At 33.6% G+C, this 72,089-nt stretch overlaps 5 protein-coding genes across 5 annotated transcripts in view; 2 read left to right on the forward strand and 3 right to left on the reverse strand.

Moving 5' to 3' along the window:
* Positions 1–5,976: 5,976 nt before the first annotated feature.
* Myo81F (unconventional myosin 81F) lies at positions 5,977–16,296 on the forward strand. Its single transcript, XM_077429394.1, is given in 33 exon segments — positions 5,977–6,015; positions 6,116–6,205; positions 6,344–6,724; positions 6,799–6,880; positions 7,008–7,132; positions 7,215–7,382; positions 7,451–7,702; positions 7,776–7,901; positions 7,996–8,293; positions 8,412–8,517; positions 8,600–8,803; positions 8,913–9,054; positions 9,127–9,365; positions 9,453–9,690; positions 9,773–9,881; positions 9,998–10,358; positions 10,471–10,540; positions 10,621–10,795; positions 11,106–11,266; positions 11,342–11,470; positions 11,544–11,804; positions 11,883–12,112; positions 12,369–12,552; positions 12,669–12,842; positions 12,919–13,066; positions 13,143–13,314; positions 13,390–13,638; positions 13,708–14,071; positions 14,141–14,531; positions 14,610–14,857; positions 14,931–15,185; positions 15,287–15,490; positions 15,596–16,296. Coding segments are annotated over 33 exon segments (6,492 nt in total). The 3' UTR covers positions 15,713–16,296.
* Positions 16,297–17,903: 1,607 nt separating this feature from the next.
* On the reverse strand, positions 17,904–19,687 carry Polr2G (DNA-directed RNA polymerase II subunit Rpb7). The gene is made up of 6 exons (XM_077429288.1): positions 19,603–19,687; positions 19,323–19,432; positions 18,496–18,655; positions 18,367–18,417; positions 18,156–18,293; positions 17,904–18,085 (listed from the first exon to the last, which is right to left on the reverse strand). Exons 1-6 carry the CDS (start codon positions 19,612–19,614, stop codon positions 18,035–18,037), a joined length of 522 nt encoding a protein of 173 aa, XP_077285414.1. The 5' UTR covers positions 19,615–19,687; the 3' UTR covers positions 17,904–18,034.
* A 4,689-nt stretch (positions 19,688–24,376) lies between these two features.
* On the reverse strand, positions 24,377–37,652 carry TTLL5 (Tubulin tyrosine ligase-like 5). Its single transcript, XM_077429216.1, has 12 exons — positions 37,460–37,652; positions 31,594–32,370; positions 30,158–30,371; positions 29,780–30,036; positions 29,513–29,712; positions 29,208–29,437; positions 28,831–29,038; positions 28,114–28,276; positions 27,849–28,025; positions 27,606–27,762; positions 27,383–27,540; positions 24,377–27,304 (listed from the first exon to the last, which is right to left on the reverse strand). The coding sequence occupies exons 2-12, from the start codon at positions 32,343–32,345 to the stop codon at positions 27,022–27,024; spliced, it is 2,799 nt and encodes a 932-aa protein (XP_077285342.1). The 5' UTR covers positions 32,346–32,370; positions 37,460–37,652; the 3' UTR covers positions 24,377–27,021.
* Positions 37,653–37,734: 82 nt separating this feature from the next.
* Positions 37,735–43,635, reverse strand: Cpsf100 (cleavage and polyadenylation specificity factor subunit 2). The gene is made up of 13 exons (XM_077429497.1): positions 43,234–43,635; positions 42,899–43,164; positions 42,568–42,810; positions 42,263–42,450; positions 41,963–42,186; positions 41,740–41,889; positions 41,463–41,664; positions 41,061–41,151; positions 40,748–40,934; positions 40,570–40,660; positions 40,356–40,500; positions 40,084–40,274; positions 37,735–37,876 (listed from the first exon to the last, which is right to left on the reverse strand). Exons 1-13 carry the CDS (start codon positions 43,380–43,382, stop codon positions 37,784–37,786), a joined length of 2,220 nt encoding a protein of 739 aa, XP_077285623.1. The 5' UTR covers positions 43,383–43,635; the 3' UTR covers positions 37,735–37,783.
* Positions 43,636–50,700: 7,065 nt separating this feature from the next.
* Positions 50,701–72,089, forward strand: part of LOC143910882 (protein rolling stone-like) — a 32,686-nt gene continuing 11,297 nt past the window's right edge. The window contains exons 1-2 of the mRNA XM_077429498.1: positions 50,701–50,809; positions 52,626–52,698. Coding sequence (XP_077285624.1) covers positions 52,656–52,698 — 43 coding nt within the window. The 5' untranslated portion in view covers positions 50,701–50,809; positions 52,626–52,655. The remainder of the gene's footprint in view (positions 50,810–52,625; positions 52,699–72,089) is intronic.

The following is a 72,089-nucleotide window of genomic DNA, read 5'->3' on the forward strand; positions in this document are numbered from 1 at the left end:
GGAAGTTTTGATCGTAAGAAGGGGACCGGACTGAAAAGATGCACATCGGAGAGGCAAGACCGTGTAATAACCAGATTATCTTTACAGCAGCGATTCAAAACTGCTGTAGAAGTAAGAACAGATGCATCTTCACAATTTTCCATGGAAATCAGCGACTCAACAGTAAGAAGGCGACTCAGAGAAGCTGGACTGTGCGGTCGGAAAGCTGCAAAAAACCCATTACTAACCAAGAGAATGAAAAACAATCGATTGGAATGGGCGAAAGCACATGAAAATTGGAGTCCATCAGATTGGCAACGAGTGATACTTTCCGACGAATCAAAGTTTAACCTCTATAGTCCTGATGGTTTTCTGTATGTCCGAAGGAAAGTTGGCGAAAGGTATAATGAAAATTGTACCCTTAAAACTGTTAAGGATCTTCCAAGTCAAATGGTCTGGGGATGCTTTTCGTACCATAACATTGGTCAATTGGAGTTTCTACAAGGTGCCATCGATGGAAAAAAATATAAAAAAATTTTAGAAGAAAGCTTTGTCCCATCGATGGAAAACCACCTTTCATATTCCGATGATATAATTTTTCAAGATGACTCTGCCTCTTGTCATCGAGCTAAATTGGTGAGTATTCATTTTATTTGATAGCATTGAATATAAATTATAAAATTTCAATCAAAAAACTGAATTTTTTTTTTTACTTTTTTTTAAGTTTGGGACTATTTACAAGAAATGGGTGTAAAGACACTACCATGACCTGGCAATAGTCCCGATTTAAATCCAATCGAAAATTTATGGATGTGTATCAAGTACAGGATAAGGAAGAACAATGTTTCTACTCTTAAATCGTTGAAAGAAATAATAGAAAAGATATGGTACGAAGACCTCCCAATCGAAAATTTAAAAACTTTAGTAGATTCTATGCCAAACCGAATAAAAGAAGTTATAAAATCGAAAGGAGCCGCTACAAAATATTAATTTCTTTTTTATAAGTTGTAAATAATAATATGTGACTGTAATAAAATTAAAAATGTATATGTATAGTGCTATTTTCATTTCAAATTTCATTTAACCGTGAAGTCAACGCACGGTCGTAAAATCTGCCCTCCATTAAATTTCTCCCCAACTCATCTTTATCACCTTTTATTTTCACGTTTGGTGTTACACGAATGCACTATGATACAACCTATCATTTAAATGACTTTCAGTTTTGGTTTTATATAAGATTACCGAAATTTCACGCAAAAACATGTTTCGCTTAAGCGTTCCGTTTTATGTGACTGCTGCTGTATATATATATATATATATATATATATATATATATATATATATATATATATATATATATATATATATACATGAAGTCCGAGTCCGACTGCCACCGTGTCCGCGCGCGTTTCTCTCGCTCTCACTTTGCATTTCGAAATACTCGGACTCCTCACGCATTTATCACTAAAAACTTAACCATCTACTCACTTATTTTACTAATTGCATCCTAGTATTATTTAAGTGTAAAAATAAACAGATGATCGGCCGTTAACAGCGTTTTTAATATCAGTGATTTCGTAAAATTTTGTGATAATTTTGTGTCATATACAAAAGCGTATACGAACGAGATACATCTCCTTACCTGAATACAAAAAAAAATAAGGGTCCTTGTTCGTCAGTCAAAAGTCGGTCCCACAGAAGCAATAAATCTTCCACATAATTGCTTTCAGCCAAAAATTTTTAACGAACTTTACTTAATACAAACAGAAACGGTGTTTCCCAACTGTCTAATAGTTCTTTTTCATATTTAATTTATATTAAAGTAATTCGTGTAATTTTATATTCTTTACTAAAGTTATTATTAAAATATTAAATTGCAAACCGCACTCACATATATAAATCCCTTGTCTCCAAAGAGGCGTCTCACGATAAAGATCTGTAAAAGTAGTATAACAATTGCTAATCTATTATTATCATAACTAACTACTTTCACTTACAAAGTAATCCTGTTAAATGGCATGTAATAACTCATAAGTGATCCAAGTTATACCTAGGATGACTATCTGACAAAGCTGACCACAGAGAATGTGGCGGTAAGAACTCACTCCTTGAATGGAATTCTCTCTCAAGTACCGCCTTTTTCTCAACACATCTTGGATAAATGCGAGAAAAATAATATCCAAACCTCCAACAAGGTAAGAGTGACGATGGATGATAGCTTAGCTAATAGAAACCTGTATTTAGCCACGTACAATGTAAGAACGTTATCGAGTGAAGGAAGTGTGCTTGCATTAGAGAATGAATTAGAAAGTATCAAATGGGATTTAGTAGGACTTAGTGAAGTAAGACGAAAACAGGAAAACCAAATAATCCTAAAAAGTGGTAACTGTCTCTACTGGAGAGGGCTACCAAATGGTAGAATAGGAGGAGTAGGGTTTCTTATCAATAAGAGAATAGAAAGAAATATTATAGAAATAAGCGACATATCGGAACGTATATGCTATGTAGTATTAAGAATCTCGAGCAGGTACACTTGTCAAATCTTCCAAGTGTACTCCCCCACATCTAGCCACCCAGACGAGGAAATAGAAGACTTCTACGAAAAACTACAGGGCGCATACGATAATAGCCGCCACCACTTTAAAATAATCATGGGCGACTTTAACGCAAAAATAGGACAAAAGGCAAACACAGAAAGAGCAGTAGGCAATTTTGGTACCGGCCAAAGAAACGAAAGAGGCGATCGCCTCATAGAATTCGCAGAACACAACAGGCTCTTTATCACTAATTCATTTTTCAGGAAAAACACAAACAATAAGTGGACTTGGGAGAGTCCTAAAGGAGACAGAAACGAAATCGATTTCATCCTAACAAATGCCCTGTACTCCGTTAAAGACGTTAGTGTTTTAAGTAAAGTAGATATAGGTAGCGATCACAGATTAGTCCGGGCCAAGATGGCCATTAATATAAATTGCGAACGTAGGAAATTAATAAAAGGATGCAGTAGCTCTCCAGACTTCGCTCAACTAAGGTCTAGGAAAAAGGAATTCGAACTCGAACTTGGAAATAGATACGAGAAATTTAGCCCAGAAGCAGACATCGAGGAATTGAACACGGTAATTAGTTCGGTTCTAACCTCAACAGGTACGAAATTAGGTGGATTCAGGAAACAGATTAAGTTAAGCAAAATTTCAGCGGAAACAAAAAACCTAATTAAGCATAAAAGGAATTTAGATAGGGAAATAGGAATTTAGATAATAAGCAAGAATACAATCTAGTAAATAAAGAAATTAAAAAGAGAATAGTCAGGGATGTCAGGGATTTTAACAGCAAGCTAATAGAAAATACCATTAAGAATAACCGTAGCCTGAAAAAGTGCAAACAGGATATTTTCTTAGGCAAAAACCAAATGATCGCAATCAGATTAGAGAGCGGAGTAATAATTAGGAATAGAGAAGAAATCATAGACAGAGTTTACACGTTCTATGCAAAACTATACGAGAACGACAACGGTCAATTCCCCGCTCTGGAATCGACACACGGCCAAAGGGTTCCTGCAGTATTGCCTAGCGAAGTAGAGGCCGCGCTAAAAACTGCAAAGAACGGTAAAACCCCAGGGGAAGATAATATTCCCATTGACTTACTAAAATGTGGCGGCTCCCCCCTAAATAATATCTTAGCTAGGCTTTTCAGCAAATGCATCCAGAACCAAGCTATACCAGAAGGATGGAATAATGCAACTATCATCTTAATACACAAAAAAGGTGATAAAAGCGATATCAAGAACTACCGACCCATTAGTTTACTTTCAGCGGTCTACAAGCTCTTCACGAAGGTTATTACAGAAAGGCTGAAGAATATCCTTGACGAGAACCAACCTATAGAACAGGCAGGATTTAGGGCAAATTTCAGCACAATGGACCACCTCCAAGTAGTTGGCGAACTAATCGAACGCGCCAACGAATATCAACGGCCATTGTGCCTAGGTTTCGTCGATTATGAGAAAGCCTTCGATACAGTGAGCCACAATGCAGTACTTAACGCTCTACAAACAGAGGGAGTACCGGAACCCTATGTGGGGCTGTTAGCTGCAATATATAAGAATGCCACAGCTTCGGTTAAAATTTTTTCAGGTACAGATAGATTTAGCATAGGAAAAGGAGTAAGACAAGGAGATACAATCTCGCCCAAGTTATTCAATGCGGTGCTTGAGGGAGTTTTCAGGAACTTGGAATGGGACAAAGCCGGAGTAAGCATCAACGGTCGCTTCTTGAGTCACCTTCGGCTCGCAGACGATATAGTTTTAATAGCTCGTGATTCAGCTGACCTACTTAACAGACTAACACAGCTGGACAGGGAAAGTAGAAAAGTAGGATTAAAAATTAACGTAGATAAGACCAAACTAATGTTCAATAGTTATTGCATGCCTGATAGCATCCCATTAGATGATAAACCAGTAGAAGTAGTAAATAATTATTTATATTTAGGTCAAATAATTGACATGTCTGGTAGTAAAGATGAAGAGATAAAGAGACGTATGAAATTAGGATGGAGTGCATTTGGACGGATGAATGCTGTTTTTAAATAAAAAATGCCACTCTGCCTGAAGAAAAAGATCTTTGATCAATGCGTTTTGCCAGTGATGACGTATGGATGTGAAACTTGGACACTGAACACCAAGATGCTACATAAAATCCAATGCACTCAAAGAAGTATGGAGCGCTGTATGCTTGGCATAACGAGGAAAGACAGAAAGCGGAACACGTGGGTGAGAAGTATGACAAGAGTAGTGGACATAGTGGATAGAGTGAAGAGATTGAAATGGCAATGGTCGGGTCACGTAGCTAGGAGGATGGACGAAAGGTGGACAAAAGAAGTGCTTGAATGGTACCCGAGAGAATGCAAAAGGGTAAAAGGAAGACCGCAAGGAAGATGGGTGAACGAAATTAGGAAAATGTGCGGGATGAGATGGATGAGTGTTGCGCAAAACAGAGACGGGTGGAAGCGTGTTGGAGAGGCCTTCATCCAGCAGTGGATGGCGAGTGGCTGTAAATGATGATGATGATATATATATATACATATGTATATAATCTATGTATAATAAGCAAATTTATAAAAAATGGTAACAAAGAATGGGGTGGAATCAATTTGATGATTAGTGTTTTGAAAATGAACACTTTTAATGGAATGTAAATATTCACCAGCTAAATAAAACAAAACTACATACATATGTACATAGTATAGCATCATGACGCAAAGTCATTTTTAGAAGCTTTTTATTAAAAATGTCACTTATGAAGTAGCATGTTTTTGAATATTTGTGTCACTCTGATATTCGTTGAATTTCTGCCTGAATCCTTGAACTTCTGGATAGTTTGAGGTATTTAATATACTTATGTAGGCTAGTTCTATTATATAACTAATATTTGTTCAATGTGATTGAGAAATTGTAATAATAATTTTTAAAGTTAAACATTTGAAAACTTATGTTACAAAGCGAGTCACAAACTTTAATATAAGCACATTTCCTCTGAATTTCGATTGGTATGCTCAAGTATTGTTGAATAACTTGAATCTATTATTTTCTTATTTTTTTTTGCAACATGTACTTCCTTATTTACATATAATTCTAAAAACTTGATGTCCTACGCTATTTAGTATGCCAAGCTGTGACTGGCACACATGACTTGCTCCATGTTTTAGAATGCAAAAATAAACACTATTCATCGAATGCTTTGAACATATTGTACATATGCTGGAGACTGTTATTAATTGTATTTTTTTATACGAAACCAATTCAACGTTTCTGTAATATGCATTTTTTTATATACCATATTAAAATAATAAAAACATTACATCGTATGTATATATTATTTTCGCTTTGTTCTTGATTAATTTTGAGTACTTTTATACGTAAATATCTTCATATTGCCGTTTACTTCGTCATAACGATCAATAAATATTCATTGAAATTCAGTGTCTGGTCGTCGACATATGATGTCAATACGTAAGTCTCGAAATAACCCCATTATTAGTGTAAATTTAAACATACTCTTATACACATTATGATTAATCACACATTTGCGATGTAAACACATACTATTTTTAATTAAATTTAGTAAATTACTCGTTTCAGGATTCGGAGAAGCTTTATCGTGGTCAAAAATTAGGCGCTTTGGAACCTCACATCTTTGCTTTAGCAGAAGCAGCTTATTCATCATTACAAGTAAGATATGATATTTTTAATAATTTTAGTATAATCTCTTCTTGGTAATTTAATCCTTAATCAGAATGTTTTCGCATAACAGTTGAGGTTTCTTATTATACCATCTTCTAAATTAACATTGTGATTGTGGAATTTTAGGGGGACATGCGAAATCAATCGGTGGTGATCTCTGGCGAGAGCGGAGCTGGAAAAACCGAAACAACAAAATTCATATTGCAGTACTTATGCTCCGTTACGGCTCACTCGGTCGCTGTGCATTCGTCATCTATAGCCTCGGCATGGGTCGAACAGCAAATCCTTGAGGCTAATACGGTCTTAGAAGCTTTTGGTAACGCCAAGACCGTGCGCAACGACAACTCTTCTCGATTTGGTAAATTCATGCAAGTCTGTTTGGATTCGCGTGGTGCCATCGCCGGTTGTGTCATTCAAGACTATCTACTGGAACAATCGAGAATTACCTTTCAGGCACCCAATGAAAGGAATTACCACGTGTTTTATTATTTAGCCGTTGGCGTCACAGTAAGCATACCAAATATTTCTTTTAGTTTTGTTATAAATCAATATTCAGTAGTAAAATATGTATTACTTTATAGAATGATTCAGAGCTGCAGACGACGTTAAAACTTCGAGAGTCTTCACACTATGTTTATTTGCGTCAACCGGGATGTTTGGGTGGTCCTGGAGCTCCACCAGGTATAAGCTGACGATTCTTATAGCATTTCTGTATTAATGCAATAAAATTTGTTCAAATAAATGCAATTTATATATATATTGTATTTTCGTACAGAAATTGGATGTGGAGGTGAAGCGGAGCGGTTGGAGGCTCTACGACTTGCATTTACAGTTCTTCAAGTACCACCGCATATGAGTGAAGGACTTTTTAAAGTACTCGCAGCTATACTTTGGCTTGGAAATGTAGAATTCGAGGTAATTTATTAATACGAACTATACGAATTCTAGCTCTAGATTTTCGATGAATTTAAAATTTGATATTATTTTATCCTGTTAGGATGTTGATGGTGAACGGTGTGCCCTTGTCGGTGGAGAGGATGGTGAAGCCGTCGTTGCCGCTGCATCTCTCCTGGGATTACCCGTTCAGAGGACAGCGCAAGTGTTGCTTCAACGGCAAATTAACGTTCGTGGAAACATCACCGAAATCCCTCTACGACAGCAAGAGGTACTTTTCCGCCATAAGTGTTAGTCGTTAATTTGAATACAGATTACTTATTGGAAATTAATCGGTAGGCTCGCGAAAACCGACACGCTATGGCGAAAGCACTATATTCACGAGTATTCGCCTGGTTAGTGGCTCACATTAATCGATGCACGAGGCCTCCATTGCCGTCTCAAGCCCCTGCAAGATTCCTTGGTGTTTTGGACATTTTCGGCTTTGAAAACTTCACGAGTAATTCATTTGAACAACTGTGCATCAATTACACCAATGAAAAATTGCACAAATTCTTCAATCATTATGTCTTCGCTTTGGAACAAGATATCGTAAGATAATTTACATATTATATTTACCATTAAATTATATTTATGTGAATACATTTTATTTTTTTAATTACAGTATCGACAAGAAGGCATCGTTTTCTCTCATATACAATTCACTGATAATACAGCGTGTTTAGAATTAATTGAACGACCTCCTCGTAGTTTACTAAAATTACTTTCAGAACAATGTCACATGCCTAAGGTGTGTATTTGAATATTTTGCATATGTAAATATGCATGCAAAACAATAGACGATTTTTATTATGTAACTAAATTCGAATTATCTCAATATATAGGGATCAGATGCAGCATACTTAACTAATGTACATGGAGAATTTTCTGAACACAACAGTTTTGTCAAAGGCGAAGATCGTCGAAAATGGGAGTCAGAATTCGGTGTGAAACATTACGCCGGAACAGTTACATATTGCGTTTCCGGATTCGTCGATAAAAACAGAGACACTCAACAAGACGTGTTCTTGGATCATCTCAGCCGATCTGACAATCTTTTTGTCCAAGAATTGACGACTATGTATCAGGTATCAAAGATTACGACTAACGTGATAGAATAACAGCGAACAGTTTTACTTGAACGTGAAATCAAAATTATAGGAAAACATTCCGATCAATGTGAGCAGCTCACCAAGGCCTAGCAGCGGGGGAAGTGGAGCAGCTTCACCGTCTCCTGCGGTGTCAACTCCAACTTTGTCAGTATCGACGAATCAAAGAGGTACTTCGAAAGGACGTCCCACTGTTTGCGACACATTTCGGACCCAATTACAACAACTCGTTGATGTGCTACAAGCAACAAATCCATGGTTTGAATTTATTGCAGTATTTTCTCAGCTCAAAACTATTTTAGAACTCCATCTAAATTTAAATTTAACTTTTTGCTTTCAGGTATGTAAGATGTATAAAACCCAATAGTGAAAAAGCAGCTGGAAGATATGACTCTGAAATGGTACTAGCTCAATTGCGATATTTGGGAATGTTGGACATAGTAAGAATACGTCGGGAAGGATTCCCTGCACATCTTACAGCACCTTTAGCACTCCAACGATATCGATGCCTGTTAAAACCTAGCACTCGTCAAAGCACGCTTTCGTTGCCGGTCAACGATGCTGTCAAGTAACAATCTTTATCCCAACTCAAAACCAAACTTCATTACTATGTATGTATATTTATTTATTCAATATATAATATTATGATTTAGACTCATAATGGACGAGATGGGAATCGGCGACCGACAGTGGCAAATAGGTCGTAGTAAGATATTCCTCAGGAGTGGAGCTCACGCTACATTGGAAGAACACAGAGCTCGCATAATTGCCACCCAAACTATCTGCATACAAACGGTAGAATTTCATCCAAACTATTTGTATATATTGTATTGAGTGTAGTTTTAATCGTGTTGATTGTTTCGTTAGTGGTGGCGCATGATGGTACAGAGACGTTGGTTTTTGAAACGCAAGTCTGCTGTCATGAGGTTACAAGCAGCACTGCGAGGGTGGCGTGCAAGAGCTGCATTCTTACGTCTCCGTCGTGCAACCCTCACACTTCAGAGACACTTACGTGGTGCATTTGGACGCGAAGTTGCAGCTGCTTTGCGAGAAATGCGACGAGTGGACGAGGAGATGCGTAAACGAGAGGCAGAAGCTCAATTGGCGTAAGCTTTTTTTTTTCAATATAATTTTATAATATGTATACATTGGTAAGTTGTAAAGAAATTTTATGAATTATATTTATTTATTAGGGCGGAGCGTGCTGCAGCAGAGGCAGCAGCTGAAAAGAACGGTCCCAAAGAAAGTGAACCGGAGACGCCATCAGAAGAATTGGCAAAACCAGGAGCTGTTGTGGACCTCGACAACTTATTTGCATTTTTGGCAGACGTGTCAAATGGGACTCGAGTACCGGGAACTGTTGCTGCCAGCCAAACGATCGATGAAATTGGTGATAGGATGGATCAATTAGTTGGAGATTTGGATGAAGAAGTAATACATTCATATTGTGAAATACTTTTATGATAATTTTTACATTATACAATTGTTTTTTTTTTATTGTAAAACGTTTTAGCTGGAAAATGTGTTGCAAGCTGAAATGAGATCATTAGCTCTTCAGAGGGCTGGTATACCCCCCGCTCCTCAAGGACCTCCACCACCTCCACCGGCACCATTTATGACTGGTATATAAAGATATATAATACAAATGGAATACATATAATAGAAAAATAAAATCAATCTTTTTATTATTTATTTAAAAAAATATTTCTTGTTCAATAGTCTTTTATGTATATTTCAGATGGAGTAGTAGTTAATGGTGGTCCAATTATACCAGTTGTTCCTAAACCAGTTGAACCAATATACGAAGCTGTAATTCCAAGAACGGAGCCAATGTTACCACCACCTCCATCACCTCCACCGCCTCCACTTCCTCTATTATCACCATCGCCGCCACCTCCGCCGATAACTCCTCCTCCACCTCCAATTATACCTCCATCGATTATGTCTAACCTGCCACCTCCATGTCCATCACCACCTCCACCTCCACCTCCACTCCAGCAGCTTGAAGCCATACTAAACCCTATTGTACAACAAAACAACCTTCAAAATTTGAACCACCAGCAACATAACAATGTTCAACAAGTCGCCATCCAACAACAGTAAATATTTGACACATATTCCTAAATAATATTTGACACATATTCCTAAATAATATTTGACACATATTCCTAAGTTAATGTAAATGTTTACATATTGCCCGTCTAATTTCAGAACATCAACAGAAACGCCGATGGTGAATGGTCACACTGATCCTCCAAGTGTTAGTTCGCCAGAACCACAAGTATTTGACTTTTATGTATAAATCGTGCATTTTATGTATGTAAAATGAATTTATACTGATTGAAATGTATAATTTTGCAGAGGGCTGGTTCGGGCATTGTTTGCGGTGAACGAACAGCGAGACGCCGAGGTCGTGTTGAGAGGAGGCTTCAGGAAAGGAATGAACCAGTAACTGCACCTACTGCAGACGAATTACATCATAATATTCTCGAATTTGTAGAAACTCATTTCAATCAGCATCCACGGTCTCCTGAAGGTTTCATATTTTTATAACTAGTGTGTTTTGTACAGATTGCTTCTAGTGTTCAATTATGCATTTGTAGAGTGTTTTAGTAACTCACAAAGTGGTATTTTCAATTTTTATGTTCTGAAGTGTATTGTTTTCAAACTAGGCACTATTTGTGAAGGTGCGTAGTTGAAATAAGTGCTAAAATAATTTAATAACTATCTAAGACTTCATTATAATATCCTTTGATCTTTATAATCGTATCTGTCAACACTTGAAGCTAATCAATGGTCTTTCAAAATATTTTGTTTCTATATGTATGCATGCATTTTTTTTTCAGGCACTATAATGGCGACCCTCACCCGTAAAAACAGATCAAAATCGATTGAGATGATCCCTAAGAATGAAATGGTCATGTATTATAAAGGCAACACTATTCCAACATCACACATTCAAATGCAAGATCCAGATAACGTTACCATCGCTTGCAATATATTTAGGGTATTTATAAAGCCTTCATTTAATATTCATTTTGAAGTATTGTACATTAATTATAACTAAATATTACATTTTTAGGAACTGTGCAAATATATGAGAGGTGAAATGAACGCCGAACGTGAAACTCAAGTAATACAAAATATAGTCAGGCATGGAATTGAACGCGAAGAGTTAAGAGATGAGATAATAGTCCAATGTATTAGACAGGTATAGTATTTTTTTGTTGTATGCGCCTTATTTTATTTTATGGATGTATTAAATATAATACTATTCATTTCAGGTTTCGAATTGTCCGTCTCCTGATTGGTCAGAACGTGTTTGGTTGGTTTTGTGTTTGACGGCTGTAGCTTGGCAACCTTCTCGAGCTTTGCATCGGTACTATGTAAGCTTTTTGCGTGAACAACTATCTGGGAACACGAACTTCGTTGTGGAAGTACCGCCACCGCCACGACGAGCTCAATTAGCCCAATGGTGCTTAGACAATTGCAGACCTGCTGCTGCTCAACCTCGTCGACATCCTCCGAGCACTGTCGAAATTGCTGTAAATTAATTTCTTCAAAATATTGCACACATCAATCTTAATGGGAAGTTTTATTAATAAGTGAATTGTTTACCGTAGGCCATGAGACGACTCGGTACTATAGTATGCCGTTTCTTCTTCCTCGATGGGCGGACTAAAGCGATAGACGTACATCCTACCGATACAGCGGCTGCTGCTGGTGCTCGCCTGGCTGATAAATTGGGCTTGCGTCAGCGAGATGGCTGGGCCGTTTATCAGAGTCGGGGCAATGTTGAAGAACACGTCAAAGGACATCATTTCTTATACGACGTAATTGCAAGTTGGGAAATGTAAATATGATTATATAGATTACACAGTATTTATTACCATATAACGCATTTTAGAATGCTCTCTAGATTTAAGTACCTGTTTAAGTTACAATTTTTTGCTTAATAATTGACTTTAAAGACTTTTTCAACTTTGTTGTCCATTATATCTTAAATAATACCAGCTCTTTGCATGGTCACACTATAGGGGAGCATTCAGAAATGTGTTCATTCAAAAATGCGTGCCGGCAAAATATAAAATTTCAATTCTGTATTATAGGAATCAATGCGCAATGGCCACACAGGGTGGTTTCCCAACAGTAGCTCGAGGCTCAGCTGGTGGTGGATCTGCTGAAAATCGTTTCGTCTTCAAACGTCGACTGTTCCGAGGCCCACGTGCACTCTCTCAAGATCCAGTAGAAATCGCCCTATTATATGCTCAAGCGGTACATAGTGTAGTAAAGGTAACTATTGGCTAAAAAAATTTTGCTCGGTTTTATAAAATACAGCAAATGTTTCATAATGAGTATCCAAACCTGTGTACATACATATAACAAAAGTAACGATTTCATTATTTCAGTGTGATGAATTTCCGGTGAGTGAAAAAGTAGCGTTACAGCTGGCTGGCCTACAAGCTCAAGTATCGCTTGGCGAACCTAGCGCATCACCTTCGGCTCCTCAAACAGCCACATATTATGAACCCCATCTCTACCTACCACCAAGGGTTGCTAAACTACGTCCTCATCAACATTGGGTTATTATACTACTTGGATTGCATGAAAGCATACATTGTTCAAAGTGTTTTAAGTGTTTTATATTTCATATTTCAGGTTAGCGTGATAGCAGCAGCACACCGACAATATGGTGCCGGCCGCAGTGAACTTACAGCCAAAGTATTATATTTGACTTGCGTCATGCAATATCCTCTTTATGGTACCACACTCTTCCCCGTCACGTATCGTACACATTGGCAACATGGTATTATGACTCTTTTTATTTGTTTATACAAAATCGTCTGAATATGCTGTTTTATATTTATAGTATTATTTTGTAGGTCCATCGGTTTTGCTCGGAGTGAATTGTGATGGCTTAGTGCTTGTCAGACCTGAAGATAAACAAGTGATTGCCGAGCACAGATATCAAGATATTGAATCATTGATGGTTGATCCATCAGATTGCTTCCTCACTATAACACTCAATCAAGCTGCAATGCATAATAATCAGCGGTTTGTAAATTCATTTACTGACTATGCATTTAAATATAAATATATATTACAATTCTTATTTTACATATGTAACAGATGTTTGGTTGTTGAAACTGAGCAAAAAGTTGAAATTGCTGAACTTATGGTATCTTATCGAGCTGGTCTCGGATCATGGCTTCGCGAAGAAGAAGCGCCTGTCGGGCCAGGTCGAGGAAGCGCACCTGCGGCAGAGCGTGCTCGTTTGCAGGCAGCACTAGCTGCAGCTCGTCGACAAGCAGTCGATTCCAGTCTTCTTCGTCGACCACATGACCCTGCTGCCTCCTTCCTGAGGAACACACTAAGACGGTAATATTTACCTTCAATTTTACACAGATATCATTACCTTTGTAGTAATAACTTTTTTATTCATTGCAGATTAAGCAAACATAGGTTAGACAAGGTAAAAGATGGTGCCGGTAATAACACCAGTGATGGTTCAATGGATGCAACCGTAGTCACTGGAGAAAGTTACAAAGGTTTCCCGAGTGGATGGTGGGCTTTCAGTCGTACTCCTATAACTCACTCGTTGACGCGACTGCCTGAAGCTGAAGAACCAGTCGCCATTCAAATGTTCGGTAGTGTTCTCGCTTGGGCCGGATTGGCAACCGCTGCAACAACGCAAACGGTAGAAGGAGGTGGAGGCGCTGACGAACATGTGGCGATTGCTCAAGCTCTACTAGAAAAATGCCTACGAAGTGAATCTCTTCTAGCCGAACTGTACATGCAACTCATCAAACAAGTATGTTCTTGTGGAAAGTGTGTAATTACTTTTTGAGTGAATATTTATAATGACGAATAAAATTTTTAGACTACGGAACATCCTGAAGCTGGAGCCCGAGCTGCGTTGAGGCTCTGGGCTTTAGTCTGCGTCTGTGGTGCTGTGGCTTTGCCGAATGCTCGACCTCTACGCCGTCTATTGCTGGCGCACTTACGAGCTCGTGCTGCCGATCGACATTCGCATCAAGCCAAGTATGCAAGGTTTGCGGAAAAAGCTGTGCTGAGAACGGCTGCAGGAAGACGCCGTCAGTGGCCGCCATCCCGTGCCGAAGTTCTTTGTTCAGCTGCACGAAGGCCTCTACACACCCGAGTCCATTTAACTGATGGACATTTCCATTCATTACAATTCCATCCAGCAGCCACAGCGAGAGATCTTGTCGCCATGCTTGCTGACAAGATAGGCCTTAGTCCAACCGCGACCGGTAAAGATAACTTACATATATGCAATTTTAATAGTATTTGAAAAAAAATTTAATAAAACTTTATTTTTCTGTAAATAGGTTTTGCTGTGTATGAAGTGTGCGGTGGAGGAGAAAGGAGCATTCGTGGTGGAGAACGTGTAGCTGATGTGTTGGCACGATGGGAAAAAGCTCCGCGCCGAAGTCCACAATTTTTACTACTTCGCAAACACCTCTTCTTACCACCGCCTCTATCGGCACCTCCATGTCCAGCTGAATTGCATTTATTATACCATCAACTTCTTCATCAGCTACGAGCCGATCGACTACCAGTCTCTCCAAATGAAGCCGTCAGTTACTTTTTTGTTTGTGTATTTACTACTGACCTTGTGTATAAGATTTAAATATTTTTTTCGATCTTAGGTTATGTTAGTTGCACTACAAGCTCAAGTCGCACACGGCGATGCTCAAGAAGACGAGGGTAGCGGATCCGAAGCTATGTACAACGAAGTCGGTGCTCGGACTTTGCCTCCAAGATTGGGTGCTGGTCTTTCAGCAGCGGCAGTTCGTCATCATCACCTAGCTTTGCGTGGCACAGCTCCTGCTCAAGCAAAGCAATCGTTACTCAACTTGTTACAATCGTGGCCATTACACGCTGCTACCGTTTTCGACGTCATGGTATGATTCAATTGTCGTTTTTTTTTTAAGATTTTTTTACTTTTGGAAACTAAATTTTATTTTGATTTATTGGGGTATTTATATTGCTATTAAATTTACAGCAATCATTTACTTCAAATTGGCCGAGAACTCTGTGGTTGGCTGTGGGAGCCCGGGGTTTGCAATTGCTCCGACCGCGAGCTCGTCTTCCTCTGTGCTGTTATGAGTATGATAATTTGCTCAGTCATTCCCCGGCACCTGATTGCTTGTTACTCGTGACTGCTGCCGGTTCAAAGCACAGCAAAGTAATTTTGACAACACAGCAGGTATGTATTTTCACATATAAGTAAAATTGATTTCTTTAATTTAACGAATATGTATTCTATTTATACAAATGGTGATTGTTTTATTTGCTTCCGTCCACTTTTCAGGCATTCCAAATATCGACGTTAATCCAAGAGTATGTTGAAGCTTTAAGTCCTCCAGCTCCACCTGCACCGGGACGACCTCTAAGCACAATACAACCACCCCATCCAGTTCCAGCATAAGCATCTTTTAGTTTGGGTTGAATTTAACATCAAAGTATCCTTAAATAGATCTTCCTTTATTGTACAAAAATACAGAACAAATATTTGCATTTAATATTATATTTATAGATCGTTTTATATACATATAAAATTTTATTATGCTGAAATTTCTGTTTACAACAATTGAAATTTGAGCATTGTTAATTACTTATCCCACCAACTTCAGAAACCATTGCATAGCTTTTCCGATATATTATTATAATATATTAACCTCAAATATTTTGTAATTGGTTGTGAACAATATTAAATCATTCGCTTTTAATTGTTGGATTATGAAATTTGCTAGTATATTCTATATGAAATGAAAATTTATTCGATATAATCCTATTTTGCCAATATGTAAATACATATATCAATGATCTGTATGCTTTCCATTATGTATGTGAAGTATATAACATCACAATATTTATAGAATATTTTCATATCATTTTTTTTACTAATTGAAAATATACCCACATTTTATATATGATTTTTATACTGCTTATAATTTATTTACTATTAGTCGATGACCGAGCATTTGCCAATATATAAAGTACATTTTAGCCAAAAAAGAAAATCATAGACATATAATACAAACAACATTATATCCTTGTAAAAATATTAGAGATTAGTCAATACGATGAGCTTTAGTCTGAAAATATTCCATACTTCCACTGAACCTGTTGTATTTCGGTAACAATGGAACAATGGACTATTTTTTTGTACTTATTAAAAAAATATATATATACATATATAGATTATTTTCTTCGACGAATAAGACTTAATTATTAGTATAAAATTTATATAACCCTGTATGTATTCATACATGTAAAATTTAGGCCTAATTTAAAACACTCTCAAAATGAAGATCTCATACTTAAATATGTACATCTAATAACTTAGTTTCATTACTAACAATCTCTTCTGATATAACGACACATTTCCTTCATGTTTATTTATGATCGAAATATATATACATATATATATATATATATATATATATATATATATATATATATATATATATATATATATATATATATATATATATATATATATATTTGATTCTCCTAATCCTTCTAATGAATTTATGTATCAATAATTATTACTTAATTTAAAATAATTGCTTAATATACGTGTATCTAATGGTAGAAGTTGTATCCTCATATATCGTATTGATATATTATATATTATTATATACATAAATAAAAATCAGGTTGGACTTCTCAGTTTATGTATTTATTATTGCTTAAAATTTGCATTGTAATGCGTAAAAAAGTGGTGTAAATTGTTGTAAATATGTATTATTATTGTTTTGTATAGATATCTTTTTAAACTTTCAAACATTTAACTTAACTCAAGAATCGGGCTAATTTAACGTACAAATTTAATCCAATATACATATGTAATACAAAAATTAGCTTTATTTCAAAATTAGCAATATTTTAACTTGCTTTGGTATAATTATTATATCAAATATTCCAATTTAGCCAATTGTGTATGTATGTATGTATGTATGTGTCATTAATGTCACTTATTTAGATTTTTTTCATTCTATCAATACGTGTAATACATATGGATTGTATTCGTTTTATGTTGTGATTAGTTTTATGAGGATTTTTTTTCCGCCGAGGTGTTTTATTATATTGTAAAAAAATAGCTATAAGATGTATGATGATATTTAATCATTTGAAATGATTTTTTTATTGTAATTTTGCGTTTTCGACTGATTTAAATGACTTACGAAGTAAAAGAAAATATATTGTGATATTTACCAAATGAGCAGAATAATAATACTACGTTGCATTGTGTTTACTTTTAGTGCCTCCTAGTCAAAATGGCCATATTTTTAGATTTAACTATTTGGCTATTGACAATGTTAGGTTTATATATTATTATATTATATATATACATACATGTGTATGATGATGATCCATTGTTTACAAATTATATATCAATATTTATTATTAACAATAATGATAGTACATTTAAAATTTCGAAATGAAGAGAATATATGTATTGCTAGCTAGGCAAAATAAATCAATTTTCTCATAATTTTAAACAGTAAAATATTTTCAAATTTGTTTTTATTTTTTCAAATGCAGGATCCTTTTATTTACAGACTCAATTTTTTCTGCCTACTGTGTATTATAATTAAATAAAAATATTTAATACAGACAAAAGTTATTTTATTAAAAAAACTTATTTATATAAATATAATTATATTTAAATTATTAAAATATCTTATACAACTTCAATTAAATTACATATTTTCATCAAGTTCAAAAAGTCAGTTAAAGATTTCTAGCTTCCAATCAATCCAAGGAAATCATCCATTAAAGTACCAATTGCAAACTAAAAACAAAAGGAAAACCATTTGGAAGTATTTCAAAAGTAATTTAAAACAAGTTTTATGCACACTTACAATTCCAGTGGCGTCAACTCTCGTTCCGACAATTTTTAATCTGATTGCGTCTTCTGCTTGAATTACAACATCCTCTTCTTTGGTCATATAACAGGGAGGGTTTTGATTGGGACAAAATTGCATATCGGCCGGTATAGACTAAAAACGTAATTGTTAAATTATATCCGGCGGTAATGTCAATTTATAAAACAATATGAATAAAAAAACATACGTGATGTGAAATGAAACATGACAGAGGTCCAATCTCGGCAAACATTCCAACCTGTAAACCATTTTTGTAATTACATACAATTTGCTAGATATACGTAATATTGATCAAAATTATCAATAAAATAGGCACCTTGTTTACTTGCGTCACAATCGCATCTAGAACTTCACCTTTGAATGGCCGAAACACAATGGCTTTATATTTTACAGGATAAACGACGAATCCTTGACCGGGTTGAATCAAACCAGCACCTATGTTATCTATGCTAGTTACAGCAATGACGAAACCGTATCTGTGAAGTAAAATGAATACATAGTGAAGTATATGCATACATATTTCTATATAGAAAATCCAAGCCATATGATAAATATTTAAACAAAAAAAATTTTCATTCAAAAATCCTTACAAAAGAAAATTATAAGATTTAAAAACAGTTAATTAAGTGTTCGCTTTTTTATATTTTACAAAAAACTCACGAAGGTTCAGATATTCGAACATTCGAATTCTACAGGAAGAATGATTTTTATATATGCCTGCAGTATGGCTCGGTGGTAGCGTTTATGTTAAGCACTGAGAGGTTACCGGGTTCGATCCCATGCTAATCTTTAATGCCGCTGGTCAGACTTGGATATTTGTGACTCCAAGTCGACCGTTTCCGATCAGAATTTAGCAAATTTATCTGATTTCATTGTTGAAATGGTTTCTCCATCAAATCTTCTTACCAACTATCTGAATTTGATATAAGTACAATTTGTAAAAAGTTATGTACAAGTCTAAATCCATAGATGTCTCATAATTATCGATTAATTCATAGTTAATTTCGTGTTTTTCAGCATCTCAAAATTCAGCGATATATGTAATAAAAAATGCTGCAATGTTTGTAATTGGCTAGGAAGGCACATTGCGGTTAGGCTTTCCTGGTATATATATAAATAAAATATAGTGAGTCAATTACATACTTTCCCGTGCATGTTCCTTCCACTTCCGAGTACAGCTTTTGCTTCACAGTTTCCAATAGTTGCGGTCCAAAATATCTAGGGTGGAGTAAAATTTCGTGTTCCAGCGATATCTACCAACGAAATATATTCAAATAAATTTGATAGTTCATAACCTATAAACTGGAAAGTTATGTTTCGACGTGAAATGAAACCCGAATAAAAATGAAAAGAGAGAGAAAGATCAACGAAACCTCCCGTTAATGAATATTTGAGATCAAATAAATATATGATCGTTACTTACGTGGAAAAACATGATCCTTTATGACAACTGACGCGTAAACGCGCCGAATTCGTTCCAAACACAAATGACAGATGTGTAACGGAACTAAACACCCAATAATGCGGCCATTATTTGTTGATAGTGAAATGAAACTCTGATCGAAATAATTGTAAATAGTAATTCAATTCTATGCATTTTTCATCACGTATATACCAGTGGCGGCTCTTCCATATGAGCTGCGGGGCTGCTGCCATCCCAGTATAGGGTGCCACTTTAGTATGCGGTCTACCTTCACATATCTACTTTAGTATGCGATCTACCTTCACGTTTTTACTTTAATATGCGGTCTCACTGTCTCAGTTCTCGCGTGTGACACTGAGACTGAATGATACCGACCCTAACATATGACAACCAACCTAACAACCAAATATGAAATGAATAGGGCCAACCCTAACTTAACCTGACCCTTAAATAAATAGGTGTTGGCTGCTAAGATATGTTTTTTTTTTGTGAAAATATTGATGAAATAAAAAGAATAAAGTAAAAATATATCTTAGCAGCCAACACCTATTTATTTAAGGGTCAGGTAAGGCTAGGTTAAGTTAGAGTTGGTCCTATTCATTTCAGATTAGGTTGTTAGGGTCGGTATTTTCTTCGCTGCTGATGATATTGTAGGAATCTCGTCGTCGTCATCGTCATCGAAACCTTCGAGAATATTCCGCAACAACAAAATACATCGAGCGGAACAGCGCCAAGCATTCCAGAAAATACTACGCCTCGACGAAAGCAAATTCCCCTTGTACGCATCAACAAACTAAATGCTCGTACAACCACTTCCACCAAGCATTCCAGAAAATTCGACGCCTCGACGAAAGCAAATTCCTTTCGTACGCATCAACAAACTAAATGCTCGTACGACCACTTCCACCAAGCATTCCAGAAACACTATAAAAGGAGGTACAACCCAAACAACGCCAGTCGACCCACAGCAGCAAGCGTCGACACACAGCAGCAGACCAGTCAACATACAGCTCCTGACCAGCCACCACTACACTACGCGGACTTGGAAGATCAACCAGCCGGACGAGCCAGCAACACACTGCCGTATCCAGAGACCTTCCGAACATAGCCGAACAACGAGCCAGCAACACACTGCAGCATCCAGAGACCTTCTGAACATAGCTGAATGCCGAGCCAGCGACACTCTACCATATCCAGAGACCGCTGAACGACATACTTTTACAAACAATTAACCATACTTGTGTATACGTGTTACTACCAAATAAATACCACATTAAACATATAGTTGTATTAATACCGAACACAGACGAATCTGTCTACAATACATGGCGGACTGGTGGTGAAGAAGACCTTCACAATAAGACTAGTTCCCATACCTGGTGACCCCCGACTAAGAGCCACGCAGCCTTCAAAGCAGTCAACAAAGCAGCCCACAGCGCAGTCAACTTCCAACCTCACCATACTTGGTGACCCCCGACTAAGAGCCACGCAGCCTTCAAAGCAGTCAACAAAGCAGCCCACAGCGCAGTCAACTTCTAACCTCACCATACTTGGTGACCCCCGACTAAGAGCCACGCAGCCTTCAAAGCAGTCAACAAAGCAGCCCACAGCGCAGTCAACTTCCAACCTCACCATAACTGGTGACCCCCGACTAAGAACCACGCAGCCTACATAGCAGCCCACATCGCAGCCTACATAGCAGCCTACATCGCAGCCTACATAGCAGCCCACATCGCAGCCTACATAGCAGCCCACAGCGCAGCCTACATAGCAGCCTACATCGCAGCCTACATAGCAGCCCACATCGCAGCCTACATAGCAACCGCAGACTTCACGCAACCGCAGCCTTCAACGCAGTCTACAACGCAGCCCTCAACGCAGACTTCAAACGCAGTCCGCTACATGTCCCCACAACTAGTGACCATGTCAAACAACTCCGCAGCTTTCGCCACAACAAGACGCAACCCGGAGACAACAACCAAATGGATCCACTACTGTTGATCCGCCAGCACCACTCATCACACCTTCGATGAGTCATCACCTCGATGAGCCCATGCAGGACGCCGCAGCCTGCACAACAGCACCGTCCAGACCGTCACAAACCTTCACTACCATTGTAACGACCGAAACAGTAACATGGTGTGAAAGTACATATGGACCAGCTACCAACACAACCCGCTGTTGAGTCAACCCACTCCAGCACAACCGGCGAAACAAATCGCCACTTAGCCAACTAGCTCCAACACAACACAGCCGCTGTCGAGACAACTAACTCCAGCACAATCAGCAAAACGCCTGCACAACAACACCGTCCAGACCACCAACCTTGACTATCAACGTAGCCTAGACAGAATAAGCAACATGGTAGAAAAGAACAACTCGGACTGGTACGCAAAACGAGACCCGCTGTCGAGACAACCGACTCCAGCACAACCAACGAAGACCAGCACTCAACGCACTTCGCTAACCAACAGTCTCCACACAAATTCCGCTGTCGAGACAACTAACTCCAGCACAACCAACGAAGACCAGCACTCAACGCACTTCGTCAACCAACGTTCTTCACGCAAGACCCGCTGCCGAGACAACTAACTTCAGCACCACCAGCAAAACAGTCACGCGAATGACTCCACGCAGAACACAGCAGCCTGCACAACAGCACCATCCAAGCCATCACAAACCTTCACTACCAACGCAGCTCGCCCAAAATAAGCAACCTGGTAGAGAACAAGACTTGGACCGGCATGCAACACAAGACCCGCTGTTGAGACAACTTTCTCCAGCACAACCGGACAAACAACGACGCCATCGAGTCAATAGACTCCAACACATCAAGATTCCCACAAAATCACACACATCGCTAACACTCACCGGAGAGCCATGTAGGAATCTCGTCGTCGTCATCGTCATCGAAACCTTCGAGAATATTCCGCAACAACAAAATACATCGAGCGGAACAGCGCCAAGCATTCCAGAAAATACTACGCCTCGACGAAAGCAAATTCCCCTTGTACGCATCAACAAACTAAATGCTCGTACAACCACTTCCACCAAGCATTCCAGAAAATTCGACGCCTCGACGAAAGCAAATTCCTTTCGTACGCATCAACAAACTAAATGCTCGTACGACCACTTCCACCAAGCATTCCAGAAACACTATAAAAGGAGGTACAACCCAAACAACGCCAGTCGACCCACAGCAGCAAGCGTCGACACACAGCAGCAGACCAGTCAACATACAGCTCCTGACCAGCCACCACTACACTACGCGGACTTGGAAGATCAACCAGCCGGACGAGCCAGCAACACACTGCCGTATCCAGAGACCTTCCGAACATAGCCGAACAACGAGCCAGCAACACACTGCAGCATCCAGAGACCTTCTGAACATAGCTGAATGCCGAGCCAGCGACACTCTACCATATCCAGAGACCGCTGAACGACATACTTTTACAAACAATTAACCATACTTGTGTATACGTGTTACTACCAAATAAATACCACATTAAACATATAGTTGTATTAATACCGAACACAGACGAATCTGTCTACAATACATGGCGGACTGGTGGTGAAGAAGACCTTCACAATAAGACTAGTTCCCATAATATTTTGATAGAAATGCTTCGACAACATTGGTTCGGTGATTACTAGTCAAATGTGAACCGGTCACAGGACAACCGGTCGCTCTAGATCGGTCACACGTGATCACCCGTCACACTAAAACTGGTCACGAGGAAGCTGGTCACACCCTAAAATCGGTCAACCAGTTTTCTCGTGACCGATTTTAGGGTGTGACCAGTTTTCTCGTGACCAGTTTTAGTGTAACGGGTGATCACGTGTGACCGATCTAGAGCGACCGGTTGTCCTGTGACTGGTTCACATATGGCTAGTAGTCCGTTTACCGACAACATTATGGGGCGGCAGGAAAAAACAAAAATTATAATTAACAGGTCGTTACTACGATACAAATAAAAAAAAATAGTCGAATGCTATTCAAAGGTAGATCGCATGCTAAGGTAGACCGCATACTATAGTAGCACCCAGTATAGTACATATGCATGCTATTTTTGTTTTCATTCGATCACTGGTTTGGTTAACGAGCTACTACAGCCTGAATAATCTCTGCAGCCCCCCCCACTATGAATTCTCAAGAGCCGCCACTGGTATATACATATATAAATTAGTCAACTGTTAACTTATTATTGTAGTTAACAGTTGACTAATTTATGCACGATTTTGATTATAATTCAATTTGCGAGTTTTTTTTACCCCTGTTCCAATGTAATCTTAACGATTGCAAGACCCTTTGAATCGTTGTTATATTTGTAGCGGCTCTACGAAATGGTTGAGTTTCAGTCATCATCCTGTGAGCTGGGACCAACTCGGTCATGTTGATTCGCCGCAGCTTTACTTCCAACCCAACAAATAGTCGTGTTTTCAATAATTCCGTCGTTTCACTCCATACGCCCCCCCCCCCCCCCCCCCAATACATTCTTGCTTTCAACTTATGCAAACAATTGAATTTTCCTATGTGTACTGAATCTCTTTTGCAATGTATATTATGTTTATACACATACGGTTAAATACTTATTTATACTTCGTATAAATTTATGCATGCACAGAAAAATGAAAAATTGACCAATGAAACATTACCCTTTTCTACAAAACTCAAGGAAAATAATGACAAAGGTAATATTCTAAATATAAATATGATATTCTCCAAACTTGATGCGGGATACACAGAACAGGTATTTTAAATAAAATAAAAAAAATACTTCTAGAATCTTTATTGAAATTTGAAATTCTCAGAGCAGTGATAAAAATAAAAACAAATAAGAATATGAATATGAAGAAATAAATACACACTCGCAATTGTCGTTGATTAAACAAAATTTTCTGCATATTATTTCATTAAAAGGACGTTAAAATTTACATTTTATTTGTACTATTTTATTGAAAGCTCTTTTAAATTTTAAAAATAAGGTGCACAGTAAAGTTTGAACGATAAATAAAATTTTTACTATACAAAATGGACAATTTTGCCAGAACTCCGAGTGATTTATGTCGGATGTAATAATCATACAGTGTATAATTTTTATAAAACTATTCTCTCATTAACATCTACTATCATTAACATCAGAAATGGATGATAAAAAAATAAATGAAACACTACCATATGAACATTTTAAGTACTTGTTAATGCTTCATCATATTTATAGATACAAACTATCACAAAATTAAGTTTGAATCGGTGAAAATTTTGCATACATACCGAAATTATCGATTTTATCGAAAACAAAAATTTATCAGTCAACAAATAAATTACAATTAAACAAACGCTTAAAATAGAATATAGTGACTAGATATCATGAAATGTCAAATAAATAAAATATCTTACAATTTTTTAAAAGCAAAAGGTGGACGGACATTCCCTTTACTAATACAAAAAAAATCTCATGATTTCTAAATAAAATATCTTCATAAATTAAGCACAACTGAGATCACAATCACAATTTTGATATATAATTTAGACCTAAAAATTGAAAATAAAATCCTCTGCAACAATGTTTGTTGTAATGTGATAAAAACAATAATATATAACATTTGAGAACATTTGAAAGTAACTTTTATACTAGAAAGGTTCGTTAAAACAATACAATTACAATGCTCCCAATATATTAAAATCCTAATAAAAATAAACTGTATGGACTAGAATTAAAAACCGATCTCGTAATTTGTAATAATTATGAGTACCATATTTTCGTCTTCGTTTAGATTTACGCTTTATTAAAATGACTATAAAAATATTTCCATTTTAATAAATATAAGATTCTTAATACGCAAACTACTAAAAATTATGACTAAGTATAATTTTCTTTTTTTGATTGAATTACAAGTTCAGGTATCGAGATATAAACATTAAAATTGAAAAATAAATAACAGCAATGAGCCAATCGTCAGAACTATTGGTGTTTAAATTATGTATGTAAGTCCTATAAAAATAACACTTCTTAAATAGTGAAGAGACTTTTTAAATGTAATTAATTGGCAAAGCTTTCGATCAATAAACACAGCTCTGTTTTATCATATTAAAAAAATAGTGTATTAATAGTACTCTTTCAACAAAATTTATTTACAACTACGTATTTTGGCTCAAAGACAGAACTTGTCAATTTAGTATGAACTACATATGTATAGTTTTTGATTTTCATTAAGTCACAATCGATTTTGAAAGCGGTATTATTTATTTATTTATTTTGACACAAAAATTGTAGACTTCATCGTAGACATGCATTCTAAGCAAAACTGTTAATTTCGATGTGATTGCATCTGCATGCGATTCACTGGTATTTTAATAAATTTTCATCATCACAGATCGAGTGATTGGTAACCATTGGAATTTCACATTTAAAAATATGAATTTAAAGTTAATTAACGCTAAAATGCTAATAATATTATCACATTTTCGCTAATAGTAAAATTTAATTCATAAGACAATTACATGGATTCGTATTATGTGGTATATAGAGAATATTCGATAGGTTTCTTTTTTTAATTCAGAGATGATATCTACGACAATCTCCCGAAAGGAATGTATTTTTTTTTAAATATTTACTTTGAAAAAATTGCTTACCGATTAAGACAAATGTAAAGAAAGTTCACTCGAATAGTAAATATCAATAAAAACAGCCCCAAATTTCCCTTAGGACGTATGAGTATTACATGTAATTTCAAGCAATACACAAGACTCCCAAAATCAAAATAAAAAAAAAGTGAATTCACAAGCATCGAGAAATATATGTAAATAAGTATAACTTCAAAGCACTTAAAACTATTTAGTAAAATTGATAATTCAAAATAGTAGAGAATATAAAACAAAAACTTTTTTTTTCATTACTCTACGTGACTAAATCGAAAACTACATTCAATAAGTAGCAGTCAAATTAAAATTTGCCTCACTAATTTTAAATATGTATTTGATTTACACATTCAAAATTAAAGTAAAATTTTGCGATCAACACATTTTTATAATTTATATTGTAATTCACGCATGTCTCTCAAAGCAAATGATACCAACTTCATTTCAAGATTTATGAAATTATCACATGGATCCAAAAAGAACAATTTTTATCGTCTTACTAAACAATAAATATTTTCGAATATTTAATTTCTTGAATATTATATGACAGAAAAATACATTATGTTTGAAAATTAAGATAAAACCTCGAAGTAAATCATCACTTTGGGGACACCTAAATAAAAATAGGCTTGTAAAAAATACTTGTACATATAATATAATAAAAAAAATCAATGTACGCCTGAACAAAATTGATAACCGTTTACAGTAAAAGCACCAATGTTGTAATTCTACCGATAAGTAGCGTAATTGTCAAGTGGAGGTGGCATTATATAATATTATTTAGATTTCTTCTTCTCGTTGCATCCAATAGGCAGCGGTGGCAAAGAGGAGGAGCGCTCTGGACTCGGCGGCTTGAACCGGCGCGAATGCACCGGCGTTACATACGCTAAATACCTCAAAAGCTGATGACGCAGAGGAGCATCTTTTGACTGAACGTTGGACGACGAAGACGACGGAGGAATGTCCACACACATCGGACTCGTGCGATCGCCTATAAACGGAGCCACATTACCCTCCAGCCTTAAAACGGCCAATAGGATTTCCTCGAGATCGGCCTCACTGCAATACCAATACAAAACAATATTCAATATATTCACTGACGACAAACAAGCGTACACCACAAACAAAAATACTAACCTCGCGCAATAAAGAAACTGGGAAAAGTTGGCATTCTGTTCGTTTACACTGTCGTCGTTGCACATGTCAGTTTCCCTGTGATATATGTGCAAAAAATCGTTCAGCTGCTTGGCGATTACAGCTGCTTTGTCCTTATCGCTCATCTTCTGAGCCGGGGTCTAATTACAACATATCACATTAGAATCAAAATTGATACATTCAAAACATTCTCAGCGGTAGTTACCTTTATAGTGTATGGCATTTTCAAAGTGTGAGACACTTTTTTAAGAAAACGTAAGATCAGATCGGCGTGTTGGGCTGACTGTTCCGATGTCGAATTCGAAATCCTTTTCAGAACACACATCAGAAACATTCCGAACGTACGGCGCGATTCACACAATCTATACAAATCGTCGTTATATGTAATTATTTAAATCTATTGCGTATTGAATCAATTTGATATTAAGAAAATCTGATATGTATTTACGTAAGATGTACGCCTCGTTGAATTTGCTGTTTGAGATGATACTTTGCTATTTTGCTATCTAAATGCGATTTTCTGCTGCCGGAGTTGCGTACGTTCGGCCCGGAATGTTCACTTTCGGAATTACTGTCTAATGTAATCTTAGTGCATGCTGGTAATATACGTTCGTATCTTTTAAGCCTGAATACAAAAAAAAATATAAATATATATATACACTTTGATATATTATATTAACGAGAATATAATAGTAAGTGAAGCTTGAATAAACCTTTCAGGTGGATCACTTTGCGAGTTGTTTGAAACGAAAGTCTGATCGAAATTTGGTAATACGTGTGTATGTACCAATAAGTTATAATTATGAGAGCCTAAAGATGTCGACTGAGTAACATTTCTCACTGATAAATTGCACACGGGCACTCCGGTTATGGGATCTAAGAAATAAAATCATCAACACAATAAATTAAATTATTAATAATTAATACTTTTGTATTATGTATATGTACATATATGTTACAGTTTAAGTTTTCACTCCGGTTCGTTTATGAACATACTATTTTGTTTATACAAGAACTATTGGTTTCAATTTAAGTGCCAATAGTCAAAATCGATCTTCAAATGACTCACCAGGTGTCGCATGAAACTTTAACTGTAAAACCTTTGAGATGCTAAAACGCTGAGTATTTAAAAGGGAAACCACATTACAACGTTGCTATAATTCCTGTTCCTGCGAATATTAAAAATATTGCAACCCAGGGTAACCAAACTTAGCACAAAGAGGATGAGACAAAAAATTGAGAGTACTTAAACTTATGCCTAATAGCTTGTGCATGAAGAAACTAGTTCGTTTGTCAATTTCTTATTTTGTGTATATACACTAAAACTGGCCAGATTGGTTCGTGTATGAACAAACTAGTTTGTTCATGCACGAACCAATGAAGGAAATGTACACTAGAACTGTAACAAACTAACTTTAGTAAAACATTACCTAAGTACTGTGCGTACTTCTTCCACGAGTCCTGTGATGGAAATATTCGAACAAACCCACCGCGTCTTTTGTACTGAGCTTTCACCAGTTTGACGACACGTATCTCTTCGTTGCTCAGCGACGATACATCATTGCCATTGGAACCACTGCTCGAACTGAAGCCTCTTTTCTTCGATGTCATATTTTCAGCAGAATGAACACGTCGACACTACGCGATAGAAATTAAGAATTTATTTATTTATTATTAAGAAAAATTTGAGCGAAGCAAATCGAACAAAAGCTGATTTTAAGAGTTAAATAAATTTAGTTCATTTGAAGAATCTATGATATATCACACAAAACGAGACAAATAAAATATATAATCATGAATCGCTTACTCCTTTGATGCGCATTTTCAAATTGACAGATCTGCAAGCTCTTGGTAACGTTTCGTTCTTTGCACATGGATCGATAGCTGGTATTCCGACGAGGTTTAGAGTGTCGGCCAATAGAGCCGACTTTAATCGTACGTCTAATGGACTATCGCAGCCTAAGCTCGGCGAAAGATTAATTTCTAACAACCATGGCTTCAAAGTCTCGTCTATTAATATATCAAAACCGTACAATTCTGAAAGAAAGAGACGATCTGTAAAATCTATTCAATACTACTTAAGAATCTTTTATACGTACATACTACACGTACCGAAACAGTTGCTGAAATATGGTACAAACATCCGACTGGCAGATGCAATGGACTGCGTACAAGACAGAATAGACTTAACAACGACGTCTTCGATGGATGACATCAGTGCAGCTGTGTCGTGACCCTGGTTTCGAAGGTGTCTCAAAAACGCAGATAAAGTCCACTTGTGTCCAACATTCTCAATCGAAGGATCGTCACACCTGCGTGCAATTACTATATGTCAATATACAAAAACATACATTTACATATATAAACTGCCACACCCACTTGATATAATCTGAATGATATTTGTTGATGCTGTAGTTGCACAAGTGCATGCAAGGATTCCACAAAGTTTTGTTACTCTTGTCGTATTTAACTGTCGCAAAGCGAACGAGGCCTTCTTCATACATGTAAATCAACAAAGGATCGAACGAAGTCACGCACACATAAAGCCTCAAATCACACTTATGTCCATCTACTAATAATGGTTTATCAATGTACTTGGCGACGACAACGCTTTCTCCTTTGGGAATTTGGTCTGGCTGAAATTTAAAATATTTTCGTTTTACTAATGTAGCAATGAAACTATATCAGTGAAGTTGCTTCAATTTTTTTTTTTTTAATTAGCCTAAGTTAGATTCCGTATAAAGATATAATTCATACAGTGTTGACGATGTAAATGCCACGTCCTCGACTGGATGCTGCTGGTTTGACAATCCACGGCCCTTTGATTCTATAATGAACGGAGGACAACTCTTTATATTCCACTGGCATGATGAACGTCAATGGTATAAAGTCGAAATTCTTTGTTCCGCAAATGTATTGCATTTTCTCAATATTTTTAAACAATTTATCCTTACGGGTCAATTCGTACGACCTGAAAATTTTTTCAAAAATCTATAGCTAATCGAATACTTTCAAAAACAACTGCTTAGAAATTTTGTGCTACTATGATGACGAGGAAATTTTTGAGCACTCGTTTGGGTTTCGTCGAATTTGTTAAACTTTGATTCATTTAAACCTTCCGCAAATTCAAGTTTATATCATCTCGAACACTCTGTAAAACGTATATATACTTTTCTCGAAATAATAGTATTATTGAATTTGTCTATAGATGTCTTTATGATACTGTATGAACATAATTGTTTAACGAAGTTTGTAATTAGCCAGGAAAGTGCATTGAGGTTTACCTGTTAGGTCTTCCTAGTATATATGTACATATGAATACAGGAAAAAAAAAGACTTAAGTGCCAAAAAATCCGAAATCGGTTTTATGTCAGAAATACGTTTTACATATGCCACATGCCAGCGAAAATGTTTTGAAATATGTTCCATGTCCCCAAAATCGTTTTTCAATATTGTACATACATATATCAAAAGCAAATTTGTATTGCTCATACAATTATTGTACAATGCATTGACAAAAAAACCGATGTATCTCAAAATCTTAAAAATGTATATGTATAATAATAATAAAATAAAATAATTTTGTATAAACTTATAGGATACCAATATTTGAACTGTAGCGAATATATTTTAAACGGTGTTCAGAATTATATTTAAAACCCTGAATTATTTAACCCTTTGAGTGCTGACGTCTTTTCTGTTAAAAGCCCGCCAAGCTGAAAATTTCGCCAACATTTCCAATTAGAATTATTTAGAAATCCAATAGAAAGCAGGTATAAAAATTGTAGCTAATCCAAACAAACCCTATATCACTACCGCCGAGGATTTTGAGTTTTGTAAAGGTGTGTTTAGACTCTCTAATATATCTTGCAACAATATAAAATAAACAAATGAATGTATTTTTCCAAAACTAGTTCCATCTTCTTCATTGTTGTTAAAATGTAATGCTCACAATCTAAATGCCAAGCCACAATCTAAAATACTCGGCAGTTAGAGATTTCCATCGGGAAATTCTGCTATGGTTATAAATTCAGGAATTCCGGTGTAAACCAGTCTTTATAAACATTTGACACAGATTACACGACCCATGTTCAATGCATTTTTTTTCGATGTTACCTGGAAAGGCTTAGCGGGTAGTATTATAGTATCTAGCATCTACATATGTACTTATGTAAATACATACTCATACAAACCTAGGAAAGTGGTTGACACGCTGATGAGACGCCAAAGATCTTAATATATCAGGTTTGGGATGCAAACCACTCCACATCAAATTGAAATCTTTGCTGTTCGATTCAACATCAGTGAGACCATGAGCTTGTAACATCTTACTAAGCAGCTTAGTCTCGGCCATAGCTGTTTTATATTTGATATTCAACATGGCAGCGGGCATTTTCTTTCTATCGGGCACTACGATTCTCTTCTGATCTAAGCTTTTAGACATTTTATTTTTACCGTTTGCGCTAAAAGCGCTCTTTTCAGACTCGAGATGATTAATAGAAGACGGCAACGACGAACTCTTTGAACTCATGCCTAACTTTTTTTTGGGCAGATTTTGAACTAGGCGCGACGCTTTGTGTATACTCGGCATGTTTAACGTTTTAGCACCATTGATGTCGCTTAGCACGCCTTTAAAGTCTCGTTTCCTTTTCACGTTTTCACTCTCTTGTTCGGCGTCAGTCTCCGAGTTGGTGTCGAAATCGTCTGAGTCCCAATCACACACTGATGGACCAAACGGATCCATCATGTCTTCGTAGATGCCATTGCTGGAGCTGTCTGTTTGAGGTGTATCATCGTCGTCGTCCTTCGATGCCAAGACACAGCTGCGAAAAAATAGCACGGTGCCCTTACTGCCGAGACTTCCCCCCCACAACCAGTCAGAAACATCCAGGTCTTCATTCTCGTCCGAAGACTGAATGTTTGCATCGCTGCTTTTCACTTTCATTTTGCTTTGGTCCCTTATGCTCTTGCTGAAAAATGAATTAAGCAAATATTATTTTTGGGTAATAAATAACACTAACAAATGTTTCTGAACGGACTCTCTTAAGCTGATCAAAAAAAAAAAAAAAACAATTGGGAATAATTAACGATAAGAATAACCTCAAAAATCCACTGAAAAACATGATCCATGAACAATTGTCGAAGTTTTTTAGTGTACAAAAACCACAATATTTATTTTTTTGTAATTATAAAATATTTAATGTTCTTAATATAATATACATATATCTGTGTTTCATACAACAAACCTAAATCAATATGCAATATCTCAGAGGTCGATTTTAAGCACATTACACGTACAGATTTAAAGCCATAATAAAAAATCTATTTGTACTATTGAATAAGCTACAATCCATAGAAAGGGAAATAAACTGAATAGCAAGTGTATATTTAGCATTAACTCGTTATGGGCCGTAAACACATATGCTGTGTTTTTAATAAAATTTCATTCAAAGGCGTCAAACACAGTGTGTTTTTAAATCTGCCAAACTTCATATAAAAAATAATAATATCTTAAAGATTTAGTTCCATTCATATTATACCAGAAAAAATTTCAATAAATGAATTTAAAAAATATACAATGTTTCTATAGTTTAAAGCTTGATTTTTTTTCCAAGGAATTTATCGATAGTACATATTCCAAAAAATAAATATTCCAAACAAATAGTATAAAAAAAAAAATAAATATTCCAAAATGATTATTATATTCAGAACAAATCCGCAAATATCAAAATTCACTGGAATTTTCTCGCGTAGCATATCTCTCAAATTGAATCTTTAATTCAGATGAATAAAATGAATAACACTATAAGATAGATATCGTTCAAAATTGAATACAGCAATCATCAGTTTGATAAATCAGTTTGATAAATACTGATTCAATCATTTATACGGTCGAAGACAACTGTAAAGCAGCTGTATACCAATTTTCAATTTAATTTATAAAAAGGTTTAGGAGCTATGTATGTTTAATTTACAAAACCTATCATTTTCACCGTTACTTTGTGAAAAATACACAGACTCTCATAGAGTTTTCGGAAAAGTTGGGCGGTCCACAATGAGTTAACATCTACAATAATACAAGCTGATCTTTATTTTTATTTTGATAATAATAAAATACACATGTAAAAAATAATTACGACTACAAAAAGAACTCCACTATAAAAAAAGTTGCTTTAAATCGATTCTTTCGTTAATAAAAGTTTTAAATCGCATTAATAATTCATATTCATAGGTATGTCATAATTTGTTTGAATGCTCTTTCCAGTCGAAACTAAGGAGGGGGAGACTGAGAAACTTTTAAATGGATAATAAGTTCTAAAGTACCTATCATGGAAATGGCATTCAACAACACACTAATTTTGATAAATGACCCGTTCAGTACTGTATTTAAATTTAACTTTTAAAAAATAATGAAAAAAAGTAGAAATTATTATATGTATATGTATATAAATAATGATGAAATATATAAAATCAGATAACATTACCTTGGTTGAATGGAAAAGCAATGTCTAAAAATGATTTAGAAAAAGCATTTAGAATCGAGGTGAAGTTAAAAATGAAAGAACAGTGTTGACTGTGAACGCAGAGTTAACTGGATTTCTATAAAAGGCTTGCATGTGTGCGACGGCCAATCAATGCTTTTTTAGTATGAAATTGTATGGGTACAGTCAACCGTAACGAAAGCGTGCCGTATCCACTTCATCTCACATTTCATATTATATGTACACATACATATGTGCATATTTCACTTTAAATACATTATGCATATTCTACCATCACATCTGCACATTTCATTTCTTTTTTGTTTTAGTTTTCAACAGTAAATGAAATCACAAATCTAAATTGAAATGCGAAAATTCAATTATCGCTATCCATTTATTGCTCAACTTACCTTGTTGGGATATATTTCTAGTGCAAATACAAGCCGAGTTTCTTATGAGCAAATAAAAAATGCGTGCGCGCGTTTGCATTTCGAAATACCTGTTTTTGTTTTTATGTAAATAGACGAAACAGTGGTGAATTAAAATAGATACATATCAAATACAGAATGAAAAAATATACATACATACATACATATATGCGTTGCATTGAAACTGTTAAATCAATAGAATGATGGGGAAATGCATTTAAATTTATTACATTTTTTATTACATATTTACAGGGGTGGAATCTATATACATACATATCTCGTCATACTGAATAAAACATCATTGATTATACATATGTATATGAGACGGTATTTTTTTAACTTACATAAATTAGTATATAAATATTTTCAATTTTCTCAATCACACCATGTCCTATTTATTCTCTAGATAGATCTCGTAGTTTGATTTTATCATTCGCTTCACACCAAAAACCTACACAATGCAAAAAACCAAATATAATACAACGCAAAATTGATTGAAACATTCACATTCATATGTGAAAACAATTTCACATCCTGGATAACGCAACGATGTTTAGCATTCAAACAGTATACTTACGGTTGAATAAAAAATTATGATTCACCTGTAAATAATAAATTCAAAGAAGGGACACGAATCTTATAACAAATGATTGATAAATTATATATAAACTTCATCCGATGTCTATGTTAAATAAAAAAATCATTTCATATGACCAAATGAAATATGAATTCTTTAATATTTTCAGCGATAACGATGTGCGAACTCTAAAAGTGATTGAATTTATGATTGATGAGTTCAAATATACAGTCTATAAGATGGTCTGTCTAATTATAATTAAAAAAAATAAATTATGATGACACGTGTGAAAAAAGCGAGGAAAGAGAGAGAGAGTGAAAAATTAACCTGAAATTTACAGACCTCCCAACGATTGGGCAAATTTTTTGTGTTGCCGAGTGCACAGGTGCAATTTCCACTATTTTTTTGTTTACTATTGCGTCCCTCTCCTCTTCCAATGCGTCCATATCAATGGCTGACTGATATATGCAAATTCAATACGAATGTAATAAATATAGGCAGATAGAGATCATATTTCATGGACATATCACGATTAAAAGAAAACTTAACGTACATAACTATTTTTTAACTCAGAAAAAGTAAAAACAGTAAATAAAAATGTTAGATACGTACACACATATGTATGGGGAAACAACACAACCATGGTATGTATACTGTATACAGTACACAAATGTAATATATTATTTACGAGCAAATGTGAATTTTTAACGATATAGCCAGGTGATTGTAGGTCACAATATTTGTGAGTAAACGTGAACCCTGATTTATAAATACACTAATCTAAAAATTATTCATATTATATTTTTAAATATCAATACACATTTAATATGTATTATATTCAAATTCTAATAGCAAAAAACATTTGATTTATTAAACATTAAACCTATGGTAATTATAAGAATAGAATATTACTTATTTATAAATTTGTTTCTATTTGATAAAATATCAACATATAATAAAAAAAATCCTCATTAAACCTAATATAATGTAGAAATTATGGGAGAAGTCAAAAAAAGTAAAAATAGAGTAGCTATTTCAGTTATGTTTCCTGATCAGTATATATTTTAAATTTATAAACTCATAATAATGATTCATTGTCAGTCCGGTCCTGGAAAAATGATTTTTGCTCGTAGAATCATTATCTCTAACTTATCAGTAAAATAATAAAATGTGTAGATAAATTCCCAAATAATGATAAGTGATTTTAATAATTTTCACTACTTTATGTATAGATATTGTTACATATAAAGTAAAAGCAATATAATATTGTTATTACATCCATGTAAACTATTAATTTTCAATTCCATTTACATACATACCTATTATTTTTTCATATATGTAGATGAAATAAAGTACTTTAATTTAGATAATGATGGAATTAATTTTTTCTAGAGCAAACAACTCATATGAGTATTTTTCAAATACCTGCAACTATTAGTATTTTTATAACACAAAATCAAACTTATACAATTTGGAAATATGTAGTAGAAAACAGCAGCAATACTATGATTTTCTGTTAAATTTATAAGGTTTGCTTTTAAATGCATAAAAAGAATAATTCCATCGCCCAGTTCTATATAAAAAAAATTAAATAGCTCTGAAAATACGCTGAAATTTTTTAAATTGTGAAAACAATTATGTTAAAATCCTCGATCGTGATTATGTATTCTGACATTTTGACTAATATATTTCGACATTGACCTTTTTAATAATCACACGTAACTCTGTTGGGAATCTGTGCACATAATCGGCAGAAATAGGCAATGATGAATACTCCAGCCGTCTACTGAATAAGATTTATTTTTATATTCACGTATGCTATATTTGGAAACCACAATACTCCAGTCACAAGCGCTAAATTTAATCGAACAATATAAATTGATACTTTGAATATTAGAACACAATTTTAGTCAGATTTGCAACAACACAATAATAGTAAAAGCCATCTTTATTTACATGTGTAAAAAAAAATCACCACAGATTTTAAAATTGAAAAATAAAAACCCCGTGATATCGGTGAATAGCTTTCATATCGTCGACGGTGCTCCTATTTATAATCAATTGATTAATATTACCTTCAGTTGATAGAATGTATAATTCATAATATTATTAACGACTATCACATGGCTAAAATCCAGCGTTTTCCTTATGCAATTATTATTTTAACCAAATTCTCATTCAGAAATTACTTATTTAGTATAATACAACGAAAGAAAAGAACATTGTAAAGATTAAAAAACTCACTAAATTTGGGAGAATTTTTCAATAATATAATCTTCATATACATTAATTTCAAACAAAATAATTTTTTATTCAAATGTTCTTTTGTTCAATTTTCAATTTTATTTTTTTTATCATTTTTTCTATACAATTTGAAAATAGTGAATAATTTGATACAATTAAAAAAAAAAAAAAACAGATTATGGCCAAAAAGTGGGTTACCAAGTACATACATATACATATAAAGAATGAGAAACAAATCGACCGCGACCGTTGCGATTCGAATTGATCGCTTCGATCGACCGGTAAATTGAGTAGATTCGAGTGAAGGAGCGATCGAGCGGAGGCTCACCTGTCGGGGCTGCGGCTAGATTAGGGGAACGGGGGGGTGGCGGTCGGCCTCAGCGCCACGAGCCGGCTGTCGGCTGTCTGCTGTCTGCTGTCTGCTGTCTGCTGTCACAGTCGCCGAATCGCCGTGCCGCAATGACATTCACCCCACCCCACCCCCACCCCCACGTCATACACTTCACACACACATTCGTACTGACACTTCGCCGTCAGGGTTGCCACACCCACACTCCGCGCTATTTTTAAAACGGGGGGAGGAGATACTTCAAAAACGATTTTCAAATTCAAAATATGTTTATTTATAAAAAATATTGCATAAATTTCATTTTTACACAATCGCATATTGTTCATATAACAATTCTCTAATTTTATAATATTCTTCGGTGAGGCACCCTTCTAGAGAGACGTTACCGGTGTCGTGCTGTAACAATAAATAGAACAAATCATTTCAACACCAATCGAAATAAAATGAAAAACAACAATAACAATAAACCGAAAAAGAACTTCAAAACGTCGTTAATTTTTGAGTAATCAAGTATATTTTTAGAGGTTTATATTACTAAATTTGTAAATAGGTTTTTGAGTGATTTTTCTTATTATGCTGTAAATTAACATTAGAATAATATAATATTATAATCAGGCGCGGCTCGTGCATAGGAAATGCGGCGCTACAGCACCCCCAGAAAAATTACAAAAAAATCGCATTTACAACTTATATTTAGATATATTTGACCGGTCTCCATGGCGGGCCGGAATGTGAAATTACCGAAAACGCAAATATCGGAAGGCAAAGATCGAAAATCGAAAGATCTTAAGTCGAAAGATCAAAAAAAAATGGTGCATGGTAAACGGTACATACTCACTTAATTTGCGCTTTTCCTCCCGTATTAATATGCGCGCGCAGAATACGGGAGGAAAAGCCTATTCCTCTTGTTTCTGTTGTATCCTGCTCGCGCAAATTAAGTGTGTATGTACCGTTTACCATGCACCCTTTTTTTTTGATCTTTCGATTTTCGATCTTTGTCGTCCGATATTTGCGTTTTCGGTAATTTCACATTCCGGCCCGTGAGGTAGACCCATATTTGACATACTCATTAATAATGATTATGTCAAATATCTTATCATTCTTATTTAAATTATATTCACAAGTTGAAAATGTATACAAATGCGATTTTTTTGTAATTTTTCTGGGGGTGCTGCAGCGCCGCAGTTCCTATGCACGAGCCGCGCCTGATTATAATTACTAACAAAAATAAAATAAAATTGTGAAATAGAAAACGATCGGAAGATCAGTAGCTATTAAAATATGTAGACATAAGATGTAACATATTGTGGACATAATTTAGTAATAATAAAAAGCATTTAAAAATCAAATCAAAAAATATTACTACAAGTTACTATTTTTACTGCCGCGGGCACAGAGAAATGTAATAATAATAGAAGGGCCCTTACGAAAGAAGGGTCTCTATAAATACGCTACAACACACGGAATATAATCGGATCAATTTACTTATAAAAATGTATCCCATGTTGTTTATTGTGTGTTTTTGAAGGCATTGTGCAATTTTTACCGATGCTTGCCCATCTTGCGAGTAATAAGAAACAGAGAAGTTTTTATCGGACAAGCATCAAATATGACTGATGCTAAAATTATTTGAGATTGTCTGTGGACAATCGTCACTTGACAACAATATGACGCCTAAAGCCACTACTATTAATATAACATTTCTCTGCGCGGGCACCACTTCGATCTAATACGTGCAAATGAAATCGCGTGAGAGGGAGAAAACCGATGTTATTTAACGTTTTGTCACCTATGTATGTAGGGACTAGCTAGCGACTGCTGATGAAGTACATTCATATGTATGTAGCTGACAAACTCTACGAGTCGTAAATAATGTGTGCCGCGAATATCAAGAGGTTGCGTGGCTCTGTAGTAGACTATTCTAAATTTTAGCCACTTCGTTTGAAAATAAGGATTCTCTGATTATTTTGTAATAAAAATCTTTTTGAAGTCTGAGAGTATGAGTGTTTTTGTTGAATGTAAAGAGGTTTAATCATTGAACAATTGTGATGGTTATTTATAATTTTAGATTTAGTTTAGATCACTACTCATTCTCCCCATCTCCAATGTGGAGAGATTCATTCTTTTCAATCTTTTATCATATGAAATTGATTTAAGTTCAGTAGGCATTTTTGGAATTCTTCGTTAGATATTTTCTATACATATGTACAATGTCCTTTTTAAATGAAAGTTCCAAAAAGTATAAGCGAATTCAATTTTGGTCTAATATAGATTATATAAATTTTGGCCAAAAGCTTGGGATTGAGACAATTGAAAACTCGTTTTGTAACATAAAAAAGAGAATAATAATTATTAACGATAGAATATAACTCCATGTAAAAATTTGCTATGTATATATGTTATTAAAATAAAAAAGCGCGATAAAATTGATAAATACAAAACGGTTTTCATTTTCACTTGAAAAAATTTAATTTTTGGATTTACAGGGTGTAGAAGTAGTGTGAGGATATCCTTTCTATATATAATAGTTATACATCAACAGCATGTATTTAGTTTATATATGACTACAATATTAATATGATGTGAAAATAAAAAAAACATACTCTTCTAATAGCGAGTGAACCATTACAGCACCACAAAACTCCGCCGACAAATTCAGAAACGATGTTATTCTTAGATAAAACTTGTTTAAAATCAGACAATTTTAGTTCATTTATGAAGACCGTCTGATGAGGTTGGATCTCATGATGAGACAATGGCTCCAGTGTAAGAATTTTTTCCATATCTGCATTTTCTGAAAATATCAAATATTATACATATAAAATCATAGATATCGACACATTCTTAAATCATCAATTTAGTCCCAAAAAAATACCTTGTTCATTGTCTTTGTCGCTTTGTTCCACTGACTTAAGTTCAGCTTCCGGTACAGCAATTCTTCCACACAACCAAGCAATCTCTGCACCTCCAGAGCCTTTTTGCCAAACGAGACCGGACACTAAAGCATCAGTCAATCGGACCTGCAAAACAATTTCAAATAAATCAATGACGATTCACTGCACAATTGACATAATAGAAAGACTACACACTTGATAAATGTGTGACTCCGTTGTAGCATCGACCATTTCTCCTCGACGGGGCGTGAAAACTTTAGTAATGCCCTCACTTATGCAATGAGCTCTACAACAGATATAAAAATACATTAAATTATTAAATCATATATATTTTCACATATAAATAATGGAAATGATACAAATAGACACATACTTTAACGCGTTAACTGCTTTTTCGCCTCCTCTTAAACATATGACATTCCTAGCACGAATGTGTGATATGATTTTTAATAGAGATTCACCATCTGATCGACCTTCAAAATCGATGTATTGAATTGAAGCATTGACTATTATTTGCCGTTTAGTTTCGATACACTTTGTGGGAATGTCTATATCATTTTCTGTTGAACAAAATTTAAATAATTTTAAATAATACTTCTATTCATACATAAATAGTTTCATTTTATATAAGTTCACAAAAAAATATATGTATTGATACTTTGTATCTATTTATATTAATTAATTACCAGACTTTTCAACTTTTTTTATGGGTACTGGTACAGGTTCTTTGTTTTCCGAATCCACATCCATTACTTCAGCCAATCTGTAATCTTCCAACTGCAATACAAATAAAAATTTAATTTCTGTGAAAACTATAATTGGCAAATCAGATGTGCAAGGTATGTAAGTTGGCTATGGACCAAATAAACTAGAAAATAATTTAATTTTAAATACAGTTCAAATTCATTTTTAAGGGCGAAATTAACATTGGATTCCAAATATAAGTATGCATGAATATACATATCAAAATTTGGTTCAAACACGTACATACATACATATTTATGTATGCATATACAATATATTTGAACCAAAACTTATATTTAGTAAAATGGATTTCATTTTCATATGTACAAAAAATATTGAGGTACCCTTATAATTTCCCCGTATTCATCACTTTTCGTTTTTTCTTCATGGAAAGGAAACATGGCATGTTGTCGTTTATTAGATTTGAAGAATCCTGTAGACCTATGAACATCATTGCGAACTATAATGTCATGTTTACCAGTTATAATAGACATTTCCAAATCGTCATCCGATTCCGAATCGGAACTAATTCCATAACCATCCTCTCTGCAAAAATTAAAATAAATAATCAAAATATTGTTTCAATACAAATAAGACAGTTGCACAAAGAAGCATCATTACTTTTTTATACTATCAAGTCGGGATCTTTGCGTCCTCATATAGTCTTCCAGCTCGCTGCCTTCTAATTTAACCCGCTTTTTTACGATTAGATCAAGTGTACGGTTGCCACCGTTTTCTAAGAGATCTCTCGCTAATGTTCCTGGAGATGTACTGAAATGTTTATAAATAGATTAAAATACATTCGATATATGAAGCAAAATTGATACGTTGAAGGCAAACAAACCGTGTAGTTAACACAATACTATTTTGAGCCTGAGACGCCCATAAAAGGAAAAGTTCTCTGGAGAAGCCCGAATTGAGATCAGGACAACTCGCTAATACTACTTTTGGTCCAGGTATTCGTAGCACTTCAGAAGCTGAATGACATACTTGTAAATGACGCAGTTGGAAAGGATTACTACGAGCTCCTTCAAAACTTCGCATCAATTTATCGCTCATCCATTCAATCTACAGGAAATAAAATAAAATACATGTATAAAGATGGATCAATATATTGTAAAGAAAAAAATAGTGTGGATATTACTTGTGATTTGGCAAATTCAACAACATTATAACTGACGTTGTTTAACAAAATGAGGGAGTATGCAATAAGCCCAGACTCAGCATTTCGCCAGAGTTGATCAAGCATGTGAGCCAATTCTAAAACTCGTCCGGCAGCATCAGCTGCCACTAATACTGAACCACCACTGCGAAGTGTCGAAAGTATTGTTGCTAAATAAAGATAAGTGTTCAGACGATGGATATAGTTATTCTTCGATAAAATTCAGATAAAAATATTGGGTGTTACAAAATGAAGTAACAAAATCAAAGCATTGAAATCGAACTAACTCATAAGTTTTTCATCTCTGCTTCGTCTGCGTGCTTGCTGATAATTTGCATTAAGAGCATCAGTAATAAGAACAGTAGGACGTTGCAATTTTTCTAATTCGCATCCGTTCAAATGACGTTCCTTTTTGTGATTAAAATCAGTGGCATAAACAATCTCCTCTTCTTCCTTGACTATCTTCCAAATGGTGCCTCCAATCATATGACCGGCAGGTAGGGGAGTTATAGTCAAACCATAACCTTTACCTAAATGATAAATTAAAAATGTGTCAAAGAAAAAAATTAGTAATGATTTTATTTAAATTCATACGAAATAAAATTTCATGTTTATTACCTTGTAAGGAAACGCTCTGGTTATATTTGAGTTGGATCATTTTTTCAAAAGCTGCATCAACATCGTCGAGAGTGAACAAGTCGAAATTTTCCATATTGTGATGACCTTGATATAAATCATACATGAACATCTGTCCCATTTTATACACGGGTATAGTTGCATATATGGGACAGTCTAAGCCCATTTTTCCTACTGCGTACGGCAGTCCTCCAAGATGTAACGGATCAGGATAAGATATTAACACGGCATCAATACTGTTAATGTATCTGAAACGTAATTACAATTAATGAGTTGTTCAAAATTTAATTACTTAATTTGAATGACTTAAGTGATACCGTTTCAATTCTTTGGGAAATTCCATGTCAAAATTCTCATCCCATCCGCAATCCAACAGAATGCGAAAATCATCAATTTGGAGCACGTAACATGGAGGAGTTTCGTCCATGGCACCAGATATAACGTGTACTTTAATTATTGAAGTCATTTTTACTTATTGTCAACTGTTCACAAGCAATAATAACCTCAAATTCACAACCGATAATTTCGTTTTATTACGAGCTTTTTTTTCAATTACGATACGCCATATTTTGCACATACATTATACATTAATTAACATATATTAATTTTACTATGAAACTCTTTATATAAAAGTGATTTTAGATTACTTATATTCGGCTGCAATCAGCCGGCGCGAAAACAACGCATCTGTCATCGGTAGATTGTTGAAACTTAATCATAAAGCTAGCGTTTTCGGCCATTACCTGTTTACGCAAAAAGGGTTCAATTATTGACCACTTAAAATTAACACTATTTTGGACGACAGTCGTGTTTTCCTTTTGTCTATAAATAAATTTTGCCTTTTAATTTACACAAAATCAAAATTAAAAAGGAGGTTTGTAAAAAGCATTATTGCTTACTACAGCGTTTCCCAACCTGTGGTACTCGTACCACTTGGTGGTACGCGAAAAAAAATCAGATATTTATATTTTTATGTAATACATAACAATATAAATATTTTTTATATCTAATATATAATTTCGAAAGAGACTTTTAAGTTTGTATCTTTGTTTGGGAACTTCGAAAACAAAATAAAATTTTCATGACGACAATTCAATTGGTTGAATATTATATTTTTTTCGATTCAAATAAATTTTATAAAAAAACAAATTAATATTTACTACTAGATTCGCTATGTTTAAGTTGTTTATATAACAAATATTGAGCGAAGTCGGGTAAAACAACTAGTAATTAATAAACATTATCTTAATTAGTCATCGTCAACGTCAATATGTACAGTCGATGATCGAAAATCTGGCAATCGATACGTTTTCCTCAGATCCGGCATGGATTTTGGAGTGCATTTTTAAATTTACCGCGTTCACGCTTCAATAAATAAATAACTTGAATTTGACACTTGAGAACAGTTCTATAATAATCTTTAATGTTGCAGATAAAATTGAAAGTACATATGATTAGAAAATTAGAATTAGACATGATAGTAGATAAATATATTAAACTTTGAGCATATTATAATTGTGACTCCGCAAATAACTTTTTTTCCACAAAATTTCTTACCAAAACAGATCTACATATTACGTGTATCCTGTCTTCTCATTCCTTACCATGCAAATACTATATATAATAATCACACTTGCGAAAACAAATTTCATGAAAAACAATAATTTTTATATGGTGGTACAATTTAGCGTTATATACTACCAAGTGGTACGCGAGTCAAAAAAGGTTGGGAAACGCTGGCTTACTACATTGCTAGCGAGTGCGACATTTTTCTTTTACCGATACATAATAATAATTCAGTTCGATATCTTTCTTTAGATATCGAACTATAATGAACTAAAGTAATATATTAAGGCCAATTGACAACTGTTTTTTTTTTGCCATGATCATACGCGTTATTTATGAATGTAAATACAATTATATTTTAATTATTACTAATATGTATTACAAATTATTCGAAATCAAATAAATAGATAATTATCTATGTATGTATAATCTGTCCGCTGCAGAATTATGAATTTTTCCATAACCAGTTCCTAAATAGCAACCACAGGTTGCAACATGGGAACTGGATATGGAAAATTCGAAAATATCGGGTGTAGATATCGGTAGTGTGGACGTAGCCAATGATAAATATGGAAATATGACAAACTATTTCTTTCATGCAACTTTGTTAACACGTAAAATATATATTTTTTGTTTTTATTTCTTTACTACTTATTAACAGTAAAAATATTATTATAGTGTAAATTACAGTACGACACAAGCGAAAGACTATAGGTTATTGCGAGAGGTTTGTATGCCGAGAGGTAGGGTTGTCAACAGGTCCTCTTTTAAAGAGAACATGTTCTCGTTTTTACAAACCTCCTTTTAGCTTCACTTATTACTAACCTCTTCTTAGTTCATTAACACAATTCTTTTGTTCTCTCTCTTTTTTGTAATATACCCAGAATGTCCTCTTTTTCAATTTTAAATTTATGGACTAATCAACTATCGAATTTTAATAGTTGTATTTGGATGTAATTAGATAGGGTTCCAATTTGGGAAGAGTTTAAAAATTCGATAGTATTTATCGCCTCCAAAAACGTCGTTCTGGATAATTCAATATGTTTTGATCAATTTTACAATTTAAAGATATTTTTAGAAAAAAATCTCAATAATCAAAATTTAAAAAATATGATTTCCTGTCTCAAATGGTCAGAAATTTCAAAACAAATACTATCGAGTTTCATTCGGAATTATTAAAAATTTGACAATTTTTTTTGCAATAACTGGCCGAAATGCCAACGTAGAAATAATATTTTCCATGATCAGCGAACAATGGACCAAAGAAAGAAACAGGTTGAAAATTTTCACTATCTGAGGTATTTTAAGCGTAGTATATAATAACAAAAATATTTCATGTTTAGAATTTTATAGAAATAAAAGAAAATAAGAAATTTTTTAACCAAATTAGCAGTGTAGATAAATATAACAACAGGTATGATGAAATTGAGAATAAGATTGAAGATGATTAAATTGAACAATTAATTTTTAAGCGCACTTTTCATGTTCTCATTATTATTATTAACTATTATTATGTACATTTCTGTGCCGGTTATTATGAAATTGAAATAAGTCATATTTTATTTGTAATTAAACTTTTGCGTAAATTTGTCTTAAAAAATATTTTGATACTACATAAAAATATATGTATACTGTATACATATATTTTTACATAAGAACTTATATAGAGTTTTATGTAAAAAAAATTTCGCTTGCAGCGCTTTTTTTTGTCTTATATTATATTTTGAAAGGGGGTCGCCAGATGGACGGTTTGAAAATCCTAGTTACGACACTATGTACATTATGATTACATAAGCCTTATAGATATAATCTTTCCTGTACTGGTGGAAATTTACCTTGTGAAATAATGATATTTTTGGTACCTTACATGACTTATTCCACTTTAAATTAAACCGGCACAATTATAAAGAAAATTGTTAATAAACAATTTTTTGTTAAATATTCTCTATTTTTGACCATAACAGTTGACAACCCTACCGAGAGGTGCATAAAATATGAGAACGAAACAATGTCTACGTTTTTCGATCTGAAAATGGACAGACTATATTTAGTGAAATTGAGACATGTCCCTGAAAATGGTCTTCGTAATAGGAGTCGGAATCGAGTTTTTTTTAATGATATGGTGATTATTTCACACAAAGCGATCTCGTATTCTCGATTTTCGTGGTAACGATTGTTGTGTTTGCGATCGCAATGTGCGAAATAATCCGTTTACCATGCTAGATATGAATTGTACAAGTAGACTGAATTGCGATCAGGTGACTGTAAAATTCCCGCTCGCGTGCAATATCTCATTAGCCCTAGAATTGTTAGTCGTTTGTTTGACCCTACCTACCCTAAGTGGCTGGTAGGGTACTCGTTGTGTAATTTTTGTAACATCCATTAAACCCTTTTTGTATTGTTAAAGAAAACCGGTAAGTTTAAAAATAAAATGTGATATTAGCGGATCGTAAATGTTTCTATTAATTTTTATATATTATTTTCTCTCTATCTCAGTTAATTAAAGTTAAATAAAATAATTACATATGCCCAAAACACCCATTTTTTAGTAAAAGATAGTGTGTGCACTATCCAAAAGCAGTGGAGGATTGGCTCTTAAAATATTGATTACCAGGAGACAGGGGTTCACTCACAACTACATGCATACCTATACATATGTATAAAGCTATAATTTAATTTTTATAAAAAATAAATAAAATTTGAAAGATACGGAAATTTAATTTAGTCGATAAACGGCAAAAATGGAATGGTGGGTCATATGCGGTCCGCGAATTTGCGAGTTGTGTACTATGTACTGATTATTCAGTACATTTTTTTATTATTTTTAAGGCAGACTTCACGACATCAGCCTTACTTCGGGCTTCGGAATAGAAATAACCTGTTTTGAATGAGCTAAAAACTTTTCTGTGAGGCCTGGGCGAATTTGGAAAAAAAAAATATTTAACTTAAGTTCTTGAGTATTTCAGACAATCCGTGAATTTTGAATTTTTTTGGACATCCTTCAAAGCTTGTTGATATTTTCTTGAAAATCTTTTTCTGTAGAAAAAATAATTTGATTTTTGAAAATATTTAAGTTTATAATACTCGTCATTCGGAAACTGAAAGCCCAAGCGGTAAAATTTCGTTTTCCGACTAATGAAATTGTGTACATTCTTATGAACAATCGACAATTGACAATATTTAAGATACATTCGAATTCGGTATCGTGGAGTCGTAGCTTTTTGGTCAAAGTTGGAAAAATCGAGCAACTTCGACTGTGATTTAAATTACATTATTTTTTTTACTTATTAATGTTTGTGAATATTGACTAAATTAAAGAATACGCAGGGTTAATGTTTGAAACGAGAGTGAATAATCAATATCCAATGTATGTACATATGCAGATCTGTGACGCAGTGTTTATAATCGGGTTTTTTTCTAATTGTTTAGGTCTAATTGAGGAGAGAGCCAGTATTAAATATATCAGTTTGCCAAATCCGTACATTTTATTACTATCATTTATATAAAAAAATAATGTATTTCTAAAATATAAAACAATAAAAGAAAATAAAATAAAAAAAGTTAATGATTTACATTTTAGCTTAGTACATACAATGTATGATTTTTTGAAGTTTTTTATTGTTCATATATTATATGCAAAATAAAAAGCTATTATATGTATATATGATGAGTAAAGGTAGGACCGGAAGCGTGCTTTTTCCAGGAAACAGGGCGTTTTGGATCTATTTTCCAAGAAACAGGGCAAACTACAAAGCTAAAGAACATAAAAAAAAGTTCATCATAAAAATGAACAAAGCACGGCGAACGATGAACAAAGAACGGCGCAAATTTGGTCCGCTCTTTAATGATGAGCGTTGCGTCATCCGCGTACCGAAGATTTTATAGTTTTTATTTCACCAATGGACACTCCACCCTTCCAACCATCCAGTGCTCTACGCATTATATACTCTCCATACATATATATTAAATAGGTCTGGAGATAGTATTACACCCTTGCCTTACTCCGCGTTGTACTCGAAAATTTGTCGAGTTTAGCGAGTTGATTCGAACTACTACATTGTTGTGTTTATATAGGTTATATATTATTTTGACAAGATGCATGTGGACTCCCATGTCCAGTAGAACTTTCCACAGTTAGTCCCAGTTCATACAGTCAAATACTTTTTTATAGTCTACTAGTTGTTTTACCCGGCTTCGCTCAGTATTTGTAATGTAAACAGCGTAATCATGGTGAATCTAATAGCAAATATTCATTTGTTTTTTTATTAAATTTATTTGAATCGAAAAAAAATATATTCAATCAATCGAATCGTCATCATAGAAACTTTGACTTGTTTTCGACGTTCCCAACCAAAAATACTTACATACATATATGTATATGTAAATATATACAAATTCTCTTTCGAAATTACATATTTGATAAAGCAAAGAACGGCTGGAGTTTAAAACTCCCGACACTTAATAATAAGCTGACGTACATACATATGTATATTCAGTATTTGTTCCCTCATCCCCTTGCCTTTTACAAAACCTGCTTGTTCGTTTGGTATTTGCCATCCAAGGTAACTGCTCAAACGATCTTTAATTATATACAGCAATATTTTTACTGGAGGGGGATATCAAGGCTAAGGTCCTGTAATTCTCGCATTTTTTTGTAGATCCTTTCTTATGTAAGTGAATGAATATTGAAATGAACCAACCTTTCGGCCATACTCCGTTTACTCAGATCTTGTTCCACATATTACATAGCGCCTTTATCGCAGTTTCACTAGGCCCTTTCAGAAGTTCAGCTTGTTTGCCAAAAATGCCAGGAGACTTTTTACATTTAAGTTTTTTTTATGGCATTTTCAACTTCAGATGGCAAGATGTCATCTGAAGTTGAAATCTTTGATATTGTTGCGTAGGGGTGGGTGGAGGATCCAAATGAAAGGCCAAATATATATATATATATATATATATATATATATATATATATATATATATATATATATATATATATATATATATATATATATATATATATATATATATATATATATTTGGCCTTTCATTTGGATCCTCCACCCACCCCTACGCAACAATATCAAAGATTTCAACTTCAGATGACATCTTGCCATCTGAAGTTGAAAATGCCATAAAAAAAACTTAAATGTAAAAAGTCTCCTGGCATTTTTGGCAAACAAGCTGAACTTCTGAAAGGGCCTAGTGAAACTGCGATAAAGGCGCTATGTAATATGTGGAACAAGATCTGAGTAAACGGAGTATGGCCGAAAGGTTGGTTCATTTCAATATTCATTCACTTATGTATATATATAGATATCTATACTTATATTTTGTGTATGAATAAACTAGTTTATTCGTCAATTTTTTTATACAATATAACTGGTCAGAGTGGTTTTTATATGAACAAAGTAGTATGTTTATGAACGAACGAAATGAACACTTGGACTGTAACATATGTACATATATTAACCTGCATTAGATCATGGAATATGTTGATGAAATTACGACTGTATCTACATATGTATAATACATATGTACCTGGAATTTTTGTTATTCAATTCCACTGCTAGATGAAGGCCTCTCAAACACGCTTCCACTCGTCTCTGTTTTGTGCAATTGTCATCCATCTCACCCCACATATTTTTCTAATTTCATCTACCCAACTTCCTTCTGACCTTCCTTTCAGGCATTCAATAACTATTGCACATTCGTTTGGTCTTATCTATGTACGTTAATTTTTAGTCCTAATTTCAGTGGCGGCACAGTTTAATCACCGGAATGGTGAACGAGCTACTATAGCCCGATTAATTTCTATAGCCCCCCCCCCCTATGAATTCTCACGAGCCGCCACTGTCTATTTTCCTACTTTCCCTTTTCCCTGCGAGCTAATAATAATATGTCGTCTGCGAGTGGAAGGTGACTAAAGAGACGACCGTTTATACTTAATCTTGCTGAATCCCTTTCCATATACATTTTTGTAGATATGTACAAGAATAAGTATAAAAAATTCAACTTGACATTTTATAAATCAGATTCGTATTTTTTACATATTATTTAAATAATAATTTTTAAACATTTTATTTAAAATGTTCATTTATTTAGTGTTGAGAAACGGAAATGCTGAAAGTTCGGGGTGCGAATATTGCGCTCTGATTGGTCGAGAGACAAGTGGAGGGGAGGGTTGAAATATATTCACGGGGAATTACCTGGCGTTTGTCAGTGAGGCGGTAAAAGCCGCCAAAGTGAGTTGTCGGTAGTGGTCAGCTCTCTCGTAACATTTTTTTAAGCCACGTGCTCTTCAATCGTCGTATCGACTATATAACGGTGATTCATTTCAACGCAACTCAGTGTTTGCTTCTAAGTCTAACCTTTCATAGTTAACCCCTCCGATGCCGTAACTCTACTTTCACTCGTGCCGAAGCAAAAAAAACCAAATAAAATCGTGAAACTATCTCTATACATACATGTCACTTTATACATTGGAACTCGCCTTTTATTGCCGACTCACTTTTTTTTCATTCTTTATTTTTGTCTGTTCCAGTGGTAGGTAGATCGTGCAAAAATTCGCATCACCCTTTGGTCATTCAATACGAAAAACATACAAAGTTCAATTTTTAATCAAATTGTGCAATTTGTATCTACTTGATAGATCCAAATATTTAAGGGATGAAATTAGTTTCGTATGAAATTTAAAATATTCAGCATTGATTTTATCTGAATGTCTACTTGGCAGTTAACTGCAAAGTGGCTTAAACTCGATGCACGAGAATACCTATAAATTAAATTCAATTTTTAAATGCTTTTTTATTCTTCATCAATTGTGTCCACAATACGTATATCTCATAGCTACTGATTCAGTGATTATTGTCTATTTTTTTATTTTTTTAGTTTATTTTTTATAGTTTTATTTTAAGTTAGTGTAAACATCACGATAGGAAAATAGTTTAAAAACCTACATATTTACAATTTTTATAAATGTCCAAAATATTATTTTTTTTAGCTAAAAATTAATTAAAATCGACAATCTAAAGTATATTGTGTGTCTCATAAAGTTGAGGAAATTGTATAAGTACACATTCAAATTTCTCAAACTAGTTGGAAGGGTCTTTTTAATGGGGTTTTGTGATGAAATAAATAATAGGTAATAAAAAATAATCTCAAAATAATAATAACAAAGCATATACTATTTTTCCCCTTTGAAATATCGATCGCCATTACTGATTGTACAGCCAATATATTATTTTTTTTATATTTTGCAAGAATGAGTCTTGATTTATAAATTACTTTTTCGCGAGCTCATTACGACAATGAAATTAAGAATATTGCGTGTATGATGTTGACCGGAAATAATATGTAGTAAGTGGAAAATAATTCGTATGCAACTTTTACTTATTTAAATGAAAACTTAATTAAAGTAGATAACTGAGGTATTAAATTTATAAATCAAATTTTAAGCCGTAAACATGGCGTATTTTATCCACATAGTCTGTATGAAATTTCTATGCAAGTCCATAACTAGTTAATATAATATACTAATCAATATTTTCGTACTTAGTAATTGTTCATACAAAAAAATGTATAAATATAATTTCACTCGTATAAGTGTTATAATTAAAGAACGGATACTCATTAGGGCAAAACGCTATTGGGGCGTTTTTGTACCTGTTTTAACTTTTTAGAAAAGCCTTTTATTTTAGTATTTTCCTTCCACCGCTGTTGGAATATGTGTTGTTAATTTTCGGATTGCCCTTATGCCTATTCGTAATTGTCTTATGATTCCCCTTTCCCTTAATTTAAAATTCAATAATATGTTATTACTAAGGTTCGGCGCGACCTGTGCACCATTTTTCATTTTTATGGTGTACCTTTTTTTTTGCTCTCTAGCTTTCCTGGAAAATAGCCCCAAAACTCCCATTTTTTGTTCCAAAAGCACGTTCCACCACCGAGGACTAGTTATTAGCTTTAAACTCATCCTATATTTTGTTGTCTTCAAAAAATCTCTATTTGGTTGCTTTCAAATATAGTATGTAACTTTTTAATATTCTTTTACAAATGAAGGGGTTAACTAATGAATGATTTTATAATTTTTAATATATGTATAATAAATTCGCTTTATGAATCAATAATATTTCTTTGACAGAAACATAAATTAAAACGTAATTCGTTTACAATGGAAAATAGACCTTCTTCATCTCTGGATACTCATCAAAGAGGTGAGTTGAATTTTATTTAAATTTTTAATATTTATTTTTATGTAATACATTTGTGTAATATATGTATGTGACTAAAATACACAACAATATACATATACATATAACGTAATTGAAAAAATCTAATGAACTCGTATGAAATGTAAAAATCGTTAAATGTAATTTCTGGTTAATGCTAATTGTTTACATTAGAGCCATTTGATCATACATACTATATGAAATTATTGACGTAAGATCGGTTGATTTATGTTTTAAATTGTATTTACCGAAACTGCACTGTGCCTACGCATACTTACATTACATAGTTTCAGAAGTCTTGATTATTATCGCATCATAAGAACTACATACAATGTATGTATAAATTTAATACAAAATTTAAAATCGTCGAGTTATTGATCGCTAGTATCTATGTATGCATTGCTAATTTATACCTACCTTAATATATGGTAAGCGACCCACTTTGTATAGAAACTCTGCATTGTATCGATTGTTCTACAACTTAATTGGGTACTATTCCAATAATTGTACAATCGTGAAAAATGAAAATCTTCAATTATTGAAAATGCAACCGTTGACTTTTCCGAGTTTATCAAAAATGGTAAATACTTTCTCAAGCCTAAGAAAACCTCGACCTTGATTTCCTCGAGACGACTGAAACGTTTCTCACATTTTATCGATTGCAGACTATTTTGTGGTCTTGGAAACATAGCCTACCCATTTATTATGTCTGCTGGTCGTTTCATTTAGTATGTACCTGGTGGTCGTCGTTTGTATTTATAAATAATATAGTTTTAAATGCGCTCGTTGCTTTTGAAATTTATTTAAAAAATGTGGAATGTTGCATGGAATTAAAATTTCAAATCATTTTTTAAAAAAGTATTTAATTATATACAGAAAACCCTCATATAACGCTCTGGATCGGTAAACTAAGTAAGATGAAAAGTAAAATAAAAAAGTGAAAATGTTACAGGGCGTTATATCTATAGGACGGATGGTCATTAGCAGAGGTAGGCGTTCAATGGATGCGTTTGCACAAAAAATGGTTCACTATTGTCAATTTATGATTTTTAGAAAACCCATGATTTTTCTCTCTCTTGCTTTGAACACTAATGTAGCGGTCTAGAAAAGCATTCGTGCAAAGCCGATCTCTAGTCATTAGGTAATACACGTTCCAACAGCGTTGAATGTAAGAGCCGAATCACACCGTGCGACTTGCGAGTGACTTGGTTGTGAGCGACCAGACCAAATATACATATGTATGTGGTTAGGTGGGGCGTATCCAGGGTTGCCAGATTTCCAAAATCACAGATCGGAATATTCACTATTTCGATCGATCAAATAAAAAAGTTAGAGAAATAAGGAAGAAATTAAGAAAAAATACATAATTTTAATAAAATTATGTTATCTATGTATATATACATGTATATATATATAAAGGTTTTCTACGAAGTTAACAAAAGCCACGGCGCCCTAAAAGCATATTGTCCACATCACCCTCTGCGGTCTGGTTATAAATACATATATGTACATATATCTAAAGGAGTCAAAAGGGAGTCGAATAAAATTTCGCGAGCCGAACTGGGCAGCAGTTGCTTTATATTTTTCACAGAATTATTATAATTTAAATAATTAAAATTATTTTTAAACAAGAAGGGAACGATATATTGATTTTAATTACTAGTAATAATTCAATGGACATCAAATATTTGCGTTGACTATTTTATGAACCACGGGACAAAATGTTAAGGACCAAAATTCTATATAATATGTCTAATTAAAAAAATCGGATCTGACCAACTCATGACTTTATCTATTTATTTGAGGAATATAAGAAGGTCACAAAGCAAAATTCGATATTGAACCGAACACATAACAAGACACATTCACACATACTTAGCAGCATTATGAAATACTAATAGCTATGACAGCATTTTCGATACAAATTGAGCGCAAATGTATGGAAACTTGCACGACAAAAGTTCTACTTCCGGTTGTGGGATTTTGTTCAATTTTATTACTTAAAATCACTATTAGTACTATACACATTAAATATCAAAAAAAAATAATAATTTGAAAGGTCGAAATAAAATAATAAAATTTGTTAAAAAAAAAAATACTACTTCCGGTTTACGAATTCTGACCAAAACCTTATCAGCTCTAAGTTAGTTCACAAAGAATATAAATATAAATTTTTAGCTTGATACGTTCGGGGATGTGAACAGAATAGTGACTACAACATTTTTGACCTTTCTAAGAGGAAAAAATTCCACTTTCGGTTTATTAAATTTAGTAATAATTTTTATTTTCATGGTTTCTAAAAAAGGAAAAAATATCTAATCCACGATAATTTTCTTTCATTTACCGGTGATAACTGATAAACAGAAAATGGGATATACTATTCACCTTTTACCAGTAAATTACCAGTAAAACTTTACCAGTAAATTTGATGGTAAATTGCAATCCCTAGACTTTTGTTATATTTCTGCTAACTTTAAGATATTATTTTATTTACACATGTTGTGTTACCAATACAGCCCATTAGTAAAGTGTCCCGCCCCAAAAGGATACTGCTCTAGCCAAAATCTGAGGTGTCTTTTTCCCTTTTTACTTTTTTTAAGTTGACCGGAAATGGTACCTCTTTTTATAGGTATCCTCTTTTTTTAATTTTTTTGGAACAAATCTAGCACGTTCTAAGAGAGTTGACCGTATACATACATATAAGATCGAGCTGAAAGATGCTCACGGTATGAAGATTTGTTTCTACAACTCTTGTGAACAATGTGAACGAAATTGAATATAATTCTTTCGCAAAGTAATAGCTAGACTTGAATGTGAACCATTTTTTGTGGGTAAATGCATTCTGGCCGCCTAAGTCTGGTAATAACCCTTGCACCCCCAACTAGCTAAGATTTTCAAATACATGCAATATTTTATGCCAATGAAAGCACCATATTAAAAACACAACTGACTATTTATCGGTGACTGAATCACAGTCACCGATAAATAGTTTTGTGTATCACAGTCATTGAAACTTAAAATTTTAGTTTATCGTTTGATATTTTATTGTTGTTATACGCGGCATTAACGCTGGGGCACTTAAAATAAAAAAATCCAATTATTGAACATTTTTAAGCTCACAGGAAAAGACAATATTTTTTTGTTGTTCGCAATTTTCGGTTTCCGTAATGATCTGTCTTTTTTCTATGTCCAGTTCTTTCATGCTTGCAATTTTCGTGTTTAGTTTTTTGTGACCGATCACTGCATTATTAAGTGTTAAAGTTACAACTCTTTGATACATGATACATTTGTATGTATATCCATCCATAAGATTGATTAAAACGCTTTCAGGACTGGTTTGCGTATCTCACTGATCACTCTTTCAAAGGTACATAGATTACTGCTTTCACTTTAAAAATATTGACTTGTTTGAAACATCATTGTATTTTATGAGAAAATACTCGGGTGACACGCTACAAATGAATTGCCGACTTAATCCTACTCATTTGAAGAAATCCATTTTCATAAAATAATAATCTAATATATAATTTCGAAAGAGACTTTGTATGTTTGTATCTTTGGTTGAGAACTTCGTAAACAAAACAAAGTTTCTATGACGACAATTCAATTGGTTGAATATTATATTTTTTTCGATTCAAATAAATTTAATAAAAAAAACAAATGAATATTTACTATTAGATTCGCCATGTTTACACTGTTTATATTATAAATACTGAGCGAAGCCGGGTAAAACAACTAGTATAATATAAAAATGATATAAAAAAAATGTTCATTTTCGAATTTGTATCGAATTTTAAGTTTTAAGATGCTGGAATAATTCAGGTAATTTATGCGGTATACATAAATTACCTTAAAAGGAAAAAACTTAAATTATTTCAGCATCTTAAAACTTTGAATTGGATATAAATTCAAAAATGGACATACAATATCTGCGCACTAAGCCATCGATATGTACGTTTACTTAAAAATAAATAAAAAATGAAAATATATAAAATGCATATTTTTTTATATGAAATTTAAAAAACCGAAAAGTGTTGTCAATAAAAAGATAAACAAAATATATCTACCTTTGTGTTGTTTTTTTCGAGATAAATCGCTTTGTGACGGAGACAGGAAAATCAAAAATTTAATGTTTTGTTTCTACAAAACATTGAACTTTTGTTAAATTTCGGATTTCCCACACAGTCCTGTCCCCGTCACAAAGCGATTAATCTCGAAAAAAAACAACACAAAGGTAGATATATTTTGATAATCTTTTTATTGAGAACACTTTTCGGTTTTTTTAAATTTCATATAAAAAAATGTGAAATCAACAGCTATCTACACATTGTGGTTTAAAGTCGATTATGATAATTTGATTAGCCCCAATACGCCAAAATGTAATATTTTAGTGTGTTTATATTTCAAAGAATTGCTATTTTTTGCCGGTTTTTTTTGTTTTTAAAATAAACATCTACTCAAGGAAACTTAAATAGCATTGGTCAAAACTAATCATAATCGATACGTTTAAATTATAGAATTATGTAATTACTTTTTTTACTCTAATAGATGACAATTAGTTACTCACTTTTTTACATTGCTTAAATCAATGATTTTTTTCATAATTTAACATTTCCATGATACTGTGCAAATTTTCCACTAGATCCATCGTTCATCGAGTAAAATTAGAATTTTTCGTTTGTCTTATTTACATATAAGCCGTTATATTTGAAAGTGGCGCAAGTCTATTTTTCAGTTATAAAAGCATTACTTCTGTCTGACTTAATTCACAAATTGTTATCACTTATTTTAATTGGACATGTCCAAAATCTCGGAAAAGCTGAATTGGCATATCAAGCCCACCGGTATTTTTAAATATTGCAATACACAATATTTATTATAATACTTTATAATAAGTATTCAATTCAGTATAATAGTTTATATTTATTATTATATTATAATAGTTTCGAGTTGCTTTAATTTCAATTCATTTTAAATGGGGTCTTAAAATATTATAAAAGAATAAACATTAAAATTATTAATACATAACTCTTACAATATATATTCTAAAATAGTTCATTCATTCAGCTTCAGATACATATATGGCTTTGGATACAAATTTAAATTATATACATTATAATATGTAACGATTGGATCAATAAATTTCAAAGAATACAAGGGAGAAACTATTGTAGTCGAATTATTGTTAATTGGCGGATCCATGGTGGTGGCACGAGATCAATGGCCACCACCCTATAGGACTTCATAATATGATATGTGCATATATGTATATATGTATGTACATACTATGGTGTATTGGGACCGGAACGCACCGGAACGACGTACCGACATCTCTATAAGTATTTCACATTTTTAATATCAAAATAGTAAAAGAAAAATATTTTTTCTAAAAAATTCACCACTTTTGCAATATCTTTTTCCCAGAACATTTCCCAGGCTTCGGGGTAGTCATAAAATTTAGGTATACATCTCTTTGAGGAAAAAAGTCAACAACGAGTAGAATTCGTTAAGCGAAAGAGCAACCAAATCCAGAGTGTCCAGAGGGTCGGTATTTATTTTTGTTACTGGCAACCCATTTGACGTTTGGTTTTCCAGGCGAGCCCCGATTGAGTCGTGCGAGCTATTTTATTATTTATTAATTCGACATTAAATTTCGTTTTAACATACATACATATATCGTGTAATTTATTTTACAGCCGTGCCAAAAATATTATCCCATTTAAAATCGCAATCGGTGTTTCAAAACGCAATTCAAACGCGCCTTTTTGGTCCAAAAACGGGGCCTATTATTGAATCGGGGGTGTGAACAGACCACTGTGCCCTTCAGCTATAAAATGTTATCATGTAATCCACGATCCTTCGCCTACACTAGGAATTTCCGCTATTAATGTATAACGTCGATTTCCGAGATATCGTTACATATCGTTCGGAGAAACTTCTCATTAATTCGTTTCGTTCTCCTGCTCTTACGTGGTAATACGTCATGCCCGTTGTTGCTGGAGCAGTTGGGGCTTTATGTCCCTATTCACTATGTGCGTGGTAGACATCATCATTTGCTGGCTGTACCTCCTGCCCGCACAGTCCTTTTTCGAATGGCTCCTATTCCAAGAGCTATCCGACTTCTTAATGAAATCGTTGCTGCCGAGACTGAATGTGATATTTTCCACCTTAGTGAGCGTAAATTGTCGGAAATTACTCTAACCCATTTATCTGGTAGTCTGCGCTCATCATTGTTTTCATGATTGATTGTGATTTATGAGTGAAATTTTGATTAACTCTCTTCCATTTGGGCCTTACAGGGATGTTTTGTATTTGTAGTTGTTTCTTACATATTTATTGAAACTGGCTGTAGGTGCAAGGCATTCCTTATGCTATATTTTATTTGATATTTTTACTTTATCTGTTATTATAAATGCTATTTTTTATGTATGTATGGATGTATTTATGTTTATGTTTAATTGTTATTTTGTTTTTTTTCTTTTTTGTGTTATATTTTTTGACCATTGTGGCGCTTTAGGAATTCCTGTTATGCCACAATGGTCTGTTTAAAATAAATAAATAAATTTACGTTAATCACCCGAAATGTTCGGTCGCATTGTTCGCCTACTGCGATCGCTTTGGCGTTTTCTTGTTGTTCGCCGTCCTCTAGCTTTGTCAAATTTTATTTGCTTACCTTATAACTTTTTCTTTTTCACTCTATATTTTTCGAACATAACTTTCGGCACACACATTCATGAGCGGATTATTCAATGAGTCTACATAAGTCTCGGTAAATTAAATACTATATGAAATTTAATGTATAATTCTATTACAAAATTGCTATATGAAATTACTACATGAATTCACTACATGAAATTACTACGTGAATTTACTACATGAAATACTACGTGATTTTACTACATGAATTTACTACATGAATTTGCTACACGAATTTACTACACGAATTTACTACATGAATTTGCTACACGAATTTACTACATGAATTTACTACATGAATTTGCTACAAGAATTTACCACACGAATTTGCTACACGAATTTACTACATGAATTTACTATATGAATTTGCTACACGAATTTACTACATGAATTTGCTACATGAAATTACTACATAAAATTACTACATAAAATTACTACGTGAATTTACTATATGAAATTACTACGTAAAATTACTAGGCTAAATTACTAAATGAAATTACTACGTAAAATTACTACATGAAATTACTACATGAAATTACTAAATGAAATTACTTTATGAAATTGCTACATGAAATTATTACATGAAATTACTATATGAAATTACTATATGAAATTACTACATGAAATTACTATATGAAATCGATATGACAAAAATCCAACCTCAGCCAAAGCTGAAAGACAAATATAGGCATTTTGCAAAATTTCATCACAACGAAAATAAATATATAACATAGATGAACCCGGCATGTCATAATGCCGGGTTCATCTATGTTATATATGCGGGAATTGCATGCCATAATAACGCATGCAATTCCCGTTCCCATTTGTCGGAAAAACGTAGGCAGCGAACACATTTGAAATTATTTAATTATTTGTTTATTTTACCCTAAAAACATTTGAAATAATTGCATTGCAATGCCACTCATTCCCGTTTTTCCCGTTTCTGTTCCACTTTTTGGCCGATTTTTTTCACAGCAAGCTTCCCGGACATGCATACAATAAATCTTGAAAGCTCCATCGTAATCGGTTCAGTGGTTTAGGAGCCCATTCGAGACATATAGACAGACAGACAGACAAACATTGATTTTTATATATGTATGTACATATGTATATAGATGATGACTATTATAACTATTACTAGTGTTAGACCCGTTGATTTCAACGGGTGGTTTCGAAAAGGAATTGAAACTCGAATAAAAATAAAGTTAAAGATATTGAATCGACTGGTTTCGGAAAGAAATTGATGCACGAATTACGAATGACAAATTACGAAGTGATTACGAATTACGAATTACATTTTGTGTATCGCCGACGCCTCCGGCACCCCGGGGCCTTCGCCCCCGGCGCTTCCGTCGCTCCGGGGCCTTCGGCCCCAGCGCCGCCGACGCCTCCGGCGCCCGCAGCGCACCCAGCGCCCCCGATGCCTTCGGCACCCCGGGGGCTTTGCCCCCAGCGCCGCCGACGCCTCCTGCGCCCCCAATGCTTTCGGCACCCCGGGGGCTTCGCCCCCAGCGCCCCCGATGCCTCCGGCACCCCGGGGGCTTCGCCCCCAGCGCCGCCGACGCCTCCGGCGCCCCCAATGCTTTCGGCACCCCGGGGGCTTCGCCCCCAGCGCCGCCGACGCCTCCGGCGCCCCCAATGCTTTCGGCACCCCGGGGGCTTCGCCCCCAGCGCCCCCGGTGCCTTCGGCACCCCGGGGGCTTCGCCCCCAGCACCCCCGATGCCTCCGGCACCCCCATAAAATGAAAAAAATGAAAAAACTGAAAAAATGAAAAAAATGAAAAAAACTGAAAAAATGAAAAAAGTGAAAAAACTGAAAAAATGAAAAAAATGAAAAAAATGAAAAAAATGAAAAAACTGATAAAATGAAAAAAATGAAAAAACTGAAAAAATGAAAAAAACTGAAAAAATGAAAAAAATGAAAAAACTGAAAAAATGAAAAATGTGAAAAAAAAAAAAATTTGTTCCCCATACTGGTTGATTCATCATGTTCGGCGAGAGTTAGGACACACACACACACCCACACACACACAGATTACCGTCTTTATATATATGATAAGGGACGCGCCGTTTACGAAATGAATTCTTATTTCACTTTAATTTATTATTTGGAAAATTGTAATTCATTATTTAGAATATTATTAAGTATGCCGATCAGTGTTGCATAACCAGAAAAAAGTTTTTCTGCCTTACGACACGTAAAAACATATTTACGCAAACGAATGGGAGAAAAACTATTACTTGGTCTCGAATTGCCACATATTCATTCATATATCCAGAAAAAAATTTAGACAGATTTGCAGCGACAAATAAATGTAAATTTGGCGCAGCAAATAAACGTACATATGTATATTAAAATTAAACTTTGTGCTATAATCCAAATATTATTTATGTTCCTAGATATCATATTCATCCCGTTATTATATTCCTATAAAAAAAATTTAACCCTTTCAATGCAGAGCAATGCCAATCGGCGTTTTGGCGAAAAGTCCATGGGCCTGAAGAACGCCGATGTGCGTTGTAAATTGACATTTAAAGACTCGTTTACACCGGAATTTCTGAATTTATAACCGTAGCACAATTACCCGATGGAAATTCCTAACTGTTGAGTATTTTATATTGTGGCTTGGTCTAGGATTTGTTTGGATTATTATTTAACAATTTTTATTCTATTGGATTTCTTAATAATTCTAATTTTTTAATTTAAATTTTTAGCGTGGCCTACTTTCAACAGAAATGACTTCAGCACTCAAAATGTTAAGATATGTATATTTGTAATAAACATGTATGTACATATGTATCAATATTCCTTCTATTTTTTTTTAGATTTTATTTAATGTTTTTGTTTTTATGTAAGTAATTAAAGTTGAAAAAATTTTATGTATTTGTATTTTTACATACCTCCTTTACGTTTCACATGGTTTTCGTGTTAGTGGTCAATTTTTGAAATTTATAAATATCGCTTCACAAATTAAGCTTACTTGACAATAAATTAATAATATAACTGAATATACGTCTAATTTTTGAAAAAATGCGTGTATTAAAATTAGAACTGTTATTTAGGGTGACTTGAATGCGATCGTATATACAATTGTCTTTGGCCAGGAAGGCGCATTGGGCTTACCTGTTAGGCCTTCCTGGTATAAATAAAATAAAGAAATAAACAAATATGTATATGTATATACATATGTACTAATGTACCTCCAAAAATTAACGATTAATTACGGTTTTTCCTTCCGTTTTAAAACAGATAGATATGTTTAATATTTTATAGAACATACATACATAAATATGTTTATAATTTGATTTAAAAATATACCATATAACAGTATACAAAATGCAAAGTTTATTTTTGGTTTTATTTCCGTTCGTAATTTGAAACAAAACTATGTAAGCTGTAAGTTTTCTGTAATAAAATGAAAACAAATAGTGGGAACTAATGCGTATTGAATTTTGATACAAATTATTTCGCACATTGCGATCGTGCACACGGCAATCGTTGCAACGAAAATCGCGAATACGGAATATCTGGCACTCAAGGTCTCGTTAGTATGATAGTTCGCACGTCCCGATGAATGGAATTTTCGGGTGCCAGATCATCCTTGATCGAGATTTTCGTTGCGAGATCACTTTTTGCGGAATAATTACCGAACCGATTTAAATACTGATTTAACTGATCTAAAAATGTAATTCTGTCGAACGAAACGAATTGATATTTTTTTGTCTTGGGTTTGTAAGCCATCGAAACAACTGAATTGTATACTTCATCAAATCTACACACTAAGTGCCTCATAAATTGACCATAAGCAAAGGTTAATCTATCGATAAATCATAAACATGGTCAATAAAACAGTGTCGAGATTTTGACCCTGTCAAATTGACCTGTTGATCCACGCCCAATATAAATACGTATTTATATTATATTATCAATTATTCTTTGATGCATCTGGAATTTTAATATATCGATTCCTTTAACATATATAACGATATTTTTCTCATACTCTTATTTCCAATTACATCGATAATGTTTCAAAAACATGTGTGGAACATTACCTTATACCTACACTTGAATAGATATAGAACACATGTATATACCTACAAAAATAATACAATAAATAATGTATTATTTTTGTAGGTAAATAATATATTATTTAGTATAATTTATTTTTATGATAATATAGACATACATACATAGATTATTTATATATCTAATATATTACATTAACGTTTTATTAAATATAACATATTATCAATGAAACATTTTGTAAAATAGTTTGTGAATAGATAAAAATAGCACTTGCCATAATTACCATGGCTTAAAATAGGTACATATGTTCACTTAATCCGACATTCTACATAAATACATATTATGTACTACATAAAATGAAAAAATGTATGATTTTTTCTGCATTTTAATCCTCCACATATTTATCATGAACTAATTCAAAAGTGCGGTACCGTACACCTATGTAGACTCCAGGTGTGATAGGCGTGTCTCCATGTTAATTCGTACAATCTTATTATTTCGATAAGTTTTTCCTACATTACTCCAAACAAGATAGATCACTTTCAAACCTTTGTCAATATAAGGATGAATATCATCGATAACACTCCAGGGAGGGAGTTTTGAGATCACAGACTAGGCATGCCAGCGTATTTTTATACGTGTAAAACTGTTTAAAAAAACACGAGCACCAGTAGATTTAAAATAATCAAATTTAAAGATATAAATTAACCAAATGAACTTTTTTTTAAGTACATATATGATTTGATTTCTCGATAGTAGTTAATTATTTGATTTTAGCAATTCGTAGATATATGTATGTATTTACGAGTAAACATGGCCACTGATAATCTTTATAACCACGATTTTATCATAATAAACTCTAGGTATTTAATTTCATCGTTCATCTGCTATTATCTTAACAATTAAAGTCATTGGTCGCTAAACTGTCCTACCGACTAATTTAAGCTTTTTAATCGCTGAATTGTCTAGTATTGGAAATGTGCAGTGGTGTAGTGCTAAATAAAAAAGTACCAGGGTGGTGTTTAGTTTTTACGACCCCCCCCCCCCCCGGTTTTTTCGTTACTTAAAAAATATGTATCCTAATATTGGTAGTACAAATATTTATAAAAAACCAAATGCTTATTATTTTTTGCAATATAATATACAGTTCTGAAAATTTTGTTATGGTGCTTACGGACTAAACCAACGACGATTTTGGGCCAACTTTTTAACCAGCAGTAGCGTACAAAATATCGAAATAAAAATTAAATTTTAAAATTGAAATTAAATATCAAAATCAAGCTAAAGAGCGAGATTGAGCTAAAATTAGATCATCGTTGATGTTTTGAATTACAACAATGTTTTGAATTACGACGATACGCATTTTAAACCAGAGAAATATTATAATTTCTCTGCTTACGAGCGAAAAAAAATATTGTTAAAGTCGTCACGAGATGTTACTGTATTTCCACGTGGATGATCGATAAAAAAAAACAATTCATAAAAAAACGCGGTGTCGGATGTCGGTGATTTGTCAAATGGTTTTTTTTCTTTCATCGAAATAAAATTAATAATCACACATTATCCGATAAATTTTACCCCTGAAATGATTTAATTACTTGATTTATTTCGACGAGAGAAACAATTGAAGAATAAAAAAATCCGTTTGATGTGACCGACAACACCCCGGGTTAGCTTCCATCGTTGGATCACCCATACTAATACATGATATATTCTCAGTAACTGCGCATTACGGGGAAGTAAAAATAATAATTCTTTGTTTTTTTTTCGATCTTAGTGCGTATCTTCGTAAGTCAAAACATCTTCGACAAACAAAAGTCGAGGATTACCTGTATGTGATTGTTGATGATCTAATTTTAGGTAAATCTCGAAAATTTATTTAAATTGTGCATGTTCTGTTTTAACTTTCAATATTTAATTTTAATTTTAATATAATGATTATAATTTTATTTTGATACTTGAATTTAATTTTAATATAATAATAATAGTTTTAATTTTGATATTTAATTTCAATTTTTAAATTTAATTTTAATTTGGATATTTTGTACGCTACTGGTTTTAAAAGTTGGCCTGTGGGCCGTTCGTTGGCTTGGTGCGTACGCACCATTAGATGATTCGATTTCGGCATCATTCAAAGTGCTTACAATTTTTTCAATGGGTTGTTGTTGGGTTTTTTTTTCTAATTTTCTGCACTCAAATGAGCATTTGAGTGAGGATACGGTTGTAATCACCAAATGTCAAAACGAGAGTCGAACACAATATTTGGTATACAAAATTTTTATATAAAATATAAGCAAAAACAAATTTTATATCAAAGTACCAGGGCGGCGACCTGGCTAAAAAATAAGCACCAGGGCGGCGACCTGGCCCGACCTCGCCCGACTACGCCACTGGAACTGTGTATTGTAAATTTATAAATATAAGTTTCATGTTTAGTTTCACGGTGTTAAATTAATTAAAATAGCACAAGTCGTGTGGCAGGCATGTAGATTAGGCGGTCTACGCCAAATTTTGACGATCTCTGATGAACTGGAGCAATTGACAAGATCGTCGCCACTGTTGACCTACAATTGAACTCATCAACGTCATGGGAAAATCAGTGGGTGTATCAGGACCATCGATAACTAAATCGGCGAAAGTGATTTGCTCGAAGTACACACCACCAATTTATTTATCATTAAGGCTGAATTTTCTAAATGCCAGTTGCTGCGAATGTTGATTGCGAAAATTTCAGGAAGTTTTTTTGTAGATTTATTTGCTAAAGATTAGTTTATAAATACAGAAATTTTAAATGACACTGTAAAGGTCATATGTATTTATGTATTATAAATGAATTTCGTAGTCGGGTCCGTAGTTAAACTGCGATTTGAGCTGTGAAAGAAGTTCACAGCTTTGGGTGATATGGCTTCGAAACATCAACATCTCTTACGTGACTGTTGGGAATAATAATTGCACTTAGCACGTGCACGGTGCACTTGCGATCAACTGTTATTCGAACACATTTACATACGTACATATATCCTCATATATGTGTTTATATTTTAGCCAGCAGTATAGCTCGGTTGTTGCGTTTATGTTTAGCACCGAGAGGTTACCGGGTTCGATCCCGTGCTAATCTGTAATACTGCTGGTCAGACTTGGATATTTGTGATTCCAAGTCGATCGTTTCTTATCAGAGTTTGCCATTTTATCTGATTTCATTGTTGAAACAGTTCCTCCATCAAATTGGCAAAAATCATCCTACCCGCTATGTCACAAATATCTGAATTTGATTTACATATGTACAATATGTAAAAATATATGTACAAGTCTAAATCCATAGATGTATCTATGGATTAATTCATTATTTAATTAATTGTTAATTTCGTGTTCTTCATCCTCTCAAAATACAGCGATTTATGTAACAAAAAATGCTGCAGTTCACTTCTCACACTTAACCAACCCTTTGCGCACGAACTTACTTTAAGTGATAAGTAGAGGTAGGATATCCAAGGTGCCGTTTATTGTTCAAATGTTGTAAATGCATTGTTAAAGGTTTGCCGAAACTTTTTTACAAAGCATTTACAACAATTGAACAATAAGCGGCACCTTGACCTCTAGTGATAAGCCGTTTGATGCGGATGGCTACAGTTATTACGTTATATACAAGACGTATATACAATTTTTGAACCATCGCGACATTTAAGTCAGATAAAAAAATCAGCAAACACTAACAGAAGACTGTGGATTTGTAGATTATTTTTCAACTATTTAATAAAAATGCGGTTTACCGAAGAGTACATTGTGATAAGATAATGTCAACCGCTGAAAATCAAGGAAAATTTTATATCGTTAATGATGCGTGTAATCTTTTGAAATTTTTTTACAGTAAATTTTTCCATCCTTTGTGTTATATAAATTGGATAAAATAAATACAGTTAGTTGAGTCGTTCAACTCTCGAACATCGTATGGTAAATGGAATCAAAATTATTACATCGACAATATTTTCTTTTAACACCCGGATTTAACGGATGAATGTGCAAGTACGTGTACGCAGGCGCGTAACTACTATGCCGCACGGGCATGCGTTACATGCGGCTTTTTAGATTTAGGGGTCCAAAAGGAGTTTAAATTAAAATACTACACATTTTTCAAATAAAAGTCGTAAAAATTTTCTTGAAATTATTCATAAGACTAATGGAAGCACTAGTTAAAAGTTTATACTTCAAATTCCGTTTCGGATTTTCACGATTCTGTACTCCTTCTCACGATATTTAATAGTTTTACGTTATGGTACAGTAATAATAATTGTCTGCAATGACCTATAAACCCGATGTTAAATTAAAAAAATAATATTTAATAAAATATCACATTCACGTGTTTGATATTGTTCAAAATTTTTGGATAGTTATTTTATTTTTGAATGAATACTCGCTAACGTGATTTACTATAATTTTTTTTTTCAAATTAATAATCTAATATATAATTTCGAAAGAGACTTTGTAACTATTTACATACATATGTAGTATGTAAGTATGTAAGGTTTGTTGGTAACATCGAAAACTAATCAAAGTTTCTATGACGACAATTCGATATACGTCAAGAAAAATTTTATTTTTTTTAAAGTCGATTTTATCGTTTAATATCGGTTATATTGTAATATGTAATTGATTAAAAAAAATTTTTTTTTCTTGACTTGATCACTTTCATAATATGTGGGCACAAATTTTTTTTCCGATTCAAATAAATTTAATAAAAAAACAAATGAATATTTACAACTATAATAACCGCCATGTTTAAGCTGTTTATATTAAAAATACTGAGCGACGCCGGGTAAAACAACTAGTCTTATATATAATTTTGAAAGAGACTTTGTATGTATGTATGTACATTTGTTTGGTTCATAAAATCCGTGACGTTCAATTTAATAAAAAAAACAAATGAATATTTAAGTAAAATAAAACTATTCAAATAAATTTAATAAAATATTTACTATTAGATGTTTAATCGGTTTATTTACAAATACCGAGCGAAGCCGGGTAAAAACACTAGTAGATTATAAAAGAAAATCGATAAGTCAACTCAGGCTCAGTGAATTACGTAGCTATATTATAGATTGAACATGAAGAAGCTGCAAAAATGTCTTTGTAAGATGTAATTGCAGAATTTCTGACTTTGAAGGCGAGCAAAAAGAAAATTTAAATTATCTGAGTTAATTATCAATTTAATTTATAAAAAATAAAAACTAAAAAAGGGGTCTTTTGCTAACATTTGCATGCGGGCCCAATTTTTCTAGTTACGCCACTGAGTATACCGACATTTTTACAAGATTAACTTATAGTGTTTGCGTTCATTAAAGTGCTTCACATAGTGAATTGATATGTTTGCAGACTGTATGATTGAAAGCAAACTTCAGAAACAATTTAAGTAATAAAAGCAGTCGTATATAATCATATTTTGTAAACGGTAATGTACGGGGGCATTGTACTGGACACGAAAATTAACCGCTAAAATTTGTAGATACCTACTTTTACCCATACCTACTATTTAACGTTTAAGAGAGCAACGACCGTAACAAATTTGCTATAACATAATTCACAATCCATTGAATTGCAACCTTGAACGTCAAATTCAGCAGGTGACTCACGAGTTATGGATTTATAGAAGAAATTGGAAATTGGAAACAGTTATTTTATTTTAATTTAGAATTTTTTAAATTATAGACATGTTTCACTATTTAAATCAGAGCCACGCAATCTCTTGACTTTCGCGGCACACGACTCGTAGAGTTTGTCAGCTACGTACATACATACATACATATGTACATATGTACTTCATCGGCAGCCGCTATATAGGTGACAAAACGTTAAATAACATCGGTTTTCTCCCTTACACGCGATCTCACTCGCACGCGTTAGATCAAAGTGGTGCCCGCGGTACAAAAAGGGCCGGGCACTCGCGTTGCGATGTTCTGATTTAAATGACATACTTAGGTAACTAACACTGCTAGTTTAGTTTACAGACTGTCAGTCTAACAGTCTGTATCCGAAAAATGTAACTGCTTTAACAAATTCTAAACTACCTAATCCACAATACATCATTTGCATCGATTTTTATGCAATAGTATGATTGAAAGCATATGCACAAGGCCAAATGTTGTCTGTATATGCACTTAATTCGCGATAAAATATTTAAAGTCAAATAAAATAATTAATGGTAAATTTTCCAATTAACCTGTAATTACCGATGGCCAAATGTTGCTGATTTAGCGGTAAATCCCAATGTATGTAAAATAACTAATGTATTATTTACCAGAAGATAAGCGCAAAATGTTTATTGAGCATCAAATAACTATTTTTGACATTGATAACAATTTTAGTTTAATTGAATTAATTGGTTACATATTAAAACACTAAGAAAAACTTTGTGAAAAGTTGATCTTCAATATTATAATCACAACCACTTTTTCTTTCAAGATGGAGAATATGAACAGAAATAGAAATTATTTTTTTTTTTTCAGTCAAAGGTTTATTTAGTTACTACATAAATACATACATTAAATTGGTGTCACTCTAATGGTGTCCATGAGTTTCCAGAAACCCGTTGTTAAAAATGAAAAGTTTCCGGAAACCTGTAAGAAATCTAAAAATTCATATATTTTTTGTCAAAAATTATACAAATCTTGAAAATTGTTGTCGATGATTATAACTTCGAAAAGGTCGCAGTCGATTAGATAGCAGTTAAAGAGAAAAGACATTTTTTCGAAATATATGTATATGTATATATATACATACATACATATATATATGTAAATTGAAAAAATTTTGGGAACCGTTTGTTCCAAAATTGGGCTGACACCACAGTAATATTACATATATATGTATATATATACATATAATCATCATCATCATCGTCATTCAAAGCCATTCGTCATCCACTCCTGGATGAAGGCCTTCAACACGCTTCCATTTTTCTCTATTTTGAGCAACTCTCATCCACGTCATCCCACACATTTTTCCGATTTCATTCATCCATCCCCCCGTGGCCTTCGTTGCACCCTTTTACATTTTATCGGGTACCATTAGAGCACTTCTTTCGTCCGTCTATTCGCCCATTGCCGATCTCTATACTCTCACCATTACATAAGCTACCTTTATCATACTTCTAACCAGGCCCGCGTCTAGGGGTTCGGCCGCCTGTGTCCAAACTTAAATCGGCCGCTCTTTAATTTCATAAAATCATATTAATTCGGGGTAAAAATAGTCTATCACTCGGTCGCTATCGATTTATTATCATTATAGTTATTTTTCTCAAGAATTGTTTTTATTTACATACATTTAGTATAAAAATCTTACTTTGTGATAAATATTGTGTGAGAAATACATTTTAATAAACCAGAAAAACAGACGGAAAACCAAAACGTGTAGTTCTGAATAGAACCAGACGACAAAAGAGACTGAACATTTTCAAGTTCAATTCAGAGCCGTAGCAATGTTTTTAGCGCTCTTTGCAAATATCTAATTTGGCGAACCTTTATTCTAATTTTATTAAATAAAATGAAAAATGAGTACAAAAAATTATATTTATTAAAATATAAAAATGAACAGTCAAAACAAAATCATAAGAAGTAAAAAACAATACTTTTTTATACTACAAAAATTATTAAAAATAGTCATATGGTAAAAAGTATCAGTACACTTACATATGCCCAGTGGTGTAGTGCTAAAAAAAGAAGTGCCGGAGAGCTGAACTTATCCCCTTAATTTTTTTGGAATTAGCTAGAATTGATTTTTCAAAACGTTTTTATTTTTTTTGTTTCGTGAAAGTAAAAATAAATTTATATTGGATTATTATCAAATATAAATTTATTTAATATTTAAATTTATTATGGTGTATTTTCTTTTTAATTAATTTGTTATTTGTACAATGCAAACAAAAAAAGGAAATATTTTTTCAAAATTAAAACAATACTTCAGAAAGTAATAGGTACGTATAACGAAAGCATCGAATTGATGCTGATGTACCAGTTGAAAGATTTGAAAAAAAAATTAAATATTAGAATTATTGTAACTTGAAAGTTTCAAAGGAATAGTCTGTCTCAATGTTTCTTTTCAATTTAGTTTTCTAACTCTAAATCCATTAATCATTAGCTTATTAACATAAACTAAATTACTGAAAATAAATCTAAAGTCGAATTTTTCGTGTTTTGGTGTTATCAAAGTCTGCTATTTCGCTATCAAAGTTTATTTTATTCACTAATTCATATTCTATTGTTATTATGTTTAAATTTAATGATCGGTCTTGACCGCTGGTCAATCTTAAATAGTTTTTGATTATTTTAATGAAAATGAAAAAAAATAGATAAGGGTGCGTTAGGCGTCCCTCGGATCCAGCGCCCTTGGCAACCGCCAACCAATGCGTTGCTACGGCAATCTTTTCATTCATGAAAATATAGTGTTTTTACCCCCTATTCCACATCTAGGAAATTATTCTTTCGATGACCAACCAATACTCAACATCCTTGAAGAAATACGTCTGGCAGTCGCAAAGATAATTGAGCATTTATGTTTAACATTTTAAGACCTAGCTCTATGCGAACCGAAGCTATACCTGCTATCCCGTTATTTCCTCGAATTATAGTTCGGGTGTCTTTCAAGTTGTAACTTACAACAG

Source organism: Arctopsyche grandis, chromosome 4, assembly GCF_051622035.1.
Source record: "Arctopsyche grandis isolate Sample6627 chromosome 4, ASM5162203v2, whole genome shotgun sequence".
Lineage (NCBI taxonomy): Eukaryota > Metazoa > Arthropoda > Insecta > Trichoptera > Hydropsychidae > Arctopsyche > Arctopsyche grandis.

Coding starts and splice junctions, on each gene's coding strand:
- Cpsf100 (XM_077429497.1), bottom strand. CDS start 43,382: ATGACTTCAATAATTAAAGTACACGTTATATCTGGTGCCATGGACGAA. Junction 43,165..43,233: donor TTTCCCAAAGAATTGAAACG/GTATCACTTAAG, acceptor ATTACGTTTCAG/ATACATTAACAGTATTGATG. Junction 40,661..40,747: donor AAAGCAGTTAACGCGTTAAA/GTATGTGTCTAT, acceptor TATCTGTTGTAG/AGCTCATTGCATAAGTGAGG.
- TTLL5 (XM_077429216.1), bottom strand. CDS start 32,345: ATGAAAGTGAAAAGCAGCGATGCAAACATTCAGTCTTCGGACGAGAAT. Junction 29,438..29,512: donor ATATTTCAGCAACTGTTTCG/GTACGTGTAGTA, acceptor TCTTTCTTTCAG/AATTGTACGGTTTTGATATA. Junction 27,763..27,848: donor CAACGAGGCGTACATCTTAC/GTAAATACATAT, acceptor CGATTTGTATAG/ATTGTGTGAATCGCGCCGTA.
- Polr2G (XM_077429288.1), bottom strand. Junction 18,418..18,495: donor TTGTGACGCAAGTAAACAAG/GTGCCTATTTTA, acceptor AATGGTTTACAG/GTTGGAATGTTTGCCGAGAT. Junction 18,294..18,366: donor CATGTTTCATTTCACATCAC/GTATGTTTTTTT, acceptor TTACGTTTTTAG/TCTATACCGGCCGATATGCA.